The sequence below is a fragment of the Pristiophorus japonicus genome, chromosome 17, assembly GCF_044704955.1.
Source record: "Pristiophorus japonicus isolate sPriJap1 chromosome 17, sPriJap1.hap1, whole genome shotgun sequence".
NCBI lineage: Eukaryota > Metazoa > Chordata > Chondrichthyes > Pristiophoridae > Pristiophorus > Pristiophorus japonicus.
In genome coordinates this window covers 21,780,146-21,852,234 of record NC_091993.1, presented here as the reverse complement: position 1 = coordinate 21,852,234, position 72,089 = coordinate 21,780,146, and the positions used below count along the sequence as shown (strand labels likewise).

General features: G+C 42.9%; 1 protein-coding gene across 2 annotated transcripts; it reads right to left on the bottom strand.

Moving 5' to 3' along the window:
* Window positions 1–22,317: 22,317 nt before the first annotated feature.
* Window positions 22,318–65,347, bottom strand: ticrr (TopBP1-interacting, checkpoint, and replication regulator). 2 transcript variants are annotated; one of them, XM_070858462.1, is made up of 22 exons: window positions 64,662–65,347; window positions 59,044–59,371; window positions 57,400–57,635; window positions 56,877–57,117; window positions 51,780–51,912; window positions 51,543–51,679; window positions 50,901–51,104; window positions 49,943–50,094; window positions 49,043–49,143; window positions 48,240–48,333; window positions 45,246–45,328; window positions 43,909–44,145; window positions 42,372–42,459; window positions 39,854–39,932; window positions 36,738–36,875; window positions 34,299–34,389; window positions 34,081–34,145; window positions 33,060–33,212; window positions 31,035–31,159; window positions 27,564–30,447; window positions 25,884–26,006; window positions 22,318–23,879 (listed from the first exon to the last, which is right to left on the bottom strand). In XM_070858462.1, exons 1-22 carry the CDS (start codon window positions 65,277–65,279, stop codon window positions 23,728–23,730), a joined length of 6,462 nt encoding a protein of 2,153 aa, XP_070714563.1. In that variant the 5' UTR covers window positions 65,280–65,347; the 3' UTR covers window positions 22,318–23,727. The 2 variants fall into 2 exon arrangements, with proteins under 2 accessions (XP_070714563.1, XP_070714564.1); XM_070858463.1 differs by having other exon boundaries at window positions 51,780–51,909.
* Between the last annotated feature and the right edge of the window lie 6,742 nt (window positions 65,348–72,089).

Below are 72,089 nucleotides of genomic sequence, written 5' to 3'. Positions count from 1 at the left end.
TACTCTCACTTCTCTGGCCTTCAGTATGTGTATCCGTGTCTCGATCAAGGCTGTGATGAAGTCTTCAGCTGATTGCTTCTTGTGGAACCCAAACTAAACATTGGAGAGTAGGCTATTGGCAAGTAGGTGCTGCTTGATGGCACTTACAGGAGGTCTGGAGCGGGGCTTGAACCAACTTCTGACCCGGGGCAAGGCTGCTACCGATTGAGCCAAGTTGCCACGTGCACTGAGCTAGGCATTGCCAGTACCGTGAGGGAAAACTGTGAGCCCATCACTTCAGCTGCAGGTACCAAACCAGGCAGGGGAATAAAAAAGTTGAGATAAAATTACAATAAAAATTGGAGCAAATGTATGTGAAATACTGCTCAAAATATAAAAAGAATAATTTGCCAAGAAAAAATGTCACTCTTAAAGAGACATCATCACTCCACTAAAGTTGTTTGATAAACTCTTCCCACTCTTTATTAATAGTTGTATTTGTTAATACACTGGGGTCAAAATTTGGTTGCTAATGCCTGCCGGCGTTAGGTGTTCACTGGGAGTTGGGCAGTTGGAAGTGGCGCTGGGTGCTGTTCACGGCTGATGTGAAATTCGGTGGTCATTTTTTAAGGACGTTAAAATATTATGCCCCGCCGGCTAACGCCACAGAAACCATGACGTTGGTACATGTGAAACGTCTCCTTGGTGCTTCTATCGCGATATTTAGTCTGTATGGCTGCTGTACCGGCAGGCATTCTTACAGCCTGAAAACAGTGGTGGTTAAACAGCGGAACTTGGGCGGAATCAGCCAGAGAACAACATAAGTTTTTTTCTTTCTTTATTTCTTCATTTTTTCATTAGTTGTAACAGTAGGGAAATGTGTGTGTGGGTTGGAGAAGCTTGAGGGTGTTTTTCTTTCGTCCCTTTTCTTCCTGTTTTCCAACAAGCATGGCGGCAGGCTTGCCATGCGAAATTCAGTCGGCCTCCTGGGCTCCCGCCCGAGGATGAATGTGCACCGCCACCTTTTAGCGCTGCTCTCTCATCTTTGGCCGTAAAAACTGAACTTGTAGTTTGAGCCTGCACCCAATGCCCGGCGGTAAAATCAGCGATCAGGCGGTGACACCGCCTCAAAAATGGCAGTACCGAATTTCAACCCCACTGTGTTTTATTTCTGTCACAATGTAGAAAATGATAATTGCTTCCATTGGCCTCTGTCCATCTCTGAAACAGTGAGGGTTCTTCTTTAAACACCAATCACTTGAAAACTTCAACATGCCAAGTATTAATGTTACACAACTGTGAAAATCCACATGTGACATCCATCAGATTAGGCGGGATTTCATCTTGGCATGATCAATAGATTGCCTGATTAAGCAGGATTGGATGAACTGTGTTTACTTTAGATGAGGGTAATTAAGAGAGTCCCGAGCGATATTTGTGAAAGGTCCAGCGATTATGTGCAAGCTCGGTGACACAAGACATTAATGACCTGTAACCCAAAGGGGCCAGAGTGCAGGTGGTAACCACTGAGGCGAAAGATCTGACCTTAATTGGAGGGCAAAGGTTAGAGTTAGGTAGATTTGTTCACATGACAAGGAGACAACATGTCACTGATTCCCATAGTTAAAGGGAGTGTGTAATTTTGTTGGGGAAGAATCTTTGATTACAGTAACTGCTTAGAGATCAGAATGGCCCAAATTATAAATTTTAAGAGTTATATCCTATGTGGTTTGGAAGTGACCGGGGCTCAGAAAAGGCGTGAGTTTGGGACTCAAAAGAGGCGAGGGCCCTGGGGCAGCACGGGCCAGCCCACACTGCGATATGTGTGTGCTAGGTCGATGCAGCAAAGCTGGTCTCCAGTCGTCTTGGGTAATCCTTGCCACTGGACCAAGACCTAGCTCTGTCAAGCCCGTGTGGTGGCTGGTGTGCAATGGCCACCACACGTTAAAAAAATCCACGCACAGGCATCTTCCAACCTTCAAGATGTAGTTCGGGACCTGGGATATTAGGTCCTTCATTGAAACACCTGTGAACTCATCCTTTTTTGGTGTGGAAGCAGGTCATCCTTGCTTTAAGGAACTGCCTATGATGATGATGATGGTTTGGTAAGGCTATGGTTCATACTAGGCCCAGGTGGCCATGTTGCTTGTGCATCTGATTTTCCCCTCGTCAGTCCAGGAGCACTGAGTAGGGTTGCCATGCCAACCCTCCAGGATTGTCCTGCAGTCTCCAGGAATTAAAGATTAGATTAATCTCCGGGACACTGCTGCGAGCTATCAGGAAGAGAAAGCACGTGGCATTAAAAAAAAAATCGTGTTTTTTTTCCTTTCATTTTTTTTGAACACTTTCGTTTATTAATTATAAAAATATTGGAGATGTGAAAAAAGACTGATGGACGGGGCAGTTAGAGGCAGGAGATCCTGTGATGAAACCTCTCAGAATACGTCCAACCAGAATTGACAACCCGAACACTGAGGCTAATTCCAGTGCATCCAATTGGGACCCTGGCTGAGAATTGTCAACTCGTCACAGACCAGGGATCAAACGTGAAGCCCTCCTGTCCTTTTTGGCTCTACCACGACGACCAGGGCCGTCAATGGTAGATTTGGCTCAGTACCACACCCGGCAGCTTGCTTAACAACAGAGCAATTAATTTCTTGGGTATGTCTGAAAAGTTCAAACACGTTCCCCAACCCTTCCTCCAACGCCTGCTCAGTATCTGCATCTTGTGGATTCTCTTGGAACATTTCCCAGTGTTAAAGCTGCAATATGAGGGCAAGTTGGTTAAATTCTATTGTGGAGTCCTGTAACCTTATTCATGATTCAGCGTATAGCAATGCCCTTTACATTTCTGTGCTAATCCACATTGCAATGCCATAGATCTCACTGAAACACATTCGCCAGGAATGTTCTTGGGGTACGGTAACACAGTAGGCATGCTACTGGATTAGTAATCCAGAGGCCTGAACTAGTAATTTGGAGACGTTAGTTCAATCCCAAATGGTGGATATAAATTCAGTTAATTAAATAAATCTGGATTTTTTTTTTAAAAAGCTAGTATCCGTAACGGTGACCATGGGCTCAAAATTTGCCCAGGAATTGCTCCATTTTTTTGGAGCAACTTGATTTTTCTGGAGTATCTTAAAAATCCCCATTTTGCACATTCAATTTGCGCCAGTGTAAGTGAGTTAGTTAGGATTTTTTTAGTTTAGTTTAGTTTTTTTCAAAAGGGGGCGTTACCGGCCACCTACGCCCGTTTTGGCCATTTAGGCCACTTTGGACAGCTAATAGTTACTCCAAACTAACTTAGGCCAGCGTATGTGGCCACTTGTGGCCGCACAGAAAACCCTTGTGGACAGTTAAGAAATCAGCGCAGGTAGGTACATCGGAGGCCAGCAGAACTTAATGACTTGACTAAAGAATGTGAATAGGATCAAACAGCTATACAGGACATCATATGACAAACTTCGCAAAGTTAATTTACTATACAACAGAAGCATTCATGGAAGCTTAAACTACAAAAATAAAAGAAGTAAAGAGACAAAACATATTTACATAATTTTTCCAAAATATCCAAATAAAAAATAGAAGTACCTTCTGCTCGTAATTCTTATGTTCTCCCAGCCGCCTAAGCTCACCCACCATCATAGAAATATTTTATACCATATAGCCAGGAAATTTACTGTTTGTTTTATGCTTTTAAATATTTTGAAAATTCAAGCAAAATTATTCCAACAAATCTACGTTCAAGAATTGATTATGATGTATTTGAAAGTATTTTCTATTAACTTGGTTAGGAAAGTATTTTCATCAACAGGCTTAAGGAAAGTCTTGAGTAAGCTCATTAAAATTACAGTTATCACACGCCCTCCCCCCGCTCGGGGATCAAAACTCCCCCTCACCACCACCCCGGATCAAACCCCCTCCCCCCCAGATCAAAACTCCCCCTCCAATCAAAACTCCCCCTCCGATCAAAACTCCCCTCCCCCAGATCAAAACTCCCCCCCTCCCGGATCAAAACTCCCCCGCCAATCAAAACTCCCCCCACCCCGGAACAAAACTCCCTCTCCAATCAAAACTCTCCCCTCCCCCCACCCCTCCAATCCCTGCCACCCGAGCTTAGGCCCCGCACCAACCTGCTTCTTTTGGCCTTCTAGCCCGGGAAGGCAGCAGGCCGGCCTGTGCGGGAGGCCACTCGGCCTGGGATAGGGGCGGGACACATCGGGTCCCACGCTGCAGCTCGCACACAGAGGCTGGGGGCAGGAGCTACTGCGCATGTGCGCACACTCCAACGCGCATGTGTAGAGCTGCCGGCACTGTTTCTGGCACAGGGTCGTAGCTCCGCCCCCCCCAATCGATTGGCCACGCCGCCCCAAGCCCCGGGAGAGGCAACACTGCGGCCAGAATCGGGGGAGATTTTTAGGTGCCATTTTCAGCCCACAAAGTCACCGCATCTCTGGTGAGTGTGCTGAAAAAAGAGGTGGGCCAAATTTGAGCCCCATGAAACTACCAGATTGTCGTAAAAAAAACATCTGTTTCACTAATGTCCTTTAGGGAAGGAAATCTGTCGTCCTTACCCGCTCTGGTCTATGTGTGACTCCAGACCCACGGCAATGTGCTTGACTCTTAATTGCCCTCCCAAATTGCTACGACAAAGTCAGGACTGTGGGAGCACTTTCACCACACGGGACTGCAGTAGTTCAAGATGTCGGCTCACCACCACCTTCTCAAGGACAATTCGGAATGGACAATAAATGCCAGCCTTGCCAGCAATGTCCACATCCTGTGAACGAATACATTTCACTTCCTCACGATCTATCCAAGAGATTCAGGTGAACTTCCACCAAAGTTATCACCCTCAAGGAAATTCCCAGCGATTATTCCGTAACCTGTTCAGCTCCTCCTCATACCTGCCTCCCTCCTCCAAAAAAAAACATTTCTCAAACACTTTCTCGTGCAGACACTGCTCCTTTAAATGCAATCCCGCCTATACAATTAGACTTCAGGGACATGGAGTAATGATAGTATTACCGAGGTCACGCCTCATGCCACAGTGCCTCAGGGCCCTTATCAATCAGTCAGAGTCATAAGCAGCCACTGAAGCAAAATGACCACATTCTTACAGGCTGCCCTTTGGGTTTTCAGACCGGAGCTCAAGCCAGCTCAAGCAGCAAACGGCTACGGAGTCTATGAAAACATTTGGATGATTCACCTCTGTTTACCAGAATAAATCCTTTTTCTCCCCTCCTCTCCTGAAGGGGCAGTTCTTGCTGAGGTTCAATTACATGGGCAGACGTCGCCCTCTAATACTTTACCCAAGTAGCCATTCTTCATGTGTGACCTAGGCAAGCGAGTGCTGCTAGGCTATTTGACTGTGGGGAGCCTCACCTGTCCTATCGTGGTCTGATGTCCGCACACCGCACACTTTCTAACGAGGCCACCGAATGGCAATCAGCAGTGGGAAGCCTGGCTGATTTTTCCCTTCACCAGCCCAGGCCTACAATAGCCAATTATAGCACCCCCTACAGTCAGGGAGGAATGCGCCATGTGGCTTGGTACCACATCAGGGAGTGGGACATCAGCGAAGCTAACTTTCTGGGGTGCAGTCTCTGAATAATGTGCTGGTGCTGAAAGCAAACTCTGCAGCGGTCAATGACATGAGGTCCCCTCCCCAGCCCTCCTGCACTAGACCTTACCTCAAACATTTATGAGGTTTCACGAAAATTTGCTTATTCTCAGGAAAAATATTTAAAAACACAAAGAAAAAGTTTTTTTTTAAATTGCATAATTTTTAAACGGTTCAGTTTGTAAATGCCAATCAGATCAGAAGGGTCCTAGCTATGATCTGTGCTCAGTTAGTGCCTATCAGCCAAATAGCACCAGAGCTTCAGAGCCTTTGAGTTAAGGAGTGGTGAGGAAAAAGACTCAGCTGTTCTGTCAGCTCCTACACTCCACAGTTGAATATCAGGTTTACACATGAAGAACACACTCCTGGCTGGCCTCCCATGTTCTACCCTATATAAGCTTGAGTTCATCCAAAACTCGGCTGCCCGTGTCCAAGTCCCGCTCACCCATCACTCCTGTGCTCACTGACCTACATTGGCTCCCGGTTAAGCGACGCCTCGATTTTAAAATTCTCATCCTTGTTTTCAAATCCCTCCATGGCCTCGCCGCTCCCTGCCTCTTTAATCTCCTCCAGCCCCACAACCCCCCGAGATGTCTGCCCTTCTCTGGCCTCTTGAGCATCTTTGATTATAATCGCACCACCATTAGTGGCCGTGTCTTCAGCTGCCTGGGCGCTAAGCTCTGGAATTATCCTTCCTAAACCTCTCTGGCTCTCTACCTCACTTTCCTCCTTTAAGACTCTCTTTGAAACTTACCTCTTTAAGTAAGCTTTTGTTCATCTGCCCTAATTTCTCCGTATGTGGCTCAGTGTCAAATTTTGTTGTATAACATTTCTGGGACGATAAAGGCATTATATAAAAACAAGTAGTTATTGTTGAAGAGTGTCTACCTGGTAGATTTACTAGAATGAACCCAGTGCCCGTGGAACCTGTACCTCAGTGAGAGTTAGTGTCTGGAGGGGGGAAATGGGATTGATGTCCATGTTACAGTGCACGCTGCCACAGTCAATTCTGTTTCGAATGGGGTCAGGCCACAGCAGCAGCAAGTTCCCGAAGAGACAGCGGCTGAAGTGTTTGAGGCAGTTGAGCTGGTGCTAGCCCTGGTGTTTATTGGCCGCTGCGAGTCTGTTGCAGCGTCAGCAATGCACAACCGAGGAAGAAATAGTGAGCGCTCAGAACCACGTTGCAAGTGTGGCTGCCAAGCAAAGTTCATGTTCCACAGGACGTGCAGGAGCAGGTTCACAGGCAGCTGGTGAAAACCCATATTTATCAACCACAGGCCCGCTCTGGGTAGCTAGTGAAAGCTGAGATTGTGCAGAAATTATCTTGGTGCCTCACCTATGAGCTGCATTCACTGAAATGTCAGTTAGACACTAATGCAGTTGACTGAGTCCACATATATTGAACTATCATGGGAATAATTGTCCAGATAGGCTGATATTGCACAGCATGGCATGGCATGTTTTAGTACCATTGCCCTTAAGCCCTATGACCAAGTCCCGCTCACCTATCTCCCTTGTGCATGCTGACCTACACTGATTCCCAGTTAGGCATCGTCTCAATTTTAAAATTTTCATCCTTGTTTTCAAATCCCTCCATGGCCTCACACCTCCCTATCTCTGCAATCTCCTCTAACCTAATAATCCCCACTAGACCTCTGTGCTCTGCCTATTCTGGCCTTTCGAACATCCCCGATTTTAATTGTTGCATCATTGGTGGCCGTGCCTTCAGCTGCCGGGGCCCCAAGCTCTGAAACTCCCTCCCTAAACCGCTCCGCCTCTCCACTTCTCTTTCCGCTTTTAAGACACTCCTCAAAAACCTACCTCTTCGACCAAGCTTTTGGTCATCGGCCCTAACATCTCCTTAGATGGCTCGGTGTCCAATTTTTTTTTGATAACACTCCTATGAAGTGCCTTGGGACATTTTATTACGTTAAAGAAGCTATATAAATACAAGTTGTTGTTGTTTCCTCTGCGATCTGTCTAGCAGATCTCAAACTAACTGGGGTATCCACCAACCTGGGGTTTCTCCTCAACCATGGATGAGATCAATCCGGAAAGCCTCCCAGCCTCAGGAGAAAGCAATGAAATGGGGCATCCTTTCTCCTCACCCACCCCTTGTCCATGACAGTGGTACAAGAAGATATTTCTAATCTGATTGACAATCACCTGCCACCAATATCTCTTGGTCTCTCTTTCTATTCTTCTTGTTTTTCACTTTTTTTATTGATACTGCATTGGTGATGGCCTCTCTGAACGTGTCTCTCTGGTTCCTCTTAAGCTCCGGCCACAGTGACAGGCACATTCTTCTTCCTCCTTGCTTCCTCACCGTGTTGAAATCACAGCTTGGTGCCCTGTCCCCCCAAGAACTCCAAAACCATGGTGCTCCTTACCTCCTTTAGACTTCCCTTCCTCCTACAAGTTACAGGCTGAGAAAGGTGCCACCTAATCATCACTTCTTGATGGACTTCACCTTCTCTCCTACTCGTCTTGCACTGTGGGCCTTCGTCCTTTTCTGTAATAATAAAAATGAATAAATACAAACTAGACGGGATGAAAATTCCGCAGCAATAAGTTTAAAATTGCTTTGTAAATCTCCGTGATGGGATGGTTCAGCAGCTTCAGGAAAAGAGGGGAGTGAAAGGGAACAAAATCGTTCGAATAAATAAATGGACTAAGAAAATGCCCACAGCAATTGTTCCACGAGTCTTGCAGGAAAACACAGAAATGTATTTGTGAAGCTTGAATGTCATCCAGGAAATGGAATGGCACATCCCTTTTGCTGATCCTCAGATCTCGGCCTGTTGTGTGTTTATTTCCTCTGGCTGGGTTTATTTTGCTGCCGCTCCGATTTCCCTTTGCCCTCGGGTCTAATGGCAGCTGTTTCCAGCCATTCTTCGCAAACGGAGCCCAGATGCAGGGAGGAGGAAGGGCCTGCTGCTCCCAGTGATGTTGCGAGGAAGCGCAAGCTTGATTGGGGTCAGCACGAAGTTGGTAGCCAGCGTGTAAACTTGTAGTTCCCCCCGCTCCCTCCCTCCCTCAGGCCATCCTGTCTCCCGGCTGCTTGCCTAATAAAAGAAGACCCAGCAGTTGTTTGTATTTCACATGCATCATTTCGTTACTGAGTGTCAGCCGTGGCTCAGTGGGTGGCACTCTCGCCTCCGAGTCAGAAGGTTGCTGGTTCAAATCCCACTCCATGAACTTGAGCACATAAATCTGGGCTAGCACTCTGAGGGAGTGCTGCATTGTCAGAGGTACCATTGTTTGGATGAGATGTTAAACCAAGGCCCCATCTGCTCTCTCAGGTGGACACAGATTTCTAAGAAGAGCAGGGGAATCATCCCCAGTGTCCTGGCCAATATTTATCCCTCGATCAACATAACAAAAACAGATTATCTGGTCATTATCACATTGCTGTTTGTGGGAGCTTGCTGTGCGCAAATTAGCTGCCGCGTTTCCCACATTACAACAGTGACTACACTCCAAAAGTACTTCATTGGCTGTAAAGCGCTTTGAGATGTCCAGTAGTTGTGAAACGTGCTATAAAAATGCAAGTCTTTCTTCCTTCATTCTAAAGGCAGCTGAACAACAGTTTAGCTAACAAAGCACCAACTAACACAATGAACATTTTTTATTTTCTTTGTCATACTTTTTCCACTCACTCATTCACTCTCGCTCTCTCTCTCTCCCCAATGTGATCAATTTATGCACCTCAAGAAGGATCTATCGGCCTTGGGGGAGTGCAGCCGCGATTCATCAGAATGATACCGAGACTTAGAAGCTTAAATTATGAGGACAGGTTGCATAACCTTGGCTTGTGCCCACCTTGAGTATAGAAGGTTGGGGGGATGATCTGATCGAGGTGTTTAAAATGTTAAAAAGATTCGCTAGGGTAGGCACAGAGAAATTATTTCTTCTGGTAGGTGAATCAAGGATGAGGGGACCCAATCTTAAAATGAGAGCTAGGCCATTAAAGAGAACAGTCAGGAAGCACTTTTTACACAAAGGGTGGTCATAATCTGGAATTCTCTCCCCTAAATGGTTGTGGTTGCTGGGGGTCAATTGGAGCTTTCAAGTCTGAGATCGATAGACTTCTCTCAGGTGAGGGTATCAAGGATATGGAGCTAAGGATTTGAGGTACAGATCAGCCAGGATCTAATTGAATGGCGGAGCAGGCTCGAGAGGCTGAATGGCTTACTCCTGTTCCTAATGATTTTCCACTGACTCATTGTCCCAATGGGTGACTCCTTGCTGGGGTTATGGTTCCAGAGCTAACTGGTCTGGCTCCATTCCCTTGGCCAAGTGGCCATTCTTTCTGTGTGAATTTACAGCAGGTGTCGGCAGCTTATCCATCCACAGGGTGAGAGCATCGAAGCTGAGCCCAATCTCTCCTCATCTGGTCTGCACATGTAGCCTTCCAGCAGGACTAACCTTCTTAAAAATACAATCATGGGATGTGGGCATTGCTGGCATGGCCAGCATTAATTGCCCATCCCTAATTGCCATAAAGAAAAAAGACTTAGGATTTATATAGCACCCTTCACTTCCGCTGGATGTCTCAAAGCGCTTTACAGCCAATGAAGTACTTTTGGAGTGTAGTCACTGTTGTAATGTGGGAAATGCGGCAGCCAATTTGCACACAGCAAGCTCCCACAAACAGCTATGTGATAATGACCAGATAAACTGTTTTTTTGTTATGTGGATTGAGGGATAAATATTGGCCAGGACACCGGGCAAAACTCTCCTGCTCTTCTTTGAAATAGTGTCATGGGATCTTTTACGTCCACTTGAAAGAGTAGACGGGGCCTCGGTTTAACGTCTCATCTGAAAGACAGCACCTCCAACAGTGCCATTGAGAAGGTGGTGATGAGCTGCCAGTTCAGAGGGCAGTTAAGAGTCAACTACGTTGCTGTGGGTCTGCAGTCACATATAGGCCGGACCCTGTCAGGGCGGCAGATTTCCTTCCCTAAAGGACATTAGTGAACCAGATGAGATTTTACGACAATCGATATGAGCTTTGTAAATCCAGATTTATTTAATTAACTGAACTTAACTTTAAATTCCCCAGCTGCCATGGTGGACTTGAACTAATGAATCCAAATCATTCGTCCAGGCCTATGGATTACTAGTCCAGTAGGAACCTTGGTCAATTCTCCAATTCTTATTTGTGGGCTTACGCTCCACACAGGACTTGCGTTTATAATCTAGGCTGGCATTCCAGTGTAGTATCAAAGTGAGTTCTGCATTGTTGGAGGTGAAACAGTAAACCAAGGCCTCGTCTCCCTGTTCTGATGGTGCGGGTGGAAGTTAAAGATCCCATGCCACTAGTCGAAGAAGAAAAGGGATCTTACTGGTGTCCTGTCCAACATTATGAAACCAACAAACTGGATATTCTTCTCATTGCTATTTGTGCAATAAGAACATAAGAAATAGGAGCAGGAGTCGGCCATTTGGCCCCTCGAGCCTGCTCCACCATTCAATAAGATCATAGCTCATCTGATCATGGACTCAGCTCCACTTCCCTGCCCGCTCCCCATATCCCTTTACTCCCTTATCGCTCAAAAGTCTGTCTATCTCCGCCTTAAATATATTCAATGACCCAGCCTCCACAGCTCTCTGCAGCAGAGAATTCCATAGATTAACAATCCTCTGAGAAAATAAATTTCTCTTCATCTCAGTTTTAAATAGACAGCCCCTTATTCTAAAATTGTCCCCTAGTTTTAGTTTCCCCTATGAGGGGAAATATCCTCTCTGCATCCACCTTGTCGAGCCCTCTCATTATCTTATATGTTTCAATAAGATCGCCTCTCATTCTTCTGAACTCCAATGTGTAGAGGCCCAACCTACTCAACCTATCCTCATAAGTCAACCCCTCATCTCCGGAATCAACCTAGTGAACCTTCTCTGAACAGCCACCAATGCAAGTATATACTTTGTTAAATCTTGTGTGTAAAATGGCTGCATTTCAGAAGTAATTGACAATGTGAAAAGCTTTCAAGAAGCTTCTGAGAAATATAAGATGGTGTAAAATACATATATTTTTTTCCACCTCAAGACACACCTCGCTCCCAGCCTTGACACACAAGCTCCAATTCTCACTTGATTCCCTAATTTTACGGTAATCTTTCATTATTGTACTAGTGGAATTCTACCAAACGTCGCCAGGACAACAACCAGAATGATCATCTAAGCAGCCACGGCCTCTGTTTGATCCCAGTTTCTCACTGCTGGCTACAGCACAGAGAGGTATTTGAGTTTGCATTGCTGCCTGTTTGCGTCGCTCGTTCCCTGAGTGTTACAGCCATCCGAGACAATCACGCCTTTGACTAGAGCAGAAGGAAATGGCTAGCGCTGGAAATTCAAACTGAACGCTACCATTCCTGGAAGGTTATCACAGCAGGCAGTCACTGGAGCACAGAGGTAGGTTATTTTGAGCAGGAAACTTGGGTGGAAACTGAAAGAAAGCAGAAGGGATCAATTCATTTTAACTCCCAACCCACTACTTCAAATGCTCTGATTTATATATTTATATATAAAAAATATGAAGCAGCTTTAGGCTAGGGAACGGAGTTCCAATTGCCACACATAATCCAGGCATGCTGATAGAATTTTTCCACAAAGCCTACCAACTACCAGATAGTTGTCTTTACTCAACATACCGGCAAGTTATATTATATTAACTCGAACCAAACGTTAACTCTGTTTCTCTCTCCACAGATGCTGCTTGACCTGCTGAATATTTCCAGCATTGGCTGTTTTTATTGAAGTTATATTAGCTCTGGAGTGAAAGAAAGACTTGCATTTATATAGTGCCTTTCATGACGACTGGATGTCCCAAAGCCCTTTGCAGCCAATACGTTTGAAGTGTAAAGTTATCACGTCTGATGGCAGGCAGCTTGTCTAAAACCCGCCCCCAAACACAGTTCAATGCTGCTATTTTTTTTGAAGATGTTTAAGCACTTTCAGTTACATAACAGGGGCTTCTGATCTCCGAGCTTCAGCACTTCTAAAATAACATTGAAGAGCGCAGGGAACTCGCAGTGCTCTGGCTGGAGCGGATACTGGCAAGAGTCTGGAATTTCTCTCTGGTTGGCCAAGTTTCTGATGTATGTGCCTCTTTAACCGAGCGGAGACTCAGTGTTCCAAAGCCTCAATATGTTGACATAAATATTAGGCCGTGGTTGAAAGGTCACGCACAGTTGCAAAGAGCAGAGGCAAGCTTTAGTCTGTATCCTGATGCCATGCTGCGGACAGTGTAGCGGACGCCCGATTCTGTACCTAACCCATGCTGGGAGTGCTTGATGGGAAATTGTAGAAGGACCTTTACTCTGCATCTAACCTAAGAACATAAGGATTAGGAGCAGGAGTAGGCTATTCGGCCTCTCGAGCCCACTCTGCTATTCATTGAGATCATGGCTGATCGTCTACCTCAACTCCACTTTCCTGCACTATCCCCATATCCCTTGATTCCCTTAATGTCAGCTATGGCTCAGTGGGTAGCACTCTTGCCTCCGAGTCAGAAGGTTGTGGGTTCAAGTACCACTCCAGGGACTTGAGCACAAAAATCTAGGCTGACACTCCAGGGAGCACTGCACTGTCAGAGGTGCTGTTTTTCAGATGAAACGTTAAACCAAGAGACATCTGCTCTCTCAAGTGGACATAAAAGATCCCATGGCACTATTTCGAAGAAGAGCAAGGGAGTTATCCCCGGTGTTGTGGCCAATATTTATCCCTCAATCAACATAACAAAAAAACAGATTATCTGGTCATTTATCACATTGCTGTTTGTGGGAGCTTGCTTGGGTGCTGTGTTTCCTACATTACAACAGTGGCTGTAAAGTGTTTTGAGAGGTCTGGCAGTCATGAAAGGTGCTATATAAATGCAAGTCTTTCTTTTAATATCCAAAAATCTATTGATTTCTGTCTTGAATATACTTAACGGTTGAACCTGCCAGCCCTCTGGGGTAGAGAATTCCAAAGATTCACCACCCTCTGAGTAAAGAAATTTCTCCTCATCTTAGTCCTAAATGTCCGACCCCTTATTCTGAGACATCTAACATTGTACTGTAGTTTGAGTTGGGAATGCTCAATGCAAAATGAGGGGGTGAAGTTTCACTTTTATCTCTGGGTGTAAAACAAATGCGAGCAGATTGACCTTTTTTTAAAAACACCCCGTCCGATTTTCGTGTCAACTGAAGTCATTGAAAATCGGGCGGGGTATAAAACAGGAGGCTGATCTACTATCGAGTTTCTGCCTGGTGATAATTCACCCCCGCTTGTCTAAAATGGACAGTGTTCCATTCCCCAATGCTGTCATTCTTGGCCTTGATAAGCAGAACACTTCAAATATGTACAAAAATAACACACAAACATTAAAATATTCCGTGAAACTTAGATTAAAAAAATAAATCCATGTTGCATCAAAAACTAAATTTCCTCTGTCTTAAAAAAGTTCTCCAGCTGCTGATATTTTTTGTTCCGGTTTCCAGGTTTTATTGAACCACAAACAGCCCCTCAGACCTGACGGAGAAAGGAAGGTGACACCAGCAGCCCCACACTGGAAATATTTTCATAATAGGCCCACAAAAACTGGAGAACAGGGCAGACTATCCCACTGGAAGGCGGTTGGGAGTTATTCGATCCTTTGGAGGAATAGGAGTTGGAGGGAGGGGTACACAGATACATTATTGAGCTGGTAACATGCACGGTCAATCACCTCTTCCGCTAAGTTTGTTGGTGGTACTCAGTCAGACAGAACAGGAAGGCCCCAGGCTTGATTACCAGTCTGTGGCAAGTTAGCCAATGTCAGTCGGAGTGGCAGAAGGGAAATGAAACAGTTGGTCTCAGACAGTGCCCCCAGGCTGGGAGGGAATCTTCAGACAATTTTCCCGTTCCGAATTATGATCCAGTGAATCTTGCTGGGAGGGAAGAGGGGGAAAGGGTGGATGGGACTCAGCAGTATTTCCTCCTGGTCACAAAAGAAAATGAATGACAACTTTGAACAAACTCATTCCAGAGTGTCATTGATTGACTGCTTGTGTCAGGAATAGCTTTCATCCCCCGCCCAGTTTTTCCCCTTGTTCCTGAAATCATTGACTCCTATTTGGCTGGACTCCTGTCCTTCATGCTTTGCATGAGCCGAAACTGAATGTCGATTGGATAATCAATGTAGAGAGGGGGCTGGGGGGCGATTACACATAAGCCCCCCACCCTGACCTCAACCTGAGGAGATTATTAGAAAGTGATCAGATTGATCGGACCAACTTTTCTATCGCCTATCCTGAGGTACAATTCCAACTCAATTGACTCAACAGAGATTGGCACTCAAGGTTGGGGCCTGGTTGTATGGCTCAGCACCACTCAGCTATCAAGTCAATGAATGTTTCTATTTGAATTTGGTTAGTGGGGAATAGTTTCCAATATAAATGTTGACTTGCATGTAACATTACCAACTCTGGATGTATTCCGGGAGGTTTCATCACATGACCTCCCTCCTCCAATCACCTTGCCCCATGCTCCCGATATGCCCACCCTCGCAGCGCCCCACCTTCCCACGCCAATTGGACAGCAAGCAGATTCTTCATTACGCGATTGGATGATTCTTGACTAACAGCCTTTTTGTGTCAGTGTCAGCCACAGCTCAGTGGGTAGCACCCTCACCTCTGAGTCAGAAGGTTGTGGGTTCATAGTCCCACTCCAGGAACTTCAGCACAATCCAAATCAAGGCTGACACTCCAGTGCAGTAGTGAGGGAGTGCTCCCCGGTCAGAGGTGCCTGCTTTTGGATGAGACGTTAAACCGAGGCCCCATCTGCTCTCTCAGGTGGACATAAAAGATCCCACGGCACTATTTTGAAGAGGGACTGCGGAGTTATCCATGGTGTCCTGGCCAATATTCATCTCTCAATCAACATCACTAAAAGCAGATTATCTGGTCATTATCACATTGCTGTTTGTGGGAGCATGCTGTGCACAAATTGACTGTTGTGTCTCCAAGTCTTTCTTTTTTTATTCCATTTCCAATATTTTTTCCCCAGGTTGCTCAAGCAGTGTTCATGAGACTTATCTAGAGTCTCCAGGCCAATCCACAGGGTTGGCTACCCTAACTGAATGAGGTGCACCAGAGGTAAATGTGCAATTTTACATGACGGCTCGTTGAAATGACTCTGCTGTGAAGAACACCTCTGCTATAATATGGTTAAAGGGAGAGTTCGTTCAAGCAGTCCATTCCAATAAAGGACCATGGGTTTCAGGAACTCATAATGAGCACCGTCTTGGTCAGTGGTGAGAGACAACAGCTGGAACACCAGCACAATCTTCATCGCAACAATATCACATGATAACACTGCATTTTGTGCCCAGTATTTTATAAAATAAAAAGTTTTCTGAATAAAAATACATTCCCCTTTAAACTGACTGCTGTTTTGCAGCTCTGACCCACAGCCCAGAGGTGCTACTGTATTTATTTCCATGCAAGTGATTTTTGCAATGAGCACAGAGCAGTTTTCCATGGTCCAGGTCTGGTGATACATTAGAGAGAGGGAAGGATCTGTTCACTATAGTTTTCCCAGTCTGTGACTTTTCCTCTGATTGTTTGCCCGGCTTGAAGGGGGAGCAGTTCCATGGGCACTGGTTGCCCTCCACTATCTCAGCCAAGCAGCCACTCATTGTGTATTAGCTAAGTCAATGATTCTTTGTAACCTGCTCAATCATAAAGGCGTCACACCCAAAACCGATCCGGTTCTCACCAAGCACAACCATATTTAGATATGCACTTAAAGTGACAAAACCGATAAGGCTACGGACCAAGAGCTGGATAGCTCTTTTCTGGCTGGCACAGACATGATGGGCCGTATGGCCTCCTACTGTGTCGTAAACTTCTATGAACCACATACAGGGGATACTAGGAGTTACTGAATGGCAATCAGGGGTAGGATCCTAAGCTGATTTTAGCCTTAGATCCAAGCCCCACATACGAATTGTTACAGCTACACTGGTGACATCAAGCTATCACTTGGACCAAGGATGAAGCGTAGAACCAGTCTAGATATACGGAGCCTGTACTAAAATATAACCAAGCACATCCCTCCCCGTCAGAAACCAGATTAGGCTGGCTACTTAGAAATAAATTCCTGGTGAAAGGTATTTCTCTGGCACTCCTATCCAACATGTCCATGACAATATGCAGACATAATGAAACTCTTATCTTGTTCCTGGATGCTAGCACTACGGTAACTGTCCATTAAAACAGTGCAGGGAAATGCTGACTTGAGAGGGTGTCTGGGGATGACACCAACCCATTGTTTCCTCCTCTCCACCCAATGTTCAAAGCTCTGCCATTAACTATTGCATCCCACCAGGAAAACATTTTGAAAGGCGAGTTGTCTTATCAGTTCTAACTCCTTCCCTAAAAATGTAGAATCAGTCTGTTGCCCAAGTTTCTCCGCTCCTTCCAAACTCATAGGGCTGGAAATTCCCCAACCTTGTGCCTGGTTTTTTGGTGAAAAATGGCAAACTGGGAAATTCGGTAGTCTTGTGCCGGCGGTTTTTTAAGTACCGCTGGGGAGTAGACTGCTGGCGTGCAAGACTGGAAAAAGCGCTTTCACCCGAAATTTGGCTCGCGGTGCACCCATTGATAGGACCAAAAAAAAACACCTGGGAAAAGCCTGCGTTGCAGCCTATAGAACAGCGGTAGGTATGAAGACCTGCAAAAAAGGTAAGTTAAAAAGTTTTTATTTTTTTATTCTTTTGCAGCGATTCGCTAGATAAGCATCTTGTAAATGTTGTATTTTTTTTTCTTTTTTCCAATTTATTTTCAGGTGTTTTTCTGCCCTCCCAAGCCCAACTCGCAGGAGTATCGGTCTCGGACTAAAGTTGGCGAGGATAGCGGTTCCTCGTGCAACACCGATTGTTACTGCTGGCCGCAATTTATCCTGAATGTTAGGCCTCGGAATCTCAGCATTATTTTTGGCAGAAAAATACCTCTATGACCAAAAATGGAATTTCTAGCCCAAAGTATTTACAACAGAAACAAGCCATTCAGCCCAACAGGTCTGCACAAGCCTCCCACCCTTCACCTCACCCCAGTCTTGCACGCGGGCGGTCCGCTCCCCAGCGGTACTTAAAAAAAAACGGCAAAATATCGCCGAAAAACTAGGCGCAAGGTTGGGGAATTTTCAGCCCTATGAGTTTGGAGAGGAGCGACAGATTCTACATTTTTAGGGAAGGAATTAGAACTGATAAGACATATACTTTTTCTTTCTCCCTTGTATGCTTATCTAGCTTCCCCATTAAATGCATCTATGCTATTCACCTCAACTACTGCTTATGGTAGCAAGATCTACATTTTAACCCCGCTCTGGGTAAAGTAGTTTCTCCTGAATTCCCCATTGGATTTATTAGTGACTGTTTTATATTTATGGTCCCTAGTACTGGTCTCCCCTGCAAGTGGAAGCATCTTCTCTACATCTACCTTACCAAACCCTTTCATAACCTTAAGAGAGTACAACTCCACATTGGTAGCAACCACCCGTGAGCATTCTTCATGGGGAGCCTGGACAGCGAGTGTCCTTAAACAGCAGCAGTTACTGATTAATAATCAAAAGCTGTAATCCCGGCTGAAACTTTTCCCCTCTGCAGTACTGAAACCAATTGAGGACGATGGGGAAATCAGCAAGTGAACTACTAGAACCTTAAATATTATTCTTTTCAAAAATAGAGAGATAAAAATCTGTTTTTTTTTAGTTAGTGGCATAACCCAACCACTAAGCAGATGCTGTATGAAGTACATGATCCAGTTTTTCCTGCGGTCCAATTGCCATTAAAACTGAACAAAGTGTGCCCCCTAGAGGACAGAGGGGGATAACCCAATTAAGGCAAAATACTTTTTGTACATTTAACCATGGCCGAGTTTGACCGTTTTCCAATTCGCTCCCTAGTCCTGCCGATCTGCCTATAATTAGATGGGCAATTTAGTTGTTTTCCTTCGAGCTCGGGCCCTCAACTCTTGGAAAACGTTGCCACTGTGATAAACCAACAGGACAGTGACAGAAGTGACCAATACATCCCCAGCCGCACCTCACCACAATAATCAAATACCTACCGACACTGTCTAGGGTCACGTGAAGAATAGCTTTTTGGGTGAGGTTTTGGTAAGCCACTAACAATTGTCAAACAGTAACCTGGATGAATCAGTCCCTTCAGATGAGGAATGAAGAAAATCAGAAAAAAATAATCTAACAATTTCAATCTGTTCTATATACTAGAAAGCTGAAATCAGTGAAACCAAACTAAATTCTTATGACTGCCCGAATAATAAAATGATTCGGAGAGTTACATACAGGAGCTTGGAGAGTAACTTCCAATGCATGGAAAGCTTTAAAAATAATTTCGATTAGGTACGGGGACATCTGCTGGTACAACCAAGAACTGCATGCTGATGATCTCATGATTGAGCAATCCTTGGTATGAACTCAACAAAAGACATGTACACCTACCTGCTCATAGACCTGGCTGATCGGTAAAGAGGTGGTGGGCCGGGGAGGTAAGACCAATTATTATTTCAGGTTGCGACCTAATTTCAGATGCAGGGACTCAAACCAAAAGGCTAACTTATTTCACTCTGTCCAGGCCAATATTTATCCCTCAATCAACATTAAAAAACCCCCACATTATCTGGTAATTATCACATTGCTGTTTGTGGAAGCTTGCTTGTGCGCAAATTGGCTGCCGCATTTCCTACATTACAATAGTGACTACACCCCAAAAAGTAAAGTGCTTTGAGGCGTCCAGTGGTCGTGAAAGGTGCTATATAAATCCAAGTCTTTCATTTCTCTAGATGCCAATGGATAGCAGGCTAATATTTCAGGCAGAGACACATCAGCAGATGTTGTAGATTTTCAGGAATTAGTGTTGGCAGTATTTTATTTTGCCCTCTTGTAATGAGTACAGAATAGATTTAAGTAACCAAAATATCTGCATCCATCTTGTAGAGGATACAAAGCCATATTTAGAGTTTAGAATCTGGGGCACATATCTTCAAAAGGACATTGGGATTCCACAGATGTCAGTAAACCAACGATAATTTCGGTGGTTGAACATTTGCAGGAATCCATGGGAGCCAGAGGGCTGAGAAGTGTAACACGTAGCCCAAGCCAACAGGACCCCAATTCTTTCATGCTTCAAAAGAGTTATTCGCAGGTCGACGAGGTCTGTGCTTTTGCACTGGTTACTGCAATCTCAAGTCCCGAGAATGTTCCCCAAAGTTAGGAAAACAAAGATCTCCAGAGATTGTAACACAATGTTCTTTTGCTGCATTGGCCCATCCTTGAACTCAGGCTTGCGCAAGTTTCATGTAAAAAGAAGTTTGAGTTGTACAATGATAATTTACGGCAAGGTGTCCAAAACAGTACACAGTAAAAAAGGGGGTCATTTGGTCCATTGTACCTGTGCCAACCATTCAACTAGAGCCATCTATTCTAATCCCCCTTTTCCATGTACAAGTATTGCAAATATGTTTTTGCACACAGATGGTACAGAACGCCATTTCCTTCTAAACTTTCTGAGAATGCATAGAAACATAGAAAATAGGAGCAGGAGTAGGCCATTCGAGCCTCCACCACCATTCAATAAGATCATGGCTGATCATTCCTTCAGTACCCCTTTCCTGCTTTCTCTCCATACCCCTTGATCCCTTTAGCTGCAAGGGCCATATCTAATTCCCTCTTGAATATATCCAATAAACTGGCATCAACAACTCTCTGCGGTAGGGAATTCCACAGGTTAACAACTCTCCGAATGAACAAGTTTCTCCTCATCTCAGTCCTAAATGGCCTTCCCCTTATCCTTAGACTGTGTCCCCTGGTTCTGGACTTCCCCATCAGAAACATTCTTGCCGCATCTAACCAGTCTAGTCCCGTCAGAATCTTATGTTTCTAGGAGATCCCCTCTCATCCTTCTAAACTCGTGTATAAAGGCCTAGTTGATCCAGTCTCTCCTCATATGTCAGTCCAGCCATCCCTGGAATCAGTGTGGTGAACCTTTGCTGCACTCCCTCAATAGCAAGAACATCCTTCCTCAGATTAGGAGACCAAAACTGAATATTCCAGGTGGGGCCTCACCAAGGACCTATACAACTGCAGTAAGACCTCCCTCCTCCTATACTAAAATCCCCTTGCTAATGAAGGCCAACATACCATTTGCCTTCTTCACCCCCTGCTGTACCTGCATGCCAACTTTCAATGACTAATGAATCATGACACCCAGGTCTCGCTGCACCTCCCCTTTTCCTAATCTGCCGCCATTCAGATAATATTCTGCCTTCGTGTTTTTGCCCCCAAAGTGGATAACCTCACATTTATCCACATTATACTGCATCTGCCATGTATTTGCCCACTCACCTAACCTGTCCAAGTCACCCTGCAGCCTCTTAGCGTCCTCCTCACAGCTCACACCGCCACCCAGTTTAGTGCCATCTGCAAACTTGGAGATATTACACTCAATTCCATCATCTAAATCATTAATATATATTGTAAAGAGCTGGGGTCCCAGCACTGAGCCCTGCACCACTCCACTAGTCACTGCCTACCATTCTGAAAAGGACCAGTTTATCCTGACTCTCTGCTTCCTGTCTGCCAGCCAGTTCTCTATCCACGTCAGTACATTACCCCCAATATCATGCACTTTGATTTTGCACACCAATCTCTTGTGTGGGACCTTGTCAAAACCCTTTTGAAAATCCAAATACACCACATCCACTGGTTCTCCCTTGTCCACTCTGCTAGTTACAACCTCAAAAGATTTCCCTTTCATAAATCCATGCTGACTTGGACCAATCCTATCACTGCTTTCCAAATGCGCTGCTATTTCATCCTTAATGATTGATTCCAATATTTTCCCCACTACTGATGTCAGGCTAACCTTATAATTACCCATTTTCTCTCTCCCTTTTTAAAAATCATGGGGTGTCAGAACGACACAATTTGAAGGCAAAAATACCAAGGATGCTGCTTCAAGTGATATTACCAAAATACACAGATGAACTGGTCATTTGTCTCATGATTTATTCTTGAGATTGTGCTGTGTGCAGAGCAGCTGCCATATTTCATATGTCACTGCACTTATCATTCAATGAACTTATGAGATATTTGAGACAATTCACTAAAACAGAGGTTAACCGATCTGTCAGAAGTCTCCTAAATTGATGAGGGATTTTGATGGTTAATTAGGGAAAACTATTTTGTGGTCAGCAAGTTGGTAACTGGACAGCATAGATTGATGATAATCACCAAAAGAGCATAGGGAGAAGATATGGAGATTTATTAGACATGGGGCTGTTGTAATTGGTAGATACACAATCTACAATAACTTAAAAGAGATGAATAAGTCTGAAAAAAAAATTAAAGGGCAGGGGAAAGGATCCAAGTGGATATCTTTTTCAGAGAGATAGCGAAAGCACAATAGGCCAGATAGCCCTCTTCTAAGCCATAGGTTTGCGATTCTAAAAAACTATACAAATGGAAGTCTTTCGAATCTTTCATGGAGCTTTTCTCTTCCTCAGAGTGCTGCAAATCTGAATGGAAACCAGAAAATTCTGAACACACACACCAGGTGGGTCAGCCTCTGAAAAGTCAGGTTCATTTGCTTTTAATGTACTTTCAGTGCAATGGTGTTGATGCTGTTTTTGTAACATGTACAAACTGCATGCTTCTGCATACACTGATAAATTCATTGTTTATTTTACTAAATAACTGTACAATATTTATAATGGCTTTCAGTTAAGATCACTTTACACAATATTTACATCCCCACCCCCAAATTTATAAAACTTTATACATAATTTGCTATGTAATAGAAATCTGAAACATGACGCATTGATCTGCATTCAACATCATGTGTCAAGTCCACATTCCATCCCACACAGAGCCATCTTCATAGGCAGTCTAAAGCAAATCTAAAAGCCAGCAAAACATCTAGCTCCCTTCTGTAAAATACATTTAAAATTTAAAAAATGACAATTGTCAAGAAGAGCAATGCTTGCAAAGATCACATCGTGCTTGGAGTTTTAATAGCACAAAATATAACTCTGGCGTTCCCCAAGCAACATTAGCTTTTAGAAGCACACGAGGAATTTAAAATCAAGAAGCAATTGAACTTTTTGGACAATCTAGAATCGAGCCGCATTGCGGGAATTTGACAATTTAAAGTTTCAAAACTGCAGCAGCCGCGTTGCGCTGCGTGAGGGAAGAAGCAAATAGATCAAGAACACACTATCTCCTCAAAGGAGGCCCAGGGGACCGACTCAATAGCCCTAAATGTCACAGCAATTTGAACGTCAAGGCAGCGGATTTGAAATCTTTCATGTATGTTTTCAAAATTGGAGTTCTGAAATAAACTTTAGCAGTTTAAGCACAGGGAGCAAGTGGTAAAAAGGAATCGCTGCTAAACCATCACAAACCCTTTCAACACTCATGTTTTAAAATACTGCAACTCTCAATGATTTTGATCATGGACTGAATGAAGATGACCCTTCAGTCCATTTGATTTAATCGTTCCAGGATACCAACCCTCCAGTCAGCAACAGTACTGCGTCTCTCTACCCAAACATTTAAAAGAACTTGAACTGTCCATTTCAAACGGATAAAATCAACTTTACTGCAAGAATTAATCCCTCTTTCCATGTACACTACACTCTTGAGAAAAGGATCTAGTAATTGGCCCACAACAGGTAAGCATGGGCATTCAACGTTGCCTTCAATGAATCCTGGTGGCCTCAGCCAAAGTTTGCATCACCGGGGATGGAGGGACAGGCTTCAACCATAACGTGCACCCATAATGTATTTAAAAACAAACAAAAAAAATGAATTTGTCCCTGTAAAGGCAACGTGAAATGAGAATGATTCAGTCAGCCTTAACATGTGAACGCAGGTTTACACAGTGCCTAGTGGTAATGTAGTGTTACACCCTCTCTCTGCATTCATTCCATTTGAAGTACCTTTTCACATCCACAGTAACCACCACAATGCAGTTCCATTATTCAAAATATTTGCAGCCCTTCACCCTACATAATGAGAGAAAAGGAACTGAAACAAAGCCAGCAGAGGATGAAGCCAAGATTGAGGTGATCTAGTTAATTGACTAGTTTTTTTCTGGAGTAGGTTTTCGTGTTGCAGCGGCGAACAGGCACTTTGGTGAAAGGAGAATGATCCTGGTCAGTGTCCCCAGCGATCGCCAGTCTCTTGCTAGTGGAGCCACCTGCCTGCGAATCCTCAGGCATAATATCTGTAACAGATACAACACAATCAAGAATTTAGTGTCTTGCTCTCAAAGCACTTGAGAAGCTCCACAAATGGCTTAGTAGCTAAATATGTTGCGAGGTGTGGAACTGACTCATTCCAAAACCCAAGGTTCAATTCCTGGCCTATGCAGAGTTATCTAATTTCAGTCTAAAAATTACAACCGGTCTCAACCCTGGATTAAGGACAGAAGAGACAGACATGCAGACAGGGTCGCTCCTAATCACCAATGACTTCTGCTCAAAAGCATACATGTGGATAGCAGTCAAGGTGATGCCCTTCATGTCAAATAGCCTGCCATCAAAATTATCTAGTCTCGTCCAAAGAATTGCCACTTGGGCATGGTACCAGAAGGCTGATAGAACTGGTGGAATTGGATGCCAGCAATTAAACATCCTCGAGAGAGAGAGAGAAAGAGAGAGAGAGAGAAATTTGGGGCAGGGTTGGAAAAGTGCCCAGTGAGCTGAAGGCAGCTTATAATGATTAGGAATGTAGTTGCTGCAGATTCCCATACCTACGCAAATGGCAGGGAGGCAATAGGAACCTTAATATATATGTATCTCAGCTGATCCCAGAACCAACTTGATATAGGTCAACACTAAATTATGTTACTGCAGTGGTACCATTCAAAATACTTTTGGCAAGTTTTGATTTAGGAAAAGTGTGCTCCACATTTCCTCACTGCTATTAACCAATTGCCATCTCTTCTAACCAAACTTATGCCATTAAAAATCGGGCAAAATAAATGGCTACTACTACAAATGAAAATTATAATACGATCTTAACTACTGTGATGTGGAAATCATTTAACAGATAGCCGACTGCTTTTATACACTGTGCACCAGTGGAGTGCCTATTACAGACTGTACAGAAGGCAAAGGGCACCCTCCACCGAGTCCTGGTGGGGAGAGATCTCTGGTGAAAAAGGCAAATTCACATACTTCCCCATTTTTGGTCCACCCATTCATCTAGATAAGAAGGAGCACTGCTGGGGAACAGAGATAGCTTGTTTCATTACAATAAAATTCCATTCCAAAGATTCATCTCTTTTCGAACTACAGAGATAAAAATTGCATTAAGTATCAAGATAACCTTTTGTAAACTTCTTCCTCGAAACATGATCACCCGATGCTTTAAGAGATCCGACTGCGATAAAAGCAAGAGCAAGGTGGCAGCTATGTTGGTCTGCCAGCACAAGTTCAGCTGTTAGCATGCAGCTGACACCAACAGGAACCCAGAGCAAGAAAATGGGTTTAATTTATTTCAATCGTTTAGATTTGCCATGTTTACAGTGATAAGTAAATCTAGGCTGACACTCCAGTGCAATGCTGAGGGAGTGATGCACTGTCAGAGGTGCAGTCTTTTGGATGAGACATTAAACCAAGGCCACGTCTGCTCTCTCATGTAAAAGATCCCATGGCACTATTTCGAAGAAGAGCAGGGAAGTTATCCCCGGTGTCCTGGCAAATATTTATCCCTCAGTCAACATAACAAAAGATTATCTGGTCATCACATTGCTGTTTGTGGGAGCTTGCTGTGCACAAATTGGCTGCCGCTTTTCCTACATTACAACAGTGACTACACTCCAAAAAGTACTTCATTGGCTGTAAAGCGCTTTGAGACATCCAGTGGTCGTGAAAGGCGCTATATATATCCAAGTCTTTCTTTACAAGCGTGAACTGAATCACCATCATTTCCATACCCTGATTTGGCTCCCATTTGATAGGTTTAGCATTTGTACACTCATTCAGATCCAAAAAGCTCTACCCACCACAGCCAACTAAGGTAAGTTTGACACATGGATCTTAAATAAATAGCATACAACTTTGAAGGCAGGAAAGGAGGGAGGAAGAAAATAATAGACATCCCTCACCCCTAGTAAATCTCTCCCCCTCTTTCCGTTAGTTTGATCTAACTTAGATCCATAAAACTATTATGGAAGTAGTAACCAGACATAATACTTCGACATGAAAGGAAGTTTGGACTTTACCTCTGGTACCAGGTCTTTTCTTAGCAGGTGTTCCCCCAGTATACAACAATGGTGACCGAGTGAGTGCCAGCAGGCCACTGGCAGACAGGGTCGATTTAACGTTACAGTTCGGCGATGTTACAGCTACAGAATACAAATAGGAAGCCATTACAATCACAAGCAGAAAGCTGTTGTATCCAGTCTCTCCAGAGACTGTGTTGTTGTCGAAAGTTTCTCCGGTACATCTCTATGCAAACTGTTAACCACCTCAACCCCCGAATAGCAAAAAGTAGAGAGGCAGCAAGTCTACTGTGGTCAGTTGACTATAGCTGCAGGTTTCTGCCTATTGTTTACCGGACACTCACCCCATGCACATGCCTCGATATAGTAATAGGACACAACTGCCCTGCTGGAAATGATACATCTCCCGATTTATCAATTTGGGGAATTGCAGCCCCTACAGCTGTGATTGCTGCCAACATCCCCGGGTTTGGTGGTGGGGAACTGACTGAGCAGTTACCGAGACTCAGACATTGAATTGTAATCAGCACCCTTGCTCCCACACTGCACACACTTCCTGTGCTTTTCTTTGGAGCTTTGATCCTTTTCTCTATGCACACACCAATGTTAAGCGTGGAAACAATGAAACACATTTCAGTTACTTGCTTACAAGAATTAGGTTTCAAATTTAAAGATTGGTTGTAATTTTCTGTTGATTACAACATTGCTTCTAATTTTATCAGTGCAGTTTTATTTCCTCTTATTGCTAATCTGGCTTTCTCCTGCCATTTTGTGCTTCTCTCTTTCCCCTCTATTTTTAAACTTCCATTTGCTCACTTCCTGCTGCTCAGGACTGGAGGGTAACTACATTTGTTGGGACCTTATTCCACATATGTACCTGTAATTCTCTTTTCCCCATCCATCCAATCTCCAATGACCCAATTCCTCAGAATCATTCCCCCACTCAGTGTGCCTCTGTAAACATGTATGCTCACAAGGACATCAGACTGCTCAAGGCCATCGGAAAGCAGCAATTGGCAGCTTCTCAGTGGTGGTTGCTGATCGAGATTCAATATAAAAGCAGAAATAAGGAGGCATACATACGGAGACACAGTTCAGCATCTCAAATGGTTTGAGCGGTTTATAAATCCAGGCTCGTTGTCAGCCACACCCCACCTCCAAACCTTGCAACAAACTGCAAAAAACTTAATGTGTGTCTTTTAATAAGACAAGATTAACAGTCAAACCAGCAATTTGGACTGCTACAGTAGTCTGCAGATTGGACTCCAATTTAACTACTCAGTTTTAGCAATGTTTCAACTGCAAAATTAGTATCATGCAACTTTATTACAACCAATTAAGTGCGATTATACTGGATCTTTTAAGAAGGGACAAGATATACAACTATTGTGTCATTCCCACTTGATTTTCTGCTGACGGAAGCTGCATTTAAGATTGCAACCCCTCCCTCTCAACAAGAGACACAAAGCCACAACATAATCTGGTCATTACCTCCAACAGGCAAATTCACGCCATCGTAATGACAATTGTGGATTTGCTTGTTTCACAGTCAAAGTATCTTGAGCCGCATTTCCCATTAACCCTCCCTCCCAAAAGAAGCCGATATTGTAACCGCTAAGCTACGATGCAATATTCACTGAATTATAATTTTTGGAAAAGTAAGAGAAGTAGGAAAATCACCTGGACTACTGAAGACTGACTCATCTTCAACTGAAGGCTGCCACGTAAAAGTTTTGAGAAAAGGAGTGAAAGAGCTGGATTGAGACTGCTCCGCCTGCTTCTCTTCCAATGTAAATCCCGTACCTGGAGAGGTTGCAGGCAAATTTGGCCCCCTGTGCTTTTTAGCTTCTCTTTCTTTTTCCAGCGCGGGAGATGTAAAACAACTTCCACGTTTTCTGGACCGAAGGCCAAACTTTTCCACTGGACTATCTGGAAATCTTTGGTCCCATTCGATACTAGGGGATTGATCTTGTAACCTGCTCACTCCTTCCATTTCAACCTCTTCCAAAGGCATAGCTTTGTTGCTGTAGTGTTCTGTATAAAAGTTATCTTCCTTCTGCATAGCAGTAGGCTCTCCCTTCTTCTGCCTCTTCCCACTAAGTGGAGTTGTGGCTGCTTTCTTCTTTCGTGGCCAGTTCTTGATGGCATCTGGTGTTTGGGAGGGCCTGTTCTTGTGTGTGGGCGAAGGGGTCCAGGGGACAGCTCCCAGATCAGTTTGTGATGGAGAGGAAGTGCTAGAGGAGCACTGGGTTGGAGTATATGACTGGCAGATGTAAGTCTGTACCCCACCTTTCCTGGGAGTAGCCTTTGCTGGAGTGCTGTGGGAACTATGGAAACAAAATGATGGGGATACATGGCCTCCTTCTGTTTTGCCTGAATGCTTAACACATCGCGGTGCACTTCTCTCACCTAATGGGCTTTCACACCGGCTCTTCTTTACACAGACCGAGGGAGGACTACTATTGCTTTTGGTGACAGAGCGCTGCAGCTGTGGGCTAATCACTGCACTGGAATTTGTCCGCTTGAATCGAAGTTTGGGAAGTCCAGAGTCTTGCATTTCCAGCTCAACCTCATAGGTTGGCATAGGTGGCCAACTCTGACCCTTTGGAGTTGAGCTTTTCCTGGGAACTTCAGGCATCTGTTGCTGTGCAGCTGCGAGTCTTTGCCTCCTGTCTGGAGTCCAGCGGAATTCATAAGACATGGATTCCTTTTGAAGCACGGGAGATTTAGTAGCAAGTGCAGAGTTAAAAACACTAGGATCGGATGCTTTTCTCAGCACGGCAAACTTCATTTTCAAGCCAGAGCTTTCACTTTGTACAAGTCTCACCTGAGAGATGTCGCTACCCTCTTCTGTTTGAGAGCTAGCTGCACCGGAATCTGTTGTACTCGCCAAAGATGATGAATCCAGTCTTTCCGATATCAAACTGACATTGGAAACAAGTTCGGAAACTGTGTGCTGAGAAGAGTGCTCTTCAAGATTCCATAAGTTATTGCTGATTGCTGTTGGCCAACTATCAGAAATGGTTTGGTTGGTCACACAGCTTTCATAATTGTTAGGGATCACAATGTTTCCTTGAGATATACTCACCCACAAACTGGATTCTTGCAAGCCATGTTCACTCTTAGATGTGTCAAATGCCTTGTGGTTCTTTGGAGACTTGCTCTGTACATTGTAAATTGTGCTTCTGTTTTTTTCTGGGGATACAATAACTGCTTCACTCCTAGAAGTTGATCTGAGTGGTGTACGCAGTGTTGGCCTTGATTTAGATGGCGTACTCACATCATGTTTAGATGATGTAATGTTAGACCAAGACCTTGATCTCAGGGGAGTTTTAAGATGTGGCGGTGTTGAACGAGGTGTGGATGACGACCGAGTCTTTATTTGGCTTTTGGGTGGTGTGGAGTTATATTTAGACAGGATCTTCTGATCAACTTTTGAGAATACAATATTAAGCCCAGTCCTTATTTTTGGGGATATGAGGTGTGGAGATGTTGCAGGATATTCAGACAGATTTGTCACCTCAGCTTTTGATGGTGTTACATTAAACATTGATCGTGTCCTTATCGGGCTTTTAGGTGGTGTTGCTGTATATTTTGATGGTGTCATCATCTCCGATTTTGACAGTGTAGCATGAAACCCAATTCTTTTTCTTACTGGGCTTGTAACCTGCATTGCACCAAGTCTAGCTGGCGTATGCACTTTACACAGCGATCGGGTCATCGCTGAAGTTTCCAGGGGTGTTTGAGCACTGGCTTTCCAGATACTCCTTGGTGTAGAAGGGGTGCTTCCATTTTCTTTCTGAGATGTGCTCTCATTTGGTGAGCACAAATTGAGTTCTTTGTCAGCAGGCCTCTTCGAAGGCTTTGGCGTCCACGTTTTTCGGGGAGAAACTGCAAAACATTTCATTGGAGTGTGAGAGATGAACGACTCATCAGATTTTGATTTCCTTAACTTTACTTTTCCTTGTGTACAAGGGATTGATGGTTTATCTTTTGACAAAGTAGCGATCGAATAGGTTGGAGATTGTTTTTTTGACACCCTTCCTGGACTATTCAACACAGTTACACTTTCCCCCGGTGTTTTCACTTGGGAGGCAAATTCTACAGTTTTTGAAGACACAGCAAGAACATTTACTGTTGAGTTGTTTCTGCAAGGAGATGCTAAGCGCTCACTCCGTCTGAAAGATGGTTTGACTGACGAATGGTCCTTGCAAGGAGATGTCAGCATTCGATGCCCACTAACTGTGGAAGGGGATTTAAACGGGGATTGGACTTCCATTTTCCAGAGTGAAGCACCTTTGTTGGGCGTTACTTTAATCAGACGCTCACTTCGCCTAGGCGACTGAAATTGTGAATCTGTTACCATTTTCCATGGCGAAGGCCCTTTACTTAAGTAACTGTTGGTGTGATTTCTTGCTGCTGGACTCTTGGAGTTCTTTACTTTCTTCCTTGGTGTCAAACAGTGGGGTGTTCGTGGGGATTTTTGGGTGGTTTTGCTCTTGTCCGGAGATCTCAGCAGTTGCTCAGGAGTTGGCTTTGGATCCTGAGGGCATTCACGAGACAGCTATTAAAATGGAATTGCCAACAATTCATTAGTCCCAAGCTTTCACAAAAAGTTGACAGGTCTAAAGATAAAATGTCAGCTAACTAGCAAGATTCTGACTAAAAAATTGTCAGTCAATATTCCTACTGCTAATAACGTGCAAACTAAACTAGCAACCTAAAGCTTATTCTCCAGATATTCAGTCCTTTCCCTTTAAATAGTATTAGCTCTACTAGTGGAATGTAACATTTACTACAATTTGTGACAGTTAATTTTTATGCTCAGGTTAAAGGATGCGATTACTGAGGAATTGAATACTTTTCATTCCAAGCACCCAGTTATCAGCATTTGCACCATCTTTACATTAAGGGTATTAACTTTCAAAACTTTAGTGTTCACAGAAAGCAGCTATGATCTTCTGAATCAAATATTTAGCACTGCTTTCAGAGAAAATAATCCATCTATACTGCAAGAAAGCACACAAGTGGGAAGGCGGCAGGAGAGGGAAAAACCCACTTCATTTTTCCGATCAATTTCCCCCACCCCAATAGCACATCTGCTTTTATTTTTTTCCTCCTCTTGAGTAAAATTTCTAAGTTCCATCATACCTGAACGACCAATAATCTCTGAGAGGCTGAATAATAGCTTTTTGAGGACCGCTTTTCTTTAGGACTGATGAGGCCATGTACAGCACCAAAGAGAAGCCGATTTGGAGACTGGATGGTTCGTTTGTCTAAAGAGAAGAGACCAAGTTAATTACGTGCAGTAGAAACATTCGCTTTTAATGCATGCAAAGTTTGAATACCAATTCTACAATACTAAAGACTTATATTTATGCAGTGCCTTGTCTGGAACATCTGTGTTTTACATACAATGATCTACTTTGAAGCACAGATAACTTTTGTTTTCTGGGCAATAGCTGTGCCATTTTCACACAGCACAACCCCACAAATGCGATGAATGGCCAGTTGTTTTTATTTTGGTAGTCCTGGTTCAGAGACTAATTCTGGCCAATAGTTTGGAAATTCCCTGTTCTTTGAATAATTGCATGGTACTGTTATCATTCACTGAACTGGCATCCCTTTCACAGGTCATCTGAAGGAAGTCACTAGTTATAAATATAACACTCCTTCTGTACTGCATTAGTGTCACCCTAGATTGGGCCTCAAACCCCAGCCTTGACTCAGACAAGAGCGTTATCAACTGAATGAAGCCAATATTTGTGTACGCAGCTTATTTTCCATGTTCCACTGTTTTAAAAAAAAAAGCAAATGTACACCCAAACAATGATTTTCCATAATGTTTCATTAGAAAGGTATTCAAAAACAATTTTTAAAAGATTGTTAAACATAATGCTTGCTCTCTAGTGGCATGGTGGTTAACGGCATTGCCAGAGATCAGAAATTCTTAGGTTCGGTTCCTGGTATGTGCCGAGTTAATTGACCTCAGCTGGACAGGAATTTTAGTTGGTGGAATAAAGTTACCCTTCGGACCCCTGAACTATGCATCAAAACAACCCGCCTGGGTCCAGTGACCCTTTCTTGTGAAGTTCACATCGATGTCAGATAAGAATAGAAGCAGGCTTAAAGGTGATGCCCCCAATTATGAAATAGCCCACCAACATGCAGAGTCTACAAAAGCAAAATACTGCGGATGCTGGAGCCTGAAATAAAAACAGAAAATGTTGGAAATCTCAGCGGGTCAGGCAGCATCTGTGGAGAGAAAAACAGAGTTAACGTTTCAGGTTGATGACCCTTCAAGTCAAGTCTGGTGCCCAAGGAACTGTATCAAAAGAGGGGGTAGGGAGAGGGGAGAAGGAAATGAAATTGCTAAATACACAATCAACTGTTTGACAATTTTTTTTTTTTAAATGTTTATAAAATCAAAACTTGAGTCTTCTTATCATGCCCACTTAATAAAAAAATCAACTTCAACAAACCAAATAAAGATTTGCTGAGTTTGTGACCTAGAGATGAACAATTCGCCCACTTTTCAAAAGCAACATGGATAGATGTACATTGGGCTAGACTTCCACCTTCACTTTCATTTTCGGCGGTTTGCTCAGCAATACTGCTGTTTTTGGGAGAGAAACCGCCCAGCAAAAGTTGCCTCCTTACTTTTTGAATGGTACCGCCCAAATCTCGAAGGGCCTGCCGAGAACAAACCGCCGAGACAATCGCCAAGGAACCGCCCTGTGAAAGCAGCTTAAACAGGGCGGTAGGGGAGTACTCTGCAAAGAAAGGCGAGTTAAAGGTTCTTGTTTTTTTTAATTGTAAAACGACGATTAACCTTAAAACTGTCTTGGGAATGTTTTTTTAAACTTTTTTTTGGTGACATTTAAAAAAAAAAGAGTTTCCCCCACTCCCTAGGCCCAACCGCAGCCTCGGAATAAATTTTAACAAAATTTTAAGAACCACCTGTTTCACTTAGTTTCGCCTTTAGCCGCTGAGAATACTGGTGCAAGATCCATTTTCTTGCCAGGCGATTATTTTTAACTTAATGATGGAAATTCTCCAGCATTAGTTGCAAAACATTAGCGGTTTTTCTGGCTGGGCAATCGGGCGTTTAGGGGCTCTCAGGGAAAGTCTAGCCCAAATTGTTTACTACTTGGAAGTAATTCTAACATGGATTACCTGCTCTTTGTGCTTTCCTGGCCTGTATTTGTGACAATGAATGGACTCGCTCCAGACTCCGAGACACTGGGCATGAACCAGAGTAGAAAGAACTCGAATGACTTCTGGCAAGAGACACCTTCCTGATGCGTGGGCTCCTCCTCAGATTTAGGTCTACACACAAGGAATAACTATATAAGGAAGGGAAAACTTTTTTTCGAGGTTAAAATAAGTAATTTCATATTTAATGTTTCAGGAATAATTTCAGGAAACAGGATAAAAATTGTCATTTAATTAAGATCACTTAGACCACATTCAAAATGTGATCAGATACTTCAATCATGCGAGATTGCTGCTGCTCACCATAAGAAATGAAAGCTACATTGTGAACTCCCCTAATGTCTAAAATAATTTTGCAGGTACAGTCATAGATTCAAATATTTAGCACCCTGTTTTTATATTTGTCACCAATTTCAATTTATCTCCTCTTGTCCCAATTGCCTGACTGACCTTGAAGTAATATTCTGAGTTCATATGGCCAGCAATATGGTTTCTCTGAACTGGATCACCCACTTGGGAATCTCTTCTAATCTAAATATACATCACAACTCAGTCGATCACCTAAGCTAACTAGCTTTCTAACTCAGAAGCAAATCATCTGTCCTTGGTCTACATTTCATAGAATCAGAGCACAGGTGATGGCCATTTGGCCCATCGTGCCTGTGTCAGCTCTTTGAAAGAACTATCCAATTAATCCCACTCCCCTGCCCTTTCCCCATAGCTTTGCAAATCTTTCCCCCTCAAGTATTTATCTAATTCCCTTTCGAAAGTAATTACTGAAGCTGCTTCCGCTCTGTCATAACTCGCAGCATAAAAAGAAATTCTCCTCAAATCACCTCTGGTTCTTTTTTTTTTTATTACTTTGTACCATTCTTTACTTCAATGATAGGACTTAACATTGTTAGTTTGTGAAATTTAATTTAGTGACTTTAAAGTGCATGAACAGTAAATGAAATACTCGATTCATTGCTCAAAGACTTACCAGCAGACAGTGCTTTCTCTGGAGATTCTTCCACAATACTAACATCAGAACCAGACTCAGAGCACCTGCAGAAAGAAAGACATGAAACATCATTTTCATTTAAGATCGTTTACATAACTAAAAAGAGAACCTTTCCCTCATTATATATTTTAATTACTGGTGTATTCAAACAAGTAATCAAAAGATAATTGCATTTTATTCTGCATATGGTCACACACCTCCCTCTAATCTGCTTGTGCAAGAGTCGGCGTGACACCTGTTTGTGAAGCGGGGTCTCAGTCACCTTCTTAGTCAGTAATTTCCGATGACCTAAAAAAGCAAAATATATTCAACTTATTCCCTTTCCTTGTTAAGTAGATTTAAGAGCCATTGTAAAACTAACCAAAAATGACTCAACAAGCTTAAATAAAATAAATCGCAATGTTTCATCGTATGTATGTTTATAGTAACAGGAGTAGGCCTAAATGGTCTTTGAGCCTGTTCCGCCATTCAATGCGATCACGGCTGATCTGCGACTTAACTCCATATACCCATCTGTGTCAAATATCCCTCAATATCTTTGGTTAACAAAAATCTCAGAATTAAAATTAACCATTGACCCAGCATCAATTGCCATTTACATAGGATATACGAGACAGAAACAGGCCATTCGGCCCAACCAGTCCATGCTCCACTCGAGCCTCTTCCTGTCTTTCCTCATCTAAAATCGATCAGCATAATCTCTATTCCCTTCTCTCTCATATGCTTATCCAACCTTCCCTTAAATGCATCTATACTATTCGCTTCAACCATTCTCTGTGGTAACAAGTTCCACATTCTCACCACTCTGGGTAGAAAAGTTTTTTCTGAGTTCCCTATTGGATTTCTTGGTGACTATCTTATATTGATGACCTCTCGTTATGCCCTTCCCCACAAATGGAAACACTCTCTCTGTATCCACTCTATCAAAACCTTTCAATTTTAAAGACTTCTATTAGGTCATCCCTCAGCCTTTTTTCAAGACAAAAGAGACCCAGTTTCATCCTTTCCAGATATGTATACCCTTGCCTTTCTGGTATCATCCTTGGAAATCTTCTCTGCACCCTCTCCAATGCCGCTATATCCTTTTTATATTATGGCGACTAGAACTGTACACAGTACTCCAAGTGTGGTCTAACCAAGGTTTAGCATAACTTCCCTACTTTTCAATTCTATACCTCTAGAAATAAACCCTTGTGCTTGGTTTGCTTTTTTTAGCCTGTGTCGCAACTTTTAGTGATTTGTGTATTTCTACTCCAAGATCCCATTGTTCTTCTACCCCACCTAGATTCACACCCTCCAAGTAATATGAGAGTTCCCTATTCTTCCTACCAAAATGCAATACCTCACATTTATCTGTAATAAACTTGCAGAATGGGCATATAATTGGCAAATGAAGTTCAACAATATCCTCCTGCAATTTGCTGCAGTCCTCCTCGGTATTGACTATTCCCCCTAATTTGTTGTCATCCGCAAATTGTGCTTAGATTCCAAAGTCCAAATCGTTAATGTAAATTGTGAACAGCAGTGTTCCCAGCACTGATCCTTGTGGGACACCACGACCCACCTCCTGCCACTGTGAATAGCTACACTTTACTGCTACTCTCTGCTTTCTGTCTTGAAGCCAGATAACTATCTATTCTGCTACTTGTCCCCTGACTCCACAGTCTCTGACCTTGTTCATCAAGTCTATTATGGGGTACCTTATTGAAGGCCATTTGAAAATCCAGATAAAGTACATCTACTGCATTGCCATTGTTACCTCTTCAAAAAATTCAGTTTGCAGTTTCCAAACTTCTACCACCCTTTATGTATAGAAGTGTATCCCAACTTCACTTCTGAAAGGTCTGGATCTAATTTCTAGACTATGCTCCCTGAATCCTAGACTTCCCAACCAGCGGAAATAGTTTCTCGCTATCTACCCCATCAGTTTCCCTCTTGAAAACTTTGATCAAATCACCGCTTAACCGTCTAAATTCCCCGGAAAAAGACCCTAGTTTGTGTAATCTCTCCTCGTAATTTAACCCGTGGAGTCCAGGTATCATTCTGGTAAATATATGCTGCACTCTCTCCAAGGTCAATCTGTAAATATATTTATGAAGTTAAGTTGATCATGTCTGTGCTGAGTTAGCTCATCTCATCCAGAGCGCTACCTAAGCTTTGGAGACAGGGAAATGAGTAAGCCTGGACTCCCACTTGATATCTAGTGACTCCTGCGGGAAAGTGCACACACAGATATTAGACCTAGATGCAATAAATCCAAATTCAAAGTCTGCCATTCACTGTACCAGCCATTCTTCACTCGAGTCATAGGGCAGGGAGAGCTAAAGGTGACCTGGCAATTGTACCCAAATAAGAATCAGCGCCACAAGAGGAAAGAAAAACATCCTACAGTATTATAGCAGTGAACTCACATCTAAAGCGTTAAACGGTCACACATAGCAAGCCACTAGAGTGCTGCTTTGCACAAGAGTGTAAAGGGAAGAAGCTTATAAAGTAACATTTCTGCTTAAAGCACCTCTGGCTGGAGGTGTCATTAGCAATCATAGCAGCAGATGCAAACTGAAAATGGGGAGATAAATGGTCGACAATATATTTAAATATAGTCAGTTCAACAACATAACTTCATGTATCTTTACCGTTATCAGTTGTTCCTTCACCGTGCCGGTGCCTCACTCCCTCAACAATCGACACAGACTGGCTTTTTGGCATCTTCGATTTCTTCCTCGGAGACAAATTTTCCCGATTAAATAGGTTCCTTCTCACTTTTGTAACCTCTATGGGGGTGGGGGAGGGAAAGAGAGAGAGAGAGAGAGAGAGAGAGTGAGTGGTGGTGTCAGAAAACAGAGAGGCAAGATCATTTGAGTGATAGCCAGCCATTAAATTAAACATGAAAGCTTCAGAGTAACTTGTGCAATTTATTTTAGGAGTGAATTTAGGAAACACTTTTACATGCAAAGAGTGGTAGAAACTTGGAACTCTCTTTCCTCCTTTAAGACACTCCTTAAAACCTACCTCTTCCTGTCCTAATTTCTCCTTCTGTGGCTCAGTGTCAAATTATATTCGATAACACGCCTATGAATCACCTTGGGATGTTTTACTACGTTAAAGGCGCTATATAAATACAAGTCGTTGTTGTTGCGGTTTACACACCAGGCAGTGTATGGACAGGCACTACAGTATTCATTGCTGCCAGTTTTCTTCCCCCACCCGAAAGTATAAATTCCATTTGGGAAACATTTCCATTACGACAGACAGTGCTCGAATATCTGACCACGTAAAATGTAGAGAATAGCCATTGGCAGACTATTCCACTATGGAAGCATCACAGCCTAACCCAATCCTCTGCACTCACTCGACATTAACATGCAGGCACTTTCTATCAAGGGTGACTGGATAGTAATCAGAAGCACAAATCATAGCTGATTTTTTTTTTTTAAAAACACTCCTAGCCCAGTGGCAGAGATCAGCCAACTCAGCAGAGAGCAGAAATTGAACACAGGACCCCTTGTTAGGTCAGATGAATTTCCAAGCGAGCTTTCAATATTCTTTAATGTTGCCACATTCCTCTGAGCCACAGCAACTGCTAAACTAGAATGTCAATTACTACCAACAGCTAACCCTACAGCACAACAGTCTTGCGAACTTTACAATCTTAAAAGCCAGCTAGCTATACTAAGTGTTTGGCCCCCTATCGATTGTTTTATTGTGACGTCTACAGCATGTTGCTGCTTTACCGTCAATCCCAACGATACTAATACTGAAGCAATTTTCTAAGTCTAAACCATCTACCCAAACTAATACCAACGGTGACCAAGAGAAAGTTCAAAGTCCGAACAAGGTAGTCCCTCTGAACCACTTCTCATTAATGGTTTCAAAGGAGGAACCAAATATCATTGTTGGTGGCAATTAATGGGCTCCCTCGGTAGACAGTCAGCTATGCTCAGGAACACTAGTTTATGGCAATTGGATGCATCAAAATTAGTTGAATTGCGTTGAATTCCAGAATTTTTACTTGGCGTTGGAGATACCAACATCCAGTGAATGAATTAAAACAAAATCACCTAACAATGCATCAATACTCCACACATCTTAGGTTTTCAGCATCGGGTACCGGTTTATTTTATAAATAGAAAGCAACACCCCACAAAATGTAATTTGTTGCATCAGTAGCTTCAGTAGAAAATATTCAAGATGTGTTTCTACACCATGCCCAACAATACAAGGTTCATTTTTTCATCTCTACCTCAAAAAATGCAACTATGAAAAATGCAAATTGTAACATTTTCTATACTGAATTGTCAGTTCACAGAAAAAACAATGAATAAAGCACCAGTTTACAGCCAACCTAAATTCTCTTGGGAAGTAAAAAAAAATCCACTCAAGTGCATTTACTTGTAGCTCTCACGGATATAGCTACCTTTTTGTAAAAATTGTGCCTTTTAGTATAAACATATTTTGCGCCTCTATTTAGGCACCCACAGTATTCTTCCTCTGTAAAAGGAAGAGGATGTTAGGTCTTGCTCTCAACAGCAACTTGCATTTATATATTTATATTGCACCTGTAGCATAGCAAAATGTCACAAAGTGCTTCACGTAGGCGTAATTAAAAATAAAAGTGCATTGAGCAAAGGATAATATTTGGAAGGATTGAGCAAAAGCTTGTTCCAAGGAGGATCTTAAAGGAGGCAATGGAGGTGTGAATGTTGACCAGGATACTGGGAGAGCTCCCTTGCTGTTCTGCAAATAATGCAGTCGGGTCTTTTAGGTCCATCTGAACAGGCAGATGAGGCCTCAATTTAACATTTCAATCGAAAGAAGGCACCTCTAATGGCGCAATGCGCCATCAGTACTGCACTGAAGAGATTGATTAGAGCTCCATGCCACAGGACTCTTATCCACCCCCCTACACACTGGCTGCTGTACGTATGATCTACAGGATGCACTGCAGCAACTCACCAAGGTTACTCAAGATAGTTTCTCCTTTTTCTGTGAACTCTACTACCACAAACAAAAGCAGCAATGTTGTTGGAACAAGGGCAAGCCGGCTCCCCTCCAAAACACACTGATTTGGACATACATCGCCATTCCTTCATCACCACTGGGTCAGAATCCTGAAATTCCCTATCCAGCACTGTTGTGGGAGCATCACCACCAGAGTGAGGGAGGGGCAGATGCAAAAAAAGCTAGTCAGAAGCAATGTTCCCATTAATTTTTTGGAAGGGCGCGCGACCCATTCAAATTTCTGCACATGCGCGATTTTTCTATTTAAAAGCCGCTGAGCAGTCTGTGCGGGACTTCCAGACCACTGTGCGGCCACGTGGCTGAATGGGAACATTGATCAGAAGTAGAGGTATAGTGGAGAGGGGCTGTGACGAGGATTTTGAATATGTTGAACCGTGGGATCAGCTTGCTCGTTAGTTGGCAGAAAGCTAATAAGAACAGATGCCATTTTAGTGTACTGAAGCTGCACAACAAAAAAGGGGAAATAAAGAGCAGCAATCAAACTGCAACAAATGTTTACATTCATCTGCAATAATTGCTGTATTATTTGCCTCACACATATTGGATTAATGAGTCACGCAGCAGCACACGAGAGGAGGAGTCACCCAAACATCCAGACTATGACCTAATCAAGACGTTAGTTGTTCCGTAACCAACCACATTGGTCCCATCACTCAGTGGCACAATACTAAATATATATTCAACAGAATCATAGATGTTAGTGCACAATGTAAATATGACCAAATCGTACCTTGCACTTCCTTTTGTGATGAAGGTGGTGGGAGCACTGGCTGCTCAATAGCAAAGGACGGATGAGACTGCAATTTTTCCTGTTGCAATCAACACTTCTGATTAATACAATTTCCAGCTATACTCAGATTTTCATGCTATAACCTTCTACACGAGTTACAAGATGTTCATATATTTTACATTTGTAGAGTTATTTCTAGGGGTTCATCAATCATTCCTTTTAAGACGAAATAAATGTTGTAAATAAAGCAAGATTGAAAATACTGACAGAATAATCTTACAGTATGAAATACTTCTCCCAACAGATGCAATAGAGGACAAGTGCAATGCATAGCCATTCCAATACCGCCCTACAATATACCTAAACAATGAGGAGGATACTAACTGACTTCAGGAAGACATGGACAGGTTAGTGAAATGGGCAGACAAATGAGAGATGAAATTTAACACAGAAGTATGTAGTGGTGCATTTTGGTAGGAAGAATGAACGATAAGCAATATAAACTAAATTATTAAACTAAAACAAGAGAAAGTCCTGGGGATGTACGCACACACATCTTTGCAGATGGCATGACAAGTTTAGAATGGGATCCTTGGCTTTATTAATAGAGGCATAAAGTACAAAAGCAAGGAGGTTATGCTAAACCATTATTAAAAAGACTGATTAGGCCTCAGCTGGAGTAGTGTGTTCGATTCTGGGCACCATACTTTACAAAAGATGCCTAGTCCTTAGAGAGGGTGCAGAAGAGATTTACTACCAGGGATTAGGGACTTCAGTTGTGTGGAGACTGAAGAATCTGAGGTTGCTCTCCTTAGAGCAGAGAAAATTGAGAGGAGATTTGATAGAAGTGTTTAAAATCATAAACGGGTTTGATAAGAGTAGACAACTGTTTCAATGGCAAGAAGGGTTGGGTACCAAAAGACACAGGTTTAAGGTGATTGGCAAAAGAACGAGGCGACACGAGGAAACATTTATTTTTATAAAACAGAGTAGGTTGTTGTGATCTGGAATGCACTGCCTGAATGGGCAGTGGGAGCAGATTCAATAATAACTTTCAAAAGTGAATTGGATAAATACTTGGTAAAAATATTTGCAAGGCTATGAGGAAAGAGCAGGGAAGTGGAACTAGTTGGATAGCTCAAGAAACATAGAAAATAGGTGCGGGAGTAGGCCATTCGGCCCTTCGAGTCTGCACCACCATTCAATATGATCATGGCTGATCATGCAACTTCAGTACCCCATTCCTGCTTTCTCTCCATACCCCTTGATCCCTTTAGCCATAAGGGCCACATCTAACTCCCTTTTGAATAGATCTAACGAACTTTCTGTGGTAGAGAATTCTACAGGTTCACAATTCTCTGAGTGAAGAAGTTTCTCCTCATCTCGGTCCTAAATGGCTTACCCCTTATCCTTAGACTGGTGACCCCTGGTTCTGGACTTCCCAACATCGGGAACATTCTTCCTGCATCTAACCTGTCCAATCCCGTCAGAATTTTATATGTTTCTATGAGATCCTCTCTCATTCTTCTAAATTCCAGTGAATATAAGCTTAGTCGATTCAGTCTTTCCTCATGTCAGTCATGCCATCCCGAGAATCAGTCTGGTGAACCTTCGCTGCACTCCCTCAATAGCAAGAATGTCCTTCCTCAGATTAGGAGACCAAAACTGTACACAAATATATTCAAGGTGTGGCCTCACCCAAGGCCCTGTACAACTGCAGTAAGACCTCCCTGCTCCTATACTCAAACCCTCTCACTACGAAGGCCAACATGCCATTTGCCTTCTTCACTGTCTGCTGTACCGGCATGCCAACTTTCAATAACTGATACACCATGACACCCAAGTCTTGTTGCACCACACCTTTTCCTAATCTGTCACCATTCAAATAATATTCTACCTTCCTGTTTTTGCCACCAAAGTGGATAACCTCACATTTATCTACTTTATACTGCATCTGCTATGCATTTGCCCACTCACCTAACCTGTCTAAGTCACCCTGCAGCCTCTTAGCATCCTCCTCACAGCTCACATTGCCACCCAGCTTAGTGTCATCTGCAAACTTGGAGATATTACATTCAATTCCTTTGTCTAAATCATTAATATATATTGTAAATAGCTGGGGTCCCAGTACTGAACCTTGCAGTACCCCACTGCCTGTCATTCTGAAAAGGACCTGTTTATTCCTACACAAGCACAGGCACGATGGGCCGAATGTCCTCCTTCTATGTTGGATCATTCAATGATAAACCCCTACCTATCGTATGAAAACTGACTTCTGTACAGTTTCAGGCAGATGTTTTGAGATGGCAACTTTGCATTTAAATACAAAAACACTACTTCCTTCCCAGTGTGCCAAGGTTTTTATCAGTTAACTACAGGAAAGAGGGGAATATTTTTAAATTAGCCTAGTTCTGGCTGTCGAGGCTGTTTGAAAAGCAAGCTTGCATTAAAGAACATTTCTTGTAGTTTTCATGCACCGAGGTCTACAATTTCAGCTGCACCTATTCAAGCAACTTACCCTTTTCACAGATTTTTTTGGCATTTGAATTTGTCGCAAATTGTGAGACAACTCAGACATGCTACGATGCCTAGTCACTGGAAGGCTCCTAAAAGACAAAGTATTTGAACAGTGCTGGGTTTTGAATGCACACATTTAGAACAGATAGCTATATTTACTGCACAGAACACAAATGTTATACCTTTAACAAATGCACCTCAATCCTTAGTGCACATTGGCGATTTAAATTTGTAATAAGTAGATCTGGTTTCTTCCAGAGATCTGCACTGTTAACCTGCAAAGTTACTCAGGACATCCCAGCTGACAGCTCTGCTGTTCAGGAAAAGGAAACGTGCATGCAAGACTTCCAACTCTGGACAAATCAGCTGATTTGGTAATTGTACAGAAAACAGAGTTCCTGCCCTCATTATCAACCAAAATGTCACCCTTTCAACACCCTATGAGCTGTGGCTGTGAAGGAGGTAAGGGACTTTTAAATTCTAGGTGGTACAAAATAGCTGTGCACACCATGCTGTCAAATACTTTGACAAAGTGGTTTTTTGATCTGCAAAGCACAATTTTTTCTGAAACTGCATTTATTTGGTTTTTCAGGTCACATCCCAAAAGTACTTCACAGCCAATTAATTATTTTTGAAATATGATCACTGTTAGTACTGCATTGAAGAACGCAAGGACAGAAGAATTAGGAGGAGTAGACCATACGGCCGCTCGAGCCTGCTCCGCCATTCAATATCATGGCTGATCTTCGACCTCAACTCCACTTTCCCACCCGTATCCCTTGATTCCTTGGAGTCTAAAAATCTATCGATTTCAACCTTGAATATACTCAAGAATTCAGCATTCACAGTTCTTTGGGGTAGAGAATTCCAAAGATTCACAGCCCTTTTGAGTGAAGAAATTCCTCCTCATCTCAGCATTAAATGGCCTACCTTTTATCCGGAGACTATGCCACCGCCCCCCCCTTTATCCCGAGACTATGCCATCTGCCCCCCAACTTCTAGGTTCTCCAGCCGGGGGAAATGTCAGTCTATATTATATGCTCAAATCTATTGTGTTATGGCACACATGCATCATTCACTGTGGAACTATTGGTCCTTGCATGTATTCAATACCATACTGGAATAAATACAGCTTTAGACCTATACATATCTCACCTCACTGCTGTCACTAGGATTTTAGTAATGTAAAGTGGGTTTGAAAGGTCTTTATACTATCTAAAACTATGGATGGGAAAAAGGGCACGCAGCTGTACAATTAGATTCTGTCCTTCCAAACTTGGATTGCATCTGGAGTAGGCTGTATATGACTAGAGCAAAGTCGTTGTTGTTAAAGGTCTGTAATTGGTGGTAGTCATGGTTGAAGCAATTTGAGATCACAAATTAAGAGCATCACACAAAGGCAAAGCGCGTTGCCTCCAGTGTCCCCTCCCTTGCTAAGAATACTGGATTCACTGTGCTAAATAAACCAGGTGACAGCACTGCACCCCATTGTGCAGAGAGATAAAATACATATTAAGAACTAGACAGAGCACCAGCACCTTCTTTTCCGGGACGATCTGGTGCGAAGCTCTTCCAGCTGTTCTCCTTCGCAGCCTGCACAGCTGGTAATGGCAGTCAGCGAGGCAGGCTGGGAATAGTCAGGTGACTCAGTTTCCTGGCTCATGGATTCATCACTGAAGAAGTCAGCAGGAAGCACAGAGGCCAGACGCGCTGGGACGTTCTGTCCTAATCCGAAGTACAATTCACCCAATACCTTTGGTACTGTGAGCAAATACCTGAAATGCAATATGGTTTAAACCATCTGAATCAATTTCGTATCATTTGAAAAGAGTAAATGGAGTGAGAAGGAGGAAAGAGAGATCAAGACCAGATACTATTAATCCCACTCCCCACATAATCCACATTAATTTTATGCAATTTTCTTGAAGTAAAAACCCAAGTACAGAGATAGGCCAGGATAAAACTAAATATCCAGCAATATGCAAAGTAACTGCCCTATTAGCTTCTCCACTAAATCGCAAATGCGTACTCAATCTCTGGCTCAGCATGCCTAGCATTCAAGGCAGACTTGATATTTGACAGAGTGCACTAAAGTATGTGGCCCCAGGATTTGAATCCCAGCAGCGCCCCCACCCGGACAGTACAATACAAAAGTTTTCCTTCAAGTTGTAACTGTGTCTACAACACACCACCACTGGGGGACTGTGAAAGGCCAGTTGCCTTTTAATGCTACATTCTTTCCCAACATAGGAAGAGAAAAGGAGAAGCATTAAATGCATCAAATTAAGCTGCAACAGTTTGTAATTTGTATCTCTCACCCTCTTTCCCAATCCCATTGTACAATATATGGGTTAACATTTTATTTTGATTTAACAATTCAAATTTGCAGCTACAGTAGTTTTGTTACCTCCATTGGCCCACTGGATGAAGGCACAGTATAGCAATGTATGGAGCCATAGAGATCTCAAAATCTCAAGTGGATTTTTCCAAACGTGTGGCAAGTTAGCTGATCTCAGCTGGGGGAGTGAGTGGGTCACAGCATCCCATGGCTAAGAATGAGGGAAAAGAGTCAGTGTTTCCACTCCTGACCAGTGACTACAACTGGAAAGTGCAGACACACAGATGTCAGGATCAGACTCCAGTATGATGCCATCTACGATTGAATAGTTTGCCTAAACTCACTGAAGAATGGGCAAGGTACCAGATGAATGTTAATACCCATGGCAGCTTATCGCAGCATAAATTGTTTCTCCAGAGGAGAAAATGGACAAGAGGGGGAAGATCCTGGTCAACTGCAGTTGTGTGCAGGACAATCACAGCATCCTGTGCAGGCCTGAAGTGATATGTTCATGCTTGAAGATCTTTTTGAACTTACACATTTAAAATCTCTTCCTCCAGAAACTTTGCAAGAAATGTGGTGTCTTTTGTTAGAGATATGATGCGCAGTAGATTTGTCATCTGCAATCAAAAACAAAGTGATCAGCTTAGGAAAAAATATTGGACCTTCCTAATGTAGGTATTAAAATATATTTAAAACCCTATTACAAACTACTTCTACATCACTGCCTGAACAAATGGTCCAATTTCTGGCTGTTCCTACAATGCATTTATACTGTAGTCCTGCAGTATCTGGTCCAGTGCATCAATAATAATGAAATTGTCTATACTCAAGACAAATGTTCCAGGAGACACCTGTGCATGCATGGACTCCCAATATTTAAAACTTAGAGGAAGTTTAAAAAGTGCTCAGAATGTCTAATGTATCCCTGCAAGCTCTTTTTTTAGACTTTGCAGTCGAGTTACACTTCAGTCAAGTTACACTTCACATGGCATCAAACCTAAGCAGTATGAGACTGCCTCCTCCAAGGGTGCACTCACTACAACTATCCGAATCAGGACCCAACTCTAGAGTGCAAGTACAACTTTACTGTTGCTGTGCAGTGGACCATTCTGCTCCTTATGAAAGCATCCTGTACTGTATCTAGACATTAAACCAAGCCCCCATCTGCTCTCTCAGGTGGTCAAAAAAGATTCCATGGCACTATTTCGAAGGAGAGCTGGGGAGCTATCCCCGGTGCCCTGGCCAATTTTTATCCTTCAATCAACATCACAAAAACAGATTATTTGATCATTATCGCATTCCTGTTTGTGAGAGTTTGCTGTGCACAAATTGGCTGCCATGTTTCCTACATTACAAACATGATAACACTTCAAAATAAAGTACTTCATTGGCTGTAAAGCACTTTGGACTTCCAGTGGTTTTGAAAGGCCCTATATAAATGCAAGTCTTTCTTTTTAGTTGCAATTTTATTAAGGTTTAAAAATCACATGCTGCTAGAACAAAAAAAAAAGTCACATTTGAAGGCCTTATTTTGTTAATTGAAAAAAAATGAACTTGCATTTATATAGTGCTTTTCACAATCCCAGGACATCCCAAAATGTTTCATTGGCTTTGAAGTGTAGTCAACTGTTGTACTGTAGGGCAACACAATTTGTACATTGCAAGGTCCAGTGAGATAAATGACCAGATAATTTGTATTAGTGATGTTGATTGAGGTCTAAATTTGGAAGAATTTCCCTACTCCTCTTAAAATAGTGCCATGGGAAAAGCAATTGCATAATCATTCAAATCAAAAAAGGACAATGTATCCACGGTACGAGCTGATTTGCTGCACTCAGTGATGGGATAAAATTCATGCATCAGATACAGTGCGGGAAGGGTCCACCACACAGCCACTTCATCCAGTGCAACTTAGCCCTGGCATCAGAAGAGTAATTAATCCTATATAAGTCAGGGGGTTTGCCCAGCAAGTTGAAGGAATGCAATTTTCTTTTAGATATCCGAGACATTCTATTTGTAACAGAGGAATTGTTTTACAGTACTTGGATTCTGCACTTCAAATATTACTTGAATATTTGTCCATTAATTGAATCTATGTACTTTTATTTAAAATGACACTTGTGAATTTTAAGAACATAAGAAATAGGAGCAGGAGCAGGCCATTTGGCCCCTCGAGCATGCTCCACCATTCAATAAGATCATGGCTGATCAGATCATGGACTCAGCTCCACTTCCCTGCCCATTCCCCATAACCCTTTACTCCCTTATCACTCAAAAATCTGTCTATCTCCGCCTTAAATATATTCAATGACCCAGCCTCCACAGCTCTCTGGAGCAGAGAATGCCATAGATTTACATTCCTCAGAAGAAATTTCTCCTCATCTAAGTTTTAAATGGGCGGCCCTTTATTCTAAGACTATGTCCCCTAGTTTTAGTTTCCCGAGTGGAAATATCCTCTCTGCATCCACCTTGCCGAGCCCCCTCATTATCTTACTAGTTTCAATACGATCACCTCACATTCTTCTGAACTCCAATGTGTATAGGCCCAACCTACTCAATCTTTCCTCATAAGTCAACCCCCTCATCTCCGAATCAACCTAGTGAACCTTCTCTGAACAGCCTCCAATGCAAGTATATCCTTCCTTAAATATGGAGACCAAAACTGTACATTGTACTCCAGGTGTGGCCTCACCAATACCCTGTATAGTTGTAGCAGGATTTCTCTGCTTTTATACTCCATAGCCCTTACAATAAAAGGCCAACATTCCATTTGCCTTCCTAATTACTTGCTGTACCTGCATACTAACTTTGCGTTTCATGCACAAGGACTCCCAGGTTTCTCTGTATTACACTTTGCAATTTTTCTCCATTTAAATTATAATTTGCTTTTCTATTACTTCTGCTAAAGTGGATAACCTCACATTTTCCCACATTATACTCCATCTGCCAATTTTTTCCCCACTCATTTAGCCTATCTATATCCTTTTGCAATCTTTTGTGTCCTCCTCACAATTTGCTTTCCCACCCATCTTTGTATCAGCAAACTCAGTCCCTTCATCGAAGTCATTAATATAGATCGTAAATAGTTGAGGCCCCAGCACAGATCCCTGCGGCACCCCACTAGTCACTGTTTGCCAACCGGAAAATGACCCATATATTCAGAATTTTGTGTTGAAGATGAATGCGATTAGTGCTGGGGAATAGAACACAATCTCGGGAAGGCATAATAGTTAGATGCAGCATGAAACGTCTCCTATTTTGTTCCAAATTTCTTCAGAGATCACACCATACTGCCGAAAGGTACATTTTTCCATTACCTACTGTGGCAACCCTGTAGCCTTTAAATGGGGTTATCAATTTGGTTTAGTAGGAGCAGCTGTGCATTGTAGACTCGAGCCAACAAGGAATTGGAGAAAAACTACTAAACTCGTTTCACATTACAACTAAAGAGACTTTCATCCCATCATTCTATGCCAGATTTGAACCAGAGGTGAAACAATTGTACACTTGGTGTAACACTATACTCACTTCTTCCACAAGCTGTTCCAACTGCTCACGGTCATTTTGCAATGATGGAAACTGCTGGCACATCTCCAAACGTAACAAGACCTGAAGCTGGCAGCTGCAACAAGAGCCATCATGAAAATTAACACAAGGATGACCCTCCAACAGAAAACTGCACAAATGCAGATGCACTGATCTTTTTTCCTTTCTTATCCCCTTCCACCCCCTATATCTCCCACAGAAGTAATTTTGTTTAGTGTTCAAAGAACAAATATTTTCCACTTTGGTTATCTGGTGTTAGCATAGAGCATTCCTAGGTCAGGTACACAAAGGTAAGTCAGAAGATGTTAAAATGTCCTCTATTCTTCCCAAGTAGTATATCTTAAACTACAGAATAGCATAGTGGTTGTTACATAAGTAGTAATCCAGAGGCCTGGACTAATGACTTAACTGCCATCTAGAGTTCAAGGTGACGGCTCACCACCATTTTCTCAAGGGCAATTGGGGATGGGCAATGTTAGCCTTGCCAGCGACGCCTACATCCCGCATAAATTAAAAATAAGCTCAGACAGCATATTTTAATATAGCAGTGACATTTTTATTTCCCACACTAAACACACAACTTGAAGAAGTAGACAATTTAGCAATGTGCTTAATTGTGGATAGTTTTGCAACTCTGTGCCATTTCAATAAGATATTTACACTTGACAAAATATTTAAATAAATTCCTTGTATTTTTCTTGCTTTAGAAATGATGGGCACAAAATGGTCAGAAAGATGGCGGATACAGCCATGAGTCCCCAATATATAAATATCATCTTACTCACTCTCTAACTTTGAGTTCCTTATTCTCCTGGTTTCCGTACTGCTGTCGAATGGATTTACTGCTCTTCAGTAACTGCATCTGAATCAGCTTTATGCACATGGCCTTTAAATAGAAGAGGTAAAATTGTTACATTCAAAAGGTTTACAGAATAATCAACACTGAAATTATACTACATTCACAATTGTGAAAGGCAGCCAGCAATATGACGAGACATTTGTCCTTCCAAACTTGGGATGTGCCTTGAGCTCAAGATTAGAGGATCTCTGGTGGAGATAGTAGTGGAAGCAGTTTGAAGTGGGAAGTTTATCACATACATAATTATATAGCATTACATAGTATTTACAGCCGTTTGGCTCAACAGGTTCATGCAGTGTTTATGCTCCACGAGTCTCCTCCCACCCTTCATTTAACCTCATCAACATATCCCTCTATAACTTCTCTGCTTTTCAATTCTATTCAGCTAGAAAAGAAACCCAATGATTTGTTTGTTTTTTGTTTTAAATGGCCTTATTAATCTGCATCGCTACTTTTAGTGATGTGTATCTGTAGTCCCAGATCTCTCTGCTCCTATACCCCATTTAGATACTTATTTTCTCATTCTTCCTACCTATGAAGAAAGACGGTAGGAGGCTCAAGTGGAGCATAAATGTCGGCACGGACTAGTTGGGCTGAATGGCCTGTTTCTGTGTCGTATATCCTATGTAATTCCTATAATGTAATGGTACCAATAGACTAAACAACCCAAGGTGACAACACTACAACATTGTGCTGCACTAATAAACAGTGATAGATAAAATCATTGCAGTTACTTTTCTAACTCTTAGTAAAAACTCATGAAGGATCATAAAAACATTAAATTACTTCAGAATTATCAGACCATCAAATTAAAAACTGATAATACCTCAAGATCCTCAGTTTTGCCAGATTTTGGATACATTTTAATGATTGTGACTGCATTCTGTACGAAACTGAATTGGGACAATTCATCTTCTGCTACGTGTTTCTGGTAATTCTCTTTCAAACTGGACACCATCTCCTCGTCACTTTTAAAATCTGCAACAGAGACAGAATTAGAAATCAAATTTAAAAGTTGCAAATGGGCAATGTGTGAATCATAGTTGATAGTGAAAGATAAAACGCCCTCATTTAACTGGTTCTTGTATTCAGACCTTTAATACACATTACAAAAATGTGCATAAAATAATGTAGCATAGTACTGTACAACACATTTTAATTTTTAGATACTATACGGAATTTTAAAACTGCAAAACTACCTTATTCTCCTGAAGGCATCCAGTCATTCACCACTGTGGGGTACAACACCTAACGATCCATTATTCAGCATATGATGGTCTCAACCAATGTTCCCCGTAAGCTGCGCTTTATTCTTCACAGCCTGTTTCTTTTAATGCGCGGTCCCTTTAAATTTCTGCGTTTGCATGGTTTTTACAATTTACAAAAGGGACGTTTCAGATTGCTGCGTGGCCGCTCATGCATCTTAGCAGGAACATTGGTCTCAACCCAGTCCCTAGTGAACACGAGGCCATAGCACAAAATTCTTCCTCATCCCTTTAATCTAATACAGATCAGCAAACAACTACATTGCTTTAGCACAGAACTCAAACTTCTCACTTTCTTGTATTGGCTTTCATAGTCAAATGCTCAATAATGAGTAGCAAGTGACTGATCAACCAGGGTTTCAGCATCGTAACTTGTCGACTGGTACTGAAACCAAGCATATGACCACCATCGTACTTGCTGTGTTCGGGATCCAAACATCTGAAGGGCAACTTCCTCAAATAGTCGACACAGACAAATCTAATCTATAAATTGGGTGAAAGAGAACTAATAAGACATACCTACTGTACTCTTCCTCACTCTTTTACGTTTCTGTTTGTCCCCCAAATGTTTTTTGGACTGCTGGGTGGACTCATCTCCAGTGGCAAGCTGCATTCCATCTGGCTGACTTTTTTGGGCTTTCACGTTTAGTCTAGCGACATTCAACATCTGAAGAGAGCGACTCATGGACCTCATTTTCTGTCGGATGGGGGTTCGAGGACCACCTGAAATTAATTGATAAAGCAACAGCAGAAATGTTATGGACAGGCAGTAAGATAGAACAAGCACAATAAATAAGCAAGCTACATCCAGTGACTCACTTGCTAAAAGGCAGTGCCTAGCCAGGTCACAAGATCTGAGCAAAATGATCTCAGCCAAATTAGAACTGGAGGGTGCTACAATTGTTCTCGGGCAGAATCTATCTTTGCCTGCAAAGTTGAACAGCATCTTGACATTCACTGTCCAAGCTCACAAGGAGGTTGTTCAATTAGAGCACCCATCTCTGTGGAACCGTGCCACAATTAAGTGTCATCTCATTCAGAACAGGAGGGGAAACAGTTGTATAGGAGGTTGGTGTGGGGGGGCAAGGAGGAACACTACTTGAAGTAAATCCCCGCTTGCACCTTGCTTTAAATTTAAAAAAAAAGTTATACTACACATACATTGTCTCCTTTTTTTTCCATGCTCTATAGCTGCTCCAGCTTCATCTGCAGATTTCTTTTGGTAGAACTCCGCTAAGTGACCAGTTAGGGCAAGTTCAGAGTCTATGTTCTCTTTCTCATCCGCTGCCTGCATTGACCTAATACACAAAGAGCAATTCTGATGTTTTTAGGATCCTGTTACTTTAGCATTTCAGAGATCAAAATATTTTTTAACAGGCCACAATTTTAATAATTTACCTGAATGACTCCATCAGAGTAGAGCTCGCTCCCGACAATTCAGATAACGGAAACCACCCTTCAACAAAGGAAATTCTTTGCCGAGTTGTCTCAGCCAACTCTAGTTGCACCCAATCCAAAATACTAAGATCTTCTAGAAGAAGGACAAATTCAATGTAATCTTTTACTCTATACAAGGTTTGAGAAGCTGAAATTGATCACTCTGGAAAGAAGAATGCTTATATTATTTAAATATTCAAGATTAAAGGAGTAGATAAAAATCAAATCTCACTAACATGTTTGAGATTTCTAAAAATTCTAGAGGCAGAGGATATGGGCTCAGATATAGGCAGAGAATGTGGAAAGATTCAAGGGAGAGTTGAGCAGATATTTGAGGAACTCAGTAATTGAAATTTTTGGGGCCAGCCAAATGGACTGCAACCCTGTTCTTCTGGCCTGGAAAGTGCGTTATGTCTAATCAGGTCCACGAGTTGTTCAAAAGTCATCACATATGCCATTTGCATGTTTGGTACTCTATAAAAATTATTAGTTGTTCAAATTTGACAGACGTTAAAAGAAAAAATGTAATCAATTGATCGGTCTTGTGCATGTTACAAGAGCATACTGTAATCTCGTGGTTATCTGGTTGGTATGTTAGCAAATGGGTCAGTTTTTTCATGGTGTGTTAATATTTCATGGGTTGTAATTTTTTTTTTTTTTTTTAATTTGTTCAACTTCATTTAAAACTGTTTCTTTGTTGGGATACTGTGCATTTTCCCCTTCCTCTTCTGATGTTTGATCCCAGAGAAAAGCAATCATGTAAAACCTTGTCAAATGATAATGCTTTAAATATTCAAAAACGGTCTCAAACAAAATACTGGCTGTATTCCATTGCTATAGAAATCACACCAATTCTATACTATACTTATGTTTCAGGCTTTATGTTTAAATAGCAATTGGCATGCGTAACAGTAAAACTCTTATAAGAGCAAAATCCTGTAGATGCTGGAAATCTGAAATATAAAGAGAAAATGTCAGAAATACTCAGGTCAGGCAGCATCTGCGGAGAGAGAAACAGAGTTAACATTTCGGGCTGATGATCTTTCATCAGTTCTGATAAAAATGTGTGTTTCGAATTCACTATGACTTTTAAAAAGTTCAAGTTTGTTGGATTCCAGTCTGGGGCTCAAAAAGAAAGAATGAACTGCATTTATCCAAATGCTTTATTGCCAGCCTCTCCATTTATATACATCTTTAATTTAGAGAATAGTTTGGAATGAGAAATCATTATCTCGACGAGAGCGGAATCGAAGATTGGGAGGCAGATTATAGTAATTATGCTGCTTAACAGAAGGGGCAAAGCTACGATCACAAATTTCAGCAAGATTCAAATAAGCCGTCCAATCCTTTATTAAGATGGAGTGTGACACAGTTAATTCAGAAAAAAGGGTCCTGAACTTAAGGAAAGGTAACGTCGATGGTTTGAAGCGTGAATTGGCTAGAATAGATTGGCAAATGATACTTAAAGGGTTGACGGTGGATAGGCAATGGCAAACATTTAAAGATCACATGGATGAACTTCAGCAATTGTACATCCCTGTCTGGAGTAAAAATAAAACGGGGAAGGTGGCTAACAAGGGAAATTAAGGATAGTGTTAAATCCAAGGAAGAGGCATATAAATTAGCCAGAAAAAGCAACAAATGCTGAGGATTGGGAGAAATTTAGAATTCAGCAGAGGAGGACAAAGGGTTTAATTAAAGGGGGAAAATAGAGTACAAGAAGAAGCTTGCCAGGAACATAAAAACTGACTGCAAAAGCTTCTATAGATATGTGAAGAGAAAAAGATTAGTGAAAACAAACATAGGTCCCTTGCAGTCGGATTCAGGTGAATTTATAATAGGGAACAAAGAAACAGCAGAGCAATTGAACAAATACTTTGGTTCGGTCTTCACGAAGGAAGACACAAATAACCTTCCCGAAGTACTAGGGGACCGAGGGTCTAGTGAGAAGGAGGAACTGAAGGATATCCTTATAAGGTAGGAAATTGTGTTAAAGAAATTGATGGGATTGAAGGCTGATAAATCCCGGGGCCTGATAGTCTGCATCCCAGAGTACTTAAGGAAGTGGCCCTAGAAATAGTGGATGCATTGGTGATCATTTTCCAACAGCCTATCGACTCTGGATCAGTTCCTATGGACTGGAGGCTAGCTAATGTAACACCACTTTTTAAAAAGGGAGGGAGAGAGAAAGCAGGTCATTATAGACCAGTTAGTGTGACATCAATAGTGTGGAAAATGTTGGAATCAATTATTAAGGATGAAATAGCAGCGCATTTAGAAAGCAGTGACAGGATCGGTCCAAGTCAGCATGGATTTATGAAAGGGAAATCATGCTTGACAAATCTTCTGGACTTTTTTTTTGAGGATGTAACTAGTAGAGTGGACAAGGGAGAACCAGTGGATGTGGTGTATTTGGACTTTCAAAAGACTTGTGACAAGGTCCCACACAAGAGATTTGTGTGCAAAATCAAAGCACATGGTTTTGGGGGCAATATACTGACGTGTTATAGAGAACTGGTTGGCAGACAAGAAGCAGAGTTGGGATAAACAGGTCCTTTTCAGAATGGCATGCAGTGACTAGTGGAGTGCCGCAGCGCTCAGTGCTGAGACCCCAGCTCTTTACAATATACATCAATGATTTGGATGAAGGAATTGAGTATAATATCTCTAAATTTGCAGATGACACTAAACTGGGTGATGGTGTGAGCTGTGAGGGGGATGCTCGGAGGCTGCAGGGTGACTTGGACAGGTTAGGTGAGTGGGCAAATGCAGTATAATGTGGATAAATGTGAGGTTATCCACTTTGGGGGTAAAAACATGAAGACAGAATATTATCTGAATGGCGGCAGATTAGGAAAAGGGGGTGCGCAATGAGACCTGAGTGTCATGGTTCATCAGTCATTGAAAGTTGGCATACAGGTACAGCAGGCGGTGAAGGCGGCAAATGGTATGTTGGCTTTCATAGCTGGGGGATTTGAGTATAGGAGCAGGGAGGTCTTACTACAATTGTACAGGGCCTTGGTGAGGCCTCAACTGGAATAGTGTGTTCAGTTTTTGGTCTCCTAATCTGAAGGACGTTCTTGCTATTGAGGGAATGCAGCAAAGGTTCACCACACTGATTCCTGGGATGGCAGGACTGACATAGGAGGAGAGACTGGGCCAACTGGGCCTTTATACATTGGAGTTTAGAAGGATGAGAGGGGATCTCTTAGAAACAGATAAGATTCTGACGGGACGGTACAGGTTAGATGCGGGTAGAATGTTCCCGATGTTGGGGAAGTCCAGAACCAGGGGAACAGTCTTAGGATAAGGGATAGGCCATTTAAGACTGAGATGAGGAGAAACTTCTTCACTTAAGAGTTGTTAACCTGTGGAATTCTCTGCCGCAGAGAGTTGCTGATGCCAGTTCATTAGATATATTCAAGAGGCAGTTAGATATGGCCCTTATGGCTAAGGGGATCAAGGGGTATGGAGAGAAAGCAGGAAAGGGGTACTGAGGGAATGATCAGCCATGATCTTATTGAATGGTGGTGCAGGCTCGAAGGGCTGAATGGCCTACTCCTGCACCTATTTTCTATGTTTCTACATGTATCGCATTAGAATCAACACACCCACCATATACAGTGGGGAACTGCAATAAAAATCAGAATTTTAAGTTAGTTGCTTAAATCAGACAACAGACTGGATCATGAGAGGATTGACAACAACCCATGGAACAGTACCTCAACATGAGGCCACTCGAGGAGAAAAGTGGAAGATATTTTTGTACAAATTAAACTAACTGCAACAATTAACTTTATTACATTCTGTATCTACACAGATACTGTGCTGCAAATGTGAAGATGGAGCACTTCAGGAAGCTCAATTCATAAATGTTAATTAATAACACTACAGTATATGAGCCATTCAGCCATCAAGTGATTCTCGCCATTAAAATGCTTTACTGTACCGTACATAGCACATTTACATTTTACTTACCCAGTTGGTCAGTCACGTCACAATAAAATATTGCCACAGGCAAACATTACATTTATAAAGAACAATGAATATATATTATATTAGCCATAAAAACAAAGGCACAGCAGGTCAGTGTCTTCCCTTAGATGTGCATTTCCAACAATTGTTTTTGTCTTAATTTTAGTTTTCTTTTTACTTCTCCCTAATATATAGCATTACAAGGTGCAAGGTCCTTCAAGACCTTGCGGTTTCTCCAGCCAAATATGATGCCTCAAATTTCCAACCAGATGAACAATGCATTGCATGTTCCAATGAGTAAGTTGCACCTCCACTTACCCAACATAACCAGATTTGGCAGGAAGGCTTATACTTCCAGGAAAAAAGTGTACATCATTAAATCCATCACTTCTGAATCTATTATATGTAGGCACAAAACATTAACAAGTTACATGTTTTGTAACATAGCTTAGAAAGGAAAATAAGTCTACAAAATTACATTATTTTGAATACTGCCGAGTTCTTCTTTAGAGCTACATTTCTGAATTGTAAGCATTATAAATTACACTGCCGCGTGGAGGCCTTTGCCTAGAGTCCCTGCTAGCCATAGAGCCAGAGACAAGAAATGGTAGTCAACAGCATGAATGCACAGCCTGCTCAGTTCTGAAAGTGAGCATTACTCCGAGACCTACATAACTCAACACGAGTTCCCAAACTTGCAACTGTGAAATGGTCTTCCATTCTGAAGACTTCCAATATCTTGCCAATGGCCAGAGCACTCTCTCCAGTTAATCTGAGCCACCCAGTTACTTTGTGTTTTTCCTGTTAATTGTCTATTCAACTGTTCTTATATACCATCTTACATCCGCATTCTCGTTCAAGGAAACCAATGTCATATAACCATCTACAAATTAAATTGCACATTTCACTGAAGTGTAAGAAGCCCGATCCTTTATCTAAAAATACAACAATACTCAGACCAAAGGAATAATAGCTGAAAAATATTCCTGATACACTGACCAAGAAAAAGAATAAAATTAATGACCAAATTAACACTATTACTGCTACAAAAGAACATAACATACTGCTGCTTCTTTTTCTCACCTGAACATGTTAGACATTCATCAGTGGTATCAGAGAAATGATTCAATGCTTCGCCTACAGCATCTGAGAGCTCCGAGAACATCTCCTGGCTACTCTCAGTTATCTCCGCCTGCGAGAGAAGCTCCTCAAATTCTGGAACTTGTTCCCAGGCGATCAGGGTGAGCAGTGCTGTGCCACTAAATAAAGGAGACAGGATTCCTGTAGTCGGAGGCAGGTTATCATTTGTCTTCACATCAGCAACCTAGAAAAATATGAAGAAAAAAAAGTTAATACTGTACTGATTGCTTCTCAGGGTTTTAAATATTTCTTCCCAACAAGCAGACTCCAATATGACCAACTGCTAACCAGAGCAATGTGAATAAGATCAACATCTGTTATGTTGGAAGAGATATTACAAGTACCTGTACCATAAATCTTTTGCTCAACAAGTAACAATTAAACTTCCTGGGAGAAAAAGTTGCGACTGCAACGTTCAATTAATATTCATCTTTTAAACTATAGTTTATTTGAAAAAAATACCCACCACATATATTTCATTGGAAGCCATTTCCTGCAGAAGTCGTTGAAGGAAGCAGTTCTCTTCAGTTTCCTTCTGTTCAGCTCGTTGCAAGACCCAGGAATGCATTGACAACAGGTCAGTCCTTTGGGGATCCCAATTTTTTACAGCTCCTTTTAGTGTAATGTTCACCGGCCCAGTCAGGTATTTCTGACTACAGGAAACTGGCTCCAAAGTGACAGGGCAGCACACCTCCTGGGCTCCTGTCCACAAGCAGAAACCACAAAATAGTTTGAGAGTTTTCCAATACTCTCAAAAAAATAACTATAGTTAACCCAATGGAAAGAACTTGCATTTAAATAGCACCTTCCAGTAAAGGGTACGGTAGCAATGGTTATGTTACTGGACTAGTAAACCAGAGGCCTGGACTAATGATCCGAAGAGCAGCTGGTGGAATTTAAATTCAGCTAATTAAATAAATCTGGAATAAAAAGTTAGTATCAGTTGCAGCAACCATGAAACTATCAGATTGTCGTAAAAACCCATCTTGATTACTATTGTCCTTTAGGAAGGAAATCTGCTGTCCTTACCCGGACTGGCCTATGTGACTCCAGACCCACAGCAATGTGGTTGACTGTTAACTACCCTCTGAAATGGCCTATCACACCTCACCACCACCTTCTCGAGGGCAATTAGGGATGGGCAATAAATGCTGGCCTTGCCAGTGACGCCCACATTCCAGTAATGAATTTTTTAAAAAATGGCCCAAAGCTCTTCAGTCAGTGAATTATTCTGAAGTGCAGTCACTTACATAGATGAGCTCAGCAACCGTTTTGCACACAGCAAGGTCCCACAAACTGCAATGAGATGAATGGTCATTTGATCTGTTTTGGTGGTGTTGGTGTTGGTTGAGGGAGAAATGCTGCCTGGGACAATGGGAGAACTACCTACACTTCTTTAAATAGTAAAACAAAATCTTTAAACGCCCACTAACAGGCAGATGGGATCTCATTTGAAGGATGGCAGACATGAATAATGGTGTTGTGCAATGCTAGAGACACAGAGTGATCACAGTAGTTTTGCGACACTCAGTTCACCAATCTCTATTATATATTGGGTAGAAAGCCAAGGGAAGAAAAGGAAAACATCTCCATTGGAGCAGATAAAAAATCAAATGCTAACAGACAAAAGTAACCAATATATAATTCTTCACCTTTTCATACTTTAGGCTGCAGGTATGAAAACTTACATTTTTTTTTCAAAAGATAGGTTTAAAAAATGATCCCTTGATCAATTTGAAAACCAGATTTGACACTATAATGGATTTACATCCCATGTGGTGTCAAACAGAAATGTTCTGAGAATGTCTTCTGTGGGGAGTTTGACTGGAGTTAATCCCCAACTCTAGATTTACACTGCAAATGAGCTTTGGTGAAAGTGGAAATTGCTTTGCAATATTAAACTTTTATTGTAACTGCATCCCAACAAGAGTTAAAAGGTCTCAATTGCAGATTTTTTACATCAGGTTAACATAGTATAAGCAGAATGCAAGATAGGAAATGCAAAACTGGAACCAAAAAAGCATTTTATTCTAAAGGACCAAAAGCCAATCTTTAATGTACAGAGTGCACTTTCAAATCTGCTGACTGTAGGGAAAGGGGTCATAATTACCTTGTGCAAACATCAGTAATCCTTGTTGAAGAGGAAACGTCTTTCGATAGAAACTTTCAACACTCAAAAAGTAATTCAGGTTGCAATCAAATGGAAATGTAGCAGCCACTGTTTTCCTCCGTTTCACATACTCCTTTGCATCTGTTCCATTCTCGAAAGCAATCTTCTTCAGGTCAACTTGGGAGCCCAGCAAAGTTTTGTCCAATAGTAAACCAGAGTCATTAAGTGAAAGTTGCATTAAAGCAGCAAATGGAATTAAACTTCCACCAATCGATCGCATCACCTCCGAGACTATCTTATAGCCAATGTGATCAGAAGCTCCAATGAACTAGGAGGGGGAAAAAAATCAAAACCCAATTGTAAAACCAAATATACTTACGATAAACACGTTGTCAATTTGCACTCAGCAAGGTCCCACAAACAGCAATGAGGTAATGACCAGATGATCTGTTTTAGTGGTGTTGGTGGAATTTTGGACAGCACATTGGCCAATACCCACCCCCCTCTCCTGCCGCAAAGCTCATCTTCAAAATAGTGCCGTGGTATCTTTTACTTCTACCCGAGAGGGTAGACAGGGCCTTAGTTTAATGCTTTCTAAACCATCAAATTTAAATGAGACAAATGAACAAGTAAAAGATAGAATTGCAAATAGGACAGAGTTGCCTTGGCTTTGAGGGATAGATGGCTGGGCTTGGGAGGCCGATAGGTCCACAGCCTGGACATCTCCTTTAAGGCTATAATGCTGTGCACTCCAGGAGTGAATTAGAGGCCAACTCCTCTTGGGCAGTTCCTGCAGTCAATGAGAAGTCAAGGAGATTAACAGGAAATAATTGCCGCTGTGACAGCAATTTGCGTGCATGACAAAATGCAATATCCAGTGCAACAGAAGTATTAGCGGATTATGGTGCTCTCATGGTAAGAACATACCATTTTACAGCAATGAGTGCATCAAAGTGTGATGGGAAATACGAATAGGAAATGCACTATCTCCAAGAATTATTATAAACAGTAAGTGCTTTATTACATTCTCAGCATATCCTAAAGCACTTCACATCCAATGAATTGCTTTTTGAAATGCAGTGACTTATTTAGGCAAATGCAGCAGTATATTTCCACATAGCAAGATCTCAAATAGCAACAATGATAAATCGATTTTTGGATTTGTTGCTCGAGGAAAAATGTTGGGCACTCGGCTTTTAAAAAAAAAAATGTCATGAACTCTTCAAAGTCACCTGAACAAATAGTGGGAAAGATACACCATACAAGGAGGTGGCATACAGCAGCAGTAAATGTTGCACTAACACTCTGATTTGATGCAACAAAATTTGACGAATTCAGTTACACAGGAATACGCCATTCAGCCCCTCAAGCCTGTTCCACCATTCAATTAGATCATGGCAGATCTGTATCTTAACTCCATTTACCCACCGTGGTTCCCTATCCCTTACCTAACATAACCCATCAATTTCAGTTTTTAAATTTTCAATTGACCCCCATCCTCATGAGCTTTTTGGGGGCGGCAGCTCCAGATTTCCACAACCCTTTGTGTAAAGAGGTGCTTCCTGATACCACCTAGGAGGAAATAGTTACTCTCTATCTACCCTATCAACTCCTTTAATCATCTTGAACACCTGAATTAGATCACCACCACCTTAATCTTCTTTACTCGAGGGAATAAAAGCCTATTCTATGCAAATATATGGTAATAAAAAAGGGTCTTTTGCTTGGGAAGTGCTGCACTTTGAACTTTGTTTAAAAACTGTATTTGTTCCTGTTTGGGTGGGAAAGAGTTCATTACTGCATGCACCAGTCCTGACCTTAAATAAGTAGCACTAATATTGTGCATTAAAGAACAATTTACTTTTTGTAGTCATTTGTTATGTAGGCAAACCTAACAGCCAATTTGTGCACAGCGAGGTCCCAAAAACAGCCACAAAATAAATGAGCAGATAATAGTATTTTGCTGGTGGTATTGGTTGAAACACTAACTTTGGTCAGGACAATAGAACTCGGTACAATTCTGCAAACAGTGTCACAGGATTTTTAAAAATACATGAACCTGAATTGGGAGATAGGACTGTGGTTTAACCTTTTATCTGAAAGAAAGCACCTCCAACAGTACAATACTTCCTCAGTACAGCACAGATGTCAGCCTAGATGATGTCAAGTCCTGGAGCAGGTCTTGGACCAGGCCCAGGGTAGCTTTGGAAAGTGAGCATGTGGTGTCCGCCTATAAACTTGAGGCTTCCACAGCCACTGGGCACCGTGTGTCTTTTAGATGCTGAAAATATAATTTAGTTGGGTTAGGCTCTTTTTGGTTTTGTTAGTTCTTTGTTGCATATGTTGGCATTTTTTAAAGTTCGATTGGACCACGCATGTCTGTTTCTTATATATTAGTGGTGCCCTTAAAAGGGGCACACAAGATTCTTGTTTGGTGACACAGGGCAACTAGCTCAGTGTCACCTTTATTGGCCCATCAAATAGGCCCACAACTTTGACTGGGACAAGAGTGCTACCAACTGAGCCAAACTGACACTCAAGTTATTGTTGTTCTAAAGTTAGTCCATCCTGCAGCTCAGGTCCAGTCAGGCCACCAAAGGATTAATAACAAATTGCATTTATATAGCGCTTTTAATATAGTAAAATGTTCAAAGGCACTTCACAGGAGCCACATAAGGAAATATTGAGGGATGTGACCAATAGCTTAGCCAAAGAGCTAGGTTTTGAGGAATGGGAAATAGAGAGCAACCTTCCCGCTAGGCTGCATAGCTGTCTTGAGGTCCCACGTAGCCCGGGAACAGCTTTTCAAATGGGACATGTCGTGCATGCACAAAACTTTGAATGAACCTGCAACTAGTTAAAGGGACCGCGCACCCCCAAAAAATTAGGGGTAACATTGGTAGAGAGGTGGAGAAATTTAGTGAGGGAATTCCACAGTTTAAAGACTTGGTAAGTGAAAAAAAGAAAAAGACTTGCATTTATACAGCACCTTCCATGACTACTGGACCTCTCAAAGCACTTTACAGCCAATCAAGTACTTTTTGAAGTGTAGTCACTGTGGTAATGTAGGAAATGGAGCAACCAGTTTGTGCACAGCAAGCTCCCATGAACAGCAATGTGATAATGTCCACATAATCAACACTTAAAAAAAAAAACAAGTTGAGAGATAAATATTATCCAGGACACTGGGGATAATTCCCCTGCTCTTCAAAATAGTGCAATAGAATCTTCTGCGTCTAGCAGAGGGCAGATGGAACCTCAACCTTATTCTGAAAGACGGCACTTCAACAGTGCAGCACTGGAGTGTCAGCTTATATCTGTGTTTAAGTGGGACTTGAACCCACGACCTTCAAGAGGCGAGAGTGATACCAACTGAGCTACAGCTGCCAATGGTGGAGCGATTAAAATTGGTGATTCCAGAATTGAAGGAGCACAAAGATCTCAACAACTTGTATTTACATAGCGCCTTTAACTTCGTGAAATGTCCCGAGGCGCTTCACAAGAGTATTATGAAATAAAAATGTGACACCGAGCCAAACAAGAAGTGAACGCAGATGACCAACTTGGTCAAAGAGTTATGTTTTACGGAGCGTCTTGGGGGAAAGAGGCAAAACGGTTTAGGAAGGGAGTTTCACAGCTTCAGGCCGAGGCAACAGAAGGCACGGCCACCAATGATTGAGCAATTATAAATCAGACATGGTCAAGAGGGCAGAATTAGAGGAGCGCAGACATCTCATGGGGGGCTGGAGGAGATTAGAGATAGGGAGGGGCGAGGTCATGGAGGGATTTGAAAATAAGAATGAGAATTTTGAAATCAAGGCATTGTTTAACCAGAAGCCAATGTAGGTCAGTGAGCACAGCGATGATGGATGAGCAAGACTTGATGCAAGTTAGGACATAGGCAGCCAAGTTATGGATCACCTCCAGATTACGTAGGGTAGAATGTGGGAGGCCAGCCAGGAGTGTGCTGGAATAGTCAAGTCTAGAGGTAACAACGGCATGGATGAGAGCTTCAGCAGCAGATGAGCTGTGGCAAGGATGGAGACGGTCGATTTTACAGGAGGTGGAAATAGGCAGTCTTAGTTATGCTGCAGATATGTGGTTGAAAGCTCATTGCAGGGTCAAATATGACACCAAGGTTGCAAATAGTCTGGTTCAGCCTCAGACAGAAGTTGGGGAGAGGGATGGAGTCAGTAGTTAGGGAACGGAGTTTGTGGCAGGGACCGAAAACAATGGCTTCGGTCTTCCCTATAGTCAATTGGAGAAAATTTCTGCTCATCCAGAACTGGATGTCAGACAAACAGTGTGACAATTTAGAGACCCTGGAGGTGTTGAGAGAAGTAGTAGTGAGCTAGAGCTGGGTGTCATCAGTGTACATGTAGAAACTGACACTGTGTTTCCAGATGATGTCGCCAAGGGGCAATGTGTAGTTAACAAATAGGAGGGGGCCAAGGATAGATCCTTGGGGGACACCAGAGGTAACGATGTAGGGGTAGGAAGAAAAACCGTTGCAGGTGATTCTCTGGCTATGATTTAGATAAGAATGGAACCAGGCAAATGCAGTCCCACCCAGCTGGACGACAGAGAGGTGAGGTGTCAAACAAGGATAGAGTGGTCAACCTTGTCAACGGCTGTAGACAAGTAAAGGACGAGGAGGGATAGTTTGCCATTGTCACAAAGAATGTAATTTGAGACTTTGATGAGAGCTGTTTCGGTTCTGTGGCTGGTGCAGAAGGGATTCAAACATGGAATTGCAGGAAAGATGGGCACAGATTTAGGTGGTGACATGTTCAAGGACTTGAGAGGAAAGGAAGGTTGGAAATGGGGCGGTAGTTTGCAAGGATGGAGGGATCGAGGGCTAATCTTTTGAGCGGGGTGACCACGGCAGATTTGAGGGAAAGGGGTACATTACCTGAGGAGAGCGAATCATTAACAATGTCAGCTAACATCTCGGAGGAGTTTACAGAGATAGGGAGGGGGCGAGGCCAGGAAGGGATTTGAAAACGAGAATTATAAATAGGATCTGGCATTGGAAGTTAAAATCCAGACAAAAGTTCAGCGACCTGTGATGTTAACTCGGTATCTCTCTTCACAGATGCTGCCTGACCTGCTGAGTATTCCCAGCATTTTTTGTTCTTATTGCACATTTCAGATCAGTCTTAGGACAAGTCGTTAAACCAAGGCCACCTTTGCTCAGGGGCTCTACTCACTCAAGTGGACGCAAAAGATCAAATGGTGCAATTTACTGACCAATATTTATCCCTTAATCAACATCGCGAAAACAGATTATCTGGTCACTATCACACAGAGTCTGTGGCTCTCGTATTGGACTATTCAGCCGCCAAAGAACTCACTCCAGGAGTGGAAGCAAGTCTTCCGCGATTCCGAGGGACTGCCTATGATGATGGTGGGCTGCTTGCGGGAGCTTGCTGTGCACGAATTGGCTGCTGTGTATCCTACATTACAACAGTGACTACACTCCAAAAAAAATGCTTCATTGGCTGTAAAGCGCTTTGGGTCGTGAAAGGCGCTATAGAAATGCAAATCTTTCTTTTTCCAATCAGGAATATTTTGCATTTTTAAAGAGTTTAAAACGCTGCGGCCCGCTCGTCCCTTACCTGCCGGTGCTGCTCGGTGTCCACCCAGTGCAGGGCAACGCTGCGGCTGGCGAGCAGGGCGCGGAGAGGCGCCGGAATGATTCTGTCCGCCAAGTGCGGCGAGCGCTCGGCCTCAGGCAGCTGCAGGAAGCCGCGCAGCTCGGCCCGGGAATGCGGGCAGGGGGCGAAGAGGAAGAGGGAGCTGCGAGGCCGGGGCTGCGGGGCCTCGGCTGCCGAGCCACGCCGCGATTTGGCCGGCGACGTGATGTCCGGCCGGTCCCACGGGTAGTCGGACAGGGCCTCGATTAGCGCGGTGTGAGTGGCCTGGGCGGCGGCGGCGGCGGTGCTGCCGGCCGCTAACCCCTGCTCCCGGCTCCGCTCCGACTCCCGGCTCAGGGCCTCCTCCAGCTCCTGCAGCTGCCGCAGCCGCGGCTCCCGGAAGCCCTGGCCCCGCCACCCGCGGCCCCGCGCCGCCGCCGCCGAGTCGAAGAGTTTAAAAGCCCAGCGGACGTTGGCGAAGCCGCAGCGGCAGGCCGAGTGCAGCAGCACCCGCAGCGCGGCTTGCCGGGCTAGGCCGAAGCCCAGCCGGCGCTCCGAGGCCGCGGTGTCCATCAGGAAGGCCATGTTGTGAGAGACCATGGCCGCCGATCACCAGGAGGCTCGGAGACTGCGGCTATCTCTCTCTCCGAGCCGCCGCCATCTTCCCCCTCCAACTGCAACGGACAATTCTTGGCGCCTTTTTCCTCCCCGCACGCTCATTGGACGCAGTGCCGTCGCGCCGTGCGCCTATTGGGTAATTCGCCCCGGTCGCTCCGCTCTCCTAATTGGTCCAGACTCTGCCCTTTCAGATTGATTCGGTGAGAGGCATTGATGCCCAATCGTTGATTGGTCACTTTGCACCCTAGCCGCATGTTGGGATACCTGATTGGATAGGATACTTCGAGTTATCAACCAATAGCATTCGAAGGAGCCGTTCTTGATTTCTGATTGGAAAACCTGACTGTAAACAATAAGACACAGCCAATCGGATAATCACGTTTAAACTGCACTGTAGATTGTCCTTTAAAAACATCATCCACATCAAGGTGGCTGGGGGGGGTGGGGGTAAAACTTTGCAAGAAACAGCAAACTTTAGGAAGGATGTCAAAACTTTGGAGAGCATGCAGAGGAGAGTCACTAGAATAATGCAGACACTAGAGAAGTTGGGTCATTCTCCTTAGAGAAAATAAACACAAGTGGAAATGTAATGTTCAAAATTATGAGCTGTTTCGACAGTGTAGATAGGGAGACACTGGTAGGAGGGTCGGTAACCAGCAGACACAGATCTAAAATAATTTTTGAACCACAAATGAGCTTCCGACCACATATCCGCAGCATAACTAAGACAACAACAAAATCTTGTAATGCATTTGACGTAGTAAGACATCGCAAGGCGCTTCACAGCAGTGTTTTAAGACAACACAAATACATTTGACACCGAGCCACATAGAAGAAATTACGGCATATGACCAACAGCTTGGTCAAAGAGGTAGGTTTTAAGGAGTGTCTTAAAGGAGGAAAAAGAGGCAAAGAGGTTTAGGGAGGAATTTTCAGAGCTTGGGGCCCAGGCAGCTGAAGACCCGGCCACCAATGGTTGAGTAGTTATAATCAGGGATGCTCAAGAGGGCAGAAATTGAGGGGCGCAGACATCTCAGGGGGTTGTGAGGCTGAAGGAGATTACAGAGATAGGGAGGGGAGAGGCAAGGCCATTGAGGGATTTGTAAACAAGGATGAGAAGTCTAGAGGTAACAAAGACATTGATGAGGGTTTCAGCAGCAGATGAGCTGAGGCAGGGGCGGAGACGGGCAAGGTTACGGAGATGGCAATAGGCGATTTTAGCTATGCCGTGGATATGTGGCTGGTAGCTCATTTCAGAGTCAAATATGACACCTAGGTTGCGAACAGTCTGGTTCAGCCACAGACAGATGCTAGGGAAAGGGATGGAGTCGGTGGCTAGGGAATGCAGTTTGTGACATTTTACCACCTCCGTAGCATCGCCCATCTCTGTCTCAGTTCATCTGCTGCTAACACCCTTTTCCATGCCTTTGTTAGCTCTAGATTTGACTATTCCACTGCACTCCTGGCTGGCCTCCCACGTTCTACTCTACGTAAACTTGAGGTCAACCAAAACTCGGCTGCCCATGATATAAATCGCACCAATTCCTGTTCACCTGTGCTCGCTTGATCTTTTTGTCATTAAACTGTTGACCACCCAACTTCCTTTTCTGGCTCCTATGTTAGCTGACATTGTTAACAGTTTGCTCTCCTTAGGTACTGTCCCCTTCTCCCTCAAATCTGCCATCATCACCCCTCGCCTCAAAAATACAACCCCTGATCTCTCCATCCTTGCAAACTACCGCCCCATCTCCAACCTCCCTTTCCTCTCCAAAGTCCTTGAACGTATCCCAAATCCATGCCCATCTTTCCTGAAATTCCACATTTGAATCCCTCCAATATCTGCCACAGTACTGAAACGACTCTCAACAAAGTCACAAATGACACCCTTTGTGACTGTGACAAAGGCAAACTATCCCTCTATTGTGTTCCTAACACAGATGAGACTGCACACAGGGAGCTTAAAGTAACAGTGACCTCAGTCTTTATTAAGACACTCCAGAGTGAGGAACAGGCCTTAGGGGCCGGATTATATACAGTGCTCCCAAGGGATGCTGGGATCCCTTGGGACTTCAGGGGATGCGCTCCCCGGTGGTGGAACATGGGAGTGCATGCTTTACAGATACACAACATCACTCCCCCCGCCAAAGTCAAATTGAAAACTATTTACAAGGTGAGGCAGTCGGGAGCCTTTTTTTCCCTGATGGACCGCCTCGGTACAAATGTCTGTTCTGGTATGTTGGCTGTGTCCTCGCTGGGCTGGCGTGTTGTTGGCCCTGCAGGGCTGCTGGGTGAGCCTGCCTTCGTTGGGCTGTTGGGCATGATGGGTTCAATTTCCTGGTCCGGGATGGTGTCGTTGATCCTTTGGGTGTGTGTTGTGGGCTCGAAAAAGGTGGTGTCTGCAATAGCTTCTCGTCCCACCCCCGCATCATTACCTCTGGTGTCCCCCAAGGATCTATCCTTGGCCCCCTCCTTTTTCTCATCCAAATGTTTTGCCTTGACGACATCATCCAGAAACACAGCGTCGGTTTCCACATGTACGCTGTTGACACCCAGCTCTACCTCACTACAACTTCTCTTGACCCCTCCACATCTCTAAAATATCAGACTGCTTATCCGAGATCCAGTTCTGGATGAGCAGAAATTTTCTCCAATTGAATATTGGAAAGATCGAAACCATTGGTTTTGGTCCCCGTCACAAACTCCATTCCCTAGCCACTGACTCCATCCCTCTCCCCAACTCCTGTCAGAGGCTGAACCAGACTGTTCGCAACCTCGGTGTCATATTTGACCCTGAAATTAGCTTTTGCCCACATATCCACAGCATAACTAAGACCGCCTATTTCCACCTCCGTAACATCGCCCATCTCTGCCCTTGCCTGAGCTCATCTGCTACTGAAGCCCTCATCCATGCCTTTGTTACCTCTAGACTTGACTATTCCAACGCACTCATGGCTGGCCTCCCACATTCTACCCTATGTAAACTAGAGGTGATCAAAAACTCGGTTGCCCCTGTCCTAACTCGCAACAAGTCCCACTCACCCATCACCCTTGTGCTCGCTGGACTACATTGGCTTCCGGTTAAGCAACGCCTCAATTTCAAAATTCTCATCCTTATTTTCAAATCCCTCCATGGCTTGCCCCTCCCTGTCTCTGTAATCTCCTCCAGCCCCACAATCCCCCATGATGTCTGCGCTCCTCTAATTCTGCCTTCCTGAGCATTCCTGATTATAATTGCTCAACCATTGGTGGCCGTGCCTTCTGTTGCCTGAGCCTCAAGCTCTGGAACTCCTTGTCTATACCTCTCTGCATCTCTACCTCTCTTTCCTCCTTCAAGACTCTGCTTAAAACCTACCTCTTTGACCAAGCTTTTTGGTCACCTGCGCTAATTTCTACTTATGCGGCTCAGTGTCAAATGTTATTGCATAACACTCCTGTGAAGCACTTTGAGATGTTTCATTACATTAAAGGTGCTATATAAATACAAGTTGTTGTTGATAATTGATTAAAAAAAAGACAGGGCGGAGATGAGAGGATTTATTTTTCTAACCAGCGAGTTGTTAAGATCTAGAGTGCATTGCCTGAAAGAATGGTGGAAGCAGATTCAGTGGGGAATTGGATAAATACTTAAAAAGGAAGCATTTACTGGACTATTGGGAAAGAACAGGGGAATGGGACTAATTGGATCGCTCTGTCAGAGAGCCAGCACAGGCAGAACGGGCTGAATGGCCTCCTTCTGTGCTCTATGATTCTATAAGAGGGAAAAATAGTGGAGGCGAATACTGGAATCTTTTAAGTAACAATTGGATGTTGAAATTGGGTTTGGGGGGGAATTTCAGATCTTTCTAAGATGGGCTCAATGGCCTTCCTCATCGTAACTATCCCCCGGTTATGTGGTTTTTATTTTGATGGTATCAGATGGAAACTATTCTCTGATTTTGCAAAACTGTGATTTATTTAATACAAATACATTATTGAGTAACAATGTTGGACAAACAGAAAATAGTGATTTGGAAAACCCATTTTGCATCAAAGCACAATGTTCACAACAGGATCTCTTAAAGAAAGATTTACATTTATATAGCGCCTTTCACAATCACTGGATGTCGCAAAGCACTTTACAGCCAATGAATATAGTCACTGTTGTAATGTGGGAAACGCGGCCGCCAATTTGCCCACAGCAAGCTCCCACAAACAGCAATGTGATAATGACCAGAAAAACTGTTTTTGTTATGCTGATTGAGGGATAAATATTGGCCAGGACATCGGGGATAACTCCCCTGCTCTTTTTCGAAATAGTGCCATGGGATCTTTTTTGTCCACCTGAGAGGGCAGACGGGGTTTAACGTCTCATCCGAAACATGGCACCTCCGACAGTGCAGCACTCCCTCAGCACTACACTGGAGTATCAGCCTAAATTTATGTGCTCAAGTCCCTGGAGTGGGATTTGAACCCACAACCTTCTGAGTGTGCTGCCCACTGAGCCAATGCTGACACATAATTCAGAGTAACGAGATGATGTTCACCAATTTGAGGAGAAGAGAAAACTTTGACAACAAATGAAAACTATAAAATGTTTAAAACACTCAATGTAAGTGTACTTGATGTCCCGGTGGTTAAATGCCTCACCTAGTGTGTTATGAACCTTAGAGGGCAGGAGGGACTAACGTTTCTACTTGGCCTGTGCTGAGGTAGTTGATCACCAAGAGTGGGGTGGGGGGTTACGTATAGGTAGTACAATTGGCTTCTGAGCCCTGGATTAGGGAAAGAAATATAGGAACATGAATAGGCCATTTGACCCATTGACCTTACTCCACAATTTTGTTAGCCATGGCAGCTCTTCATTTTAAGCACAGTTTATTACCCTTTCACCATATACCTTGATACACGCCTCCCACTTAAGTATCCATCTCCCTTTCAGACATGTCAATTGATTCTGCAGTTACGGTGATCTCGAACAGTATATTCTTCATTGTTGCTACTTTTTTTGGGAAGACATTTTCTCTGGATTCACTTTGAACAGGCTTAGTTCAAATACTAAGACAACATCTCCTTGTTCTAGCTTCCCCCACAGAGAGAAGAGTCATTCCCTATCTACATTTTCAGTTCCTTTCGTTATATTATGTATCTCGATCATATCACCTGTTTCATTTTGGGGTGAAAAACTCGGAAGTGGCTGAAATCATTAGCACATAGAAAGATGGTTGTGGTCAATGGAGGCCAATCATCTCAGTCCCAGGGCATCCTAGGCCCAACTATCTTCAACTGCTTCATCAATGACCTTCTCTCCATCATGTCAGAGTTGGACTTTTCTCTGATGATTACACAGTGTTGAGCTCCATTTGCAATTCCTCAGTTAATGAAGCCGTCCATGCCCGCATGCAGCAACACCTGGACAACATCCAGGCTTGGGCTGATAAGTGGCAAGTGACATTCGTGCCACACAAGTGTCAGGCAATAACCATCTCCAACAAGAGCTAGCATAACCATCTCCCCATGAAATTCAATGGCATTACCATTGCTGTGTCCCCTACCATCAACATCCTGGGGGTCATCATTGACCAAAAATTGAACTGGACCAGTCACATTAATGGCATGACTATTAGAGCAGGTCGGGTATTCTGCAGCAAATGGCTCATCTCCTGAATTCCCAAAGTCTCTCTACTATCTACAAGGCACAAGTCAAGAATGTGATGAAACACTCTCCACTTGCCTGGATGGGTGTAGCTCCAGCAACACTCAAGAAGATCAACGCCATCCAGGCAGGATGAGGCAGTCTAATTGATTGGCCCACCATCCACTGGGTTAAACATCCACTCCCTCCACTATCAGCATACCGTGGCTGCAGTGTGTACTTTCAGCAGGCTTCTTCAGCAGCAGCCCTGCACCCCCCCGCCTTCCCCCAAACCCATAACCTCCATTACCTAAAAGGACAAGGGCAGCAAGTGCATGGAAACACCATCACCTGCAAGATTCCCTCCAAGGCACACACCATCCTGGCTTGGGCCCATATTGCTGTCCCTCCATTGTCACTGGTTCAAAATCTTGGAACTACCTCCCCTAACAGCACTGTGGGAGTACCTTCACCACCCGGACTGCAGCGGTTCAAGAAGAATGCCCACCACCTTCTCAAGAGCAACTAGGAATAGGCAACAATGCTGGCCTTACCATCGTCGCTCACATCCTGAAAATGAATTTTTTTTAAACTCTCAAAATCTAGACAGGGTTTCAATAATTCTTTTACAAATGATTGTCACAGAAATATTTAACAATTGCAACATTAAAATGTTTAGTAAATATATATTTTCATATATGTTACATTTGAACTTTTATATGCAAATTTAACATAAATTCTTTCTATCTTTGACCAACACCAATGCAATTGCATATTGTTTCTGAACCAATAATTACTCCACTCACGCCTTCCAAGAGTACTCAGGTTTTAATTCCAGCTCAGGCTGTCACAGTAATTTAGTGAAGCCGACTATTCTATTCATCCTCGGGCTAAATGATCATTCAGCCTGTTAAAAAGATGGAGCCAGACAAGGGAAGTGTTTGTAAGTAACTTATGGAGAGGTTGCACTCGCCCGCTGGCTCCCCATTTACTTCCCACTCCCAGTCCCACTAACTCTCTGCTGTTTTCCTGTGAATCAATGGTATGGCATCATTGCACCATGAATGCTGGCATTGCACCTTTTCTGAGTTCCAAAGACAACAAAATCATCTGCCATGGCATTTTACTGAGGTGACACCACCCCTTTAAATTTTTCTGGCATCAGTTCATAGATGGCGCAG

Coding starts and splice junctions, on each gene's coding strand:
- ticrr (XM_070858462.1), bottom strand. CDS start 65,279: ATGGTCTCTCACAACATGGCCTTCCTGATGGACACCGCGGCCTCGGAG. Junction 36,876..39,853: donor ATCACAAAAGGAAGTGCAAG/GTACGATTTGGT, acceptor CCACCCCCATAG/AGGTTACAAAAGTGAGAAGG. Junction 34,390..36,737: donor TGAAGGAACAACTGATAACG/GTAAAGATACAT, acceptor TTGCTTTTTTAG/GTCATCGGAAATTACTGACT.